The sequence below is a fragment of the Papaver somniferum genome, unplaced genomic scaffold, assembly GCF_003573695.1.
Source record: "Papaver somniferum cultivar HN1 unplaced genomic scaffold, ASM357369v1 unplaced-scaffold_91, whole genome shotgun sequence".
Lineage (NCBI taxonomy): Eukaryota > Viridiplantae > Streptophyta > Magnoliopsida > Ranunculales > Papaveraceae > Papaver > Papaver somniferum.
In genome coordinates this window covers 113,412-185,500 of record NW_020652193.1, presented here as the reverse complement: position 1 = coordinate 185,500, position 72,089 = coordinate 113,412, and the positions used below count along the sequence as shown (strand labels likewise).

Here is a 72,089-nt window from a genome sequence, read left to right as displayed (position 1 = left end):
TTCCCAGCTGAGCCACCAGGTACATGCTGTTGCTGCTGTTGTTTAGCTTGTGAAGTTGTTGCTGTTGTGCCTCAGTTGTTGCTGCTTCTCCTGCTGCTGCTACCTGTGTGCTGCTGCTTCTATTGCCTCTGCTGCTGTTGCTGCTGCTGGGCTGGTAAGGCTTTTGCTGCTGCTGGTTCTGCCTCTGCTTCTGCCAGACCAAGCCTGGTGCTGCTGCTGCTTGCTGCTGAAGGACCTGTTGCTGGGCTGTTACTAAGGCTGCTGTCAAACCAACTGGGCTGCTGAACATGGAAAAGCTAAGGAAGATCCAAGCCCAACTGGGCTAGTGCAACAAAGGGGATAAAAGCCCAACTGGGCTTCCCTCCAAAAATCAAGTAAGCCTAACCCATGAGCTAACCCAAGTGGGCCTCATTAAAATTCATTTGGGCTTGTAATAATTAATTTATTTTTATTTTGGGCTTGTAATAAATTTTTTTATTATTTTTTTCCCTTTTATTTTCTTTTATGGGCTTGTAATAATTTTTTTTTTGTTTTTTTTATTTTCTTTTGTGGGTTGTAATAATTTCTATTGGGTTTCAAATTCGTGAGCCCAAAAACCCAAACTAGGCTTAGTTCAAAAATTCCCGAGCCCAATTTTAACCAAACTTTCAAAATCCCTTGTTACTTTGTTAGTCCAAAACCCAACAAAACCAAATTATGGGCTCTGTTTTCTCCATTATCGGTGGGCTTGTTATTTCATGATTGGGATATGATTGTAACCTTTAGAGACCAATCAAATAGACTAGTTAGAGTCAATTAAATAGACCCAATTGACATACCCACAACTTCTGAGGAAAACACACCAGAACAATCCGAGACAATGGGAGAACCCCGTACCCTCAAGGATTATATGTACCCAACTAGAGCAAGTCAACCCTCTTGTATTGTCCTACCTGAGGCTAATGGCCATTATGAGCTGAAATCGAGCACAATACAAATGCTTCCTGTTTTTAGAGGTGTTGAAAATGAAAACCCTTACCACCACGTGAGAGAATTCGAGGAAATTTGTGGAACTCTGCGTTTTATTCAAATGACCGACGAAACCCTAAAGTTAAGGCTTTTTCCTTTCTCCCTGAAAGATAAGGCAAAGGCCTGGCTGTATGCTTTACAGCCACAATCCATTATGACATGGGATGACCTCATAAAGGAGTTTTTCAAAAAGTTCTTCACAAATCACAAGACCGCGACAATTCGTCAAAGTCTGAATAACTTTGTGCAATTAGAGGGTGAGACCTTAGCTAGATACCTAGAGAGATTCAATGAATTATTGCTCCAATGTCTCCATCATGGTTTTGAAAAATGGAGACTTGTGCAAATTTTGTATGAGGGTCTAGATGTATCCACCCGAACAACGGTTGAGTCAATGGGTAATGGTCTATTCATAGACAAAACTGCTGATGCGTCTTGGGACTTCTTGATTGAAGTAGCTGAAAAGACGCAACAGTGGGAATCCATTCGTGAACCCAGAAAGACAACACATGTAGCTAAGGTTCTTAGGATTGAGTCAGATTTTGAGGGAAATGCAAAGATGGCATCGTTAGTTAGGAGAATAGAAGAGTTAGAACTACATAAAAATACAAAACCTTCCACCACTACTCTCCGAGAACATGTCGAAATGTCTGTATGTGCTGCTTGTCATGATCCCAACCATCAACTATATATCTGCCCAGATTTACTCGCAGTCCAGGAATCTAGGCTTGAACAGGCACATGCCATGTTTCAAAAACAAGGGCATAACCCCTATTCACAGACCTACAATCCAGGATGGAGAAACCACCCAAACTTTTCATGGTCAAAAGGGCATGTTCAAGGAGGACCATCTCAGCCCACCCAAAGTTATCAAAACAATCAAGGTTATCAATACGCTAGGAATCCCCAGCAACAGTCATATCCTCAACACAATACCGACAAGAAATTGTCCAACATTGAGGAGATTGTCCAAACTCTTGTGCAAAATCAAAAACTGTCTGACCAAAAATTTACAAGTCTAGAGTTGAAGATGAGCCAATTGTGTGACATAATGAGTGAGAGAGAAAAGGGTAAACTCCTTAGCCAACCCCAACAAAATCCAAAGAGTGTATTTCAAACAGGCACAACATCCTGCACTGAAACCTCTCCCGATCAAGTCCATGCCATTACCACCCTCCGAAGTGGTAAAACTATCGAGAACAATGTAGGCAAACCTAACGAGTCTGATTCAAATTCCACACTGCCTGCACCACCACAGAAAACCAATGAGTCTAAGCAAGTTGGAAAGTCTGACAATTCTACTGCTGTGAATGTCCCTTTACCAACTCATGCTCCTGTTGCTCCATTTCCTCAGAGGTTAGTTCAGCAAAAGAAAAACACCCCCTACAATGAGATGTTAGAAGTATTCAAGCAAGTCAACATCAACATCCCATTTCTTGAGGAAATTAAGCAAATCCCTGCATATGCTAAATTCCTTAAAGATTTGTGCACTCAAAAGCGCAAGCTTAATGTGCACAAACGTGCTTGCTGACAGGTGAGTTCCATCATCATGAACAAAACTCTTCCCAAGTTTAAGGCTCCAGGTTGTCCAACAATTTCCTGCACCATAGGAAAAAACACGGTCAATAAAGCATTATTAGACCTAGGTGCAAGTGTTAACCTACTGCCATATTCTGTTTATGTGCAATTAGGTCTTGGAGAGTTGAAACCAACACCGGTAACTCTCCAGTTGGCGGACAGATCCGTAAAAATTCCTCGAGGTGTGATTGAGGATGTTTTGATTAAGGTTGATAAGTTCTACTTTCCGGTGGACTTCATTGTCTTAGACACTCAACCTGTACAAAACCCTGACAGCCACATTCCTATCATTTTAGGACGTCCCTTCTTGGCGACGTCCAATGCGATCAATAATTGTCGTAATGGAGTGTTGAAACTATCTTTTGCCAACATGACTGTAGAATTGAATGTGTTCAATGTTAGTCAACAACATGTGGATCTTGATGATGATGATGTGCATGAAGTCAATATGATTGAAGGTTTGATACAAGATTCATTGACTAACATTTTATCCGTCGACCCCTTACAAGCATGTTTGGAGAACTTTAACTTGGAGTTGTATGATGATGAATACTGTAGTGACGTCCTATATCTACTCGAATCCGTACCTCAAATGGATGTCACTAAAAGGCAATATGAAGTGGAACTATCAGCTTAATCCGCGATTTAAATGTCTTGAACAGGTGAGTGGTTAACTCAGTGATTTAGAGGGCTGGAAGGTCTTTTTAACATGACTTTAACTCCTGACATGGAAGATAACTTTTCGTTAGCCGTTTTTTTACATCTGTAAAAGTAAAAAAACGGGGTACATCTGTATTCCACAAAAAAAATAGGGGTACATTCGTATTTCACCCTTCTTAAAATGACATAAGAAAAGTTCGTTACACTAGCATTATTACGAGTCAATCAGTAGGCTCTTCCAAGTGAATAAGAAAATGAGTTGTTGTATGTGATTCTGCTATTCGCTGAACAGTCCTTACATATGCATTATTGACTTCTTTTCAAAATCATTGGAAGCAAGAACAAAGTGGTTTATTTTGATATTGAAAGAAGAACAATCATCTTATAACGAATAATTAGAGAAGAAACAAGTGATGAAATGGATACGCGCAAACGATATAGTTGCACATCATCCTTGCGAATCCCCCATCAGTAGGTCTCCCAATGTAACAGTTTCAAAGGGCTTCCCAAAGAACGGTCTACTCTCAGCTGGTAGTGATAGCCCTGCAGATACTTGTTGCATTGTTGGCCGAGTACGTGGATCACCACGTAAGCATGAGAGACCAACTTTCATGAAGTACATTATCTCTTTCTTCATGACATCCGTTGGTGCTTCAAGGCACTCGTCTAAGATGTCTTTCAGCATTATAATTTTCACCGGAACACTGGAAGTGGAAGTTGAAGATGATGTTGGAAGGAGCTCAGGAGAGAGTAATGTGATAATCTCAGATGGGTGTCTGCCATGTAGTACTTCTAAAATGAGTACTCCGAAACTATAAACATCACATTTCTCGGTTACCTTCATTGTATAGGCAAGTTCTGTAACAACATTATTCATTTGTAACAAAAAAAAAGGATGTTAAATTTAGTAGATAGCAATAAGTATTAAACTTGACATTATAATAAATCGTAGTACCTGGAGCAGCATATCCGTATGTTCCTGCAAGTGATGTCCAGACGAATCCGGCTTCAAAATCCTTGCAGTACAAAATCAGAAACACGAGCTTCATATTCGAAATCCAACAAGACATTGTTGCTAGATCCCTATGAACTATTGCTGGAACGCAATCATGGTGGATGTAAGCAAGTGCATCAGCTGTTCCTTTAATGAATCTTATCCTTTTTATACAATCAAACTCTACTGCTTGTTCCCCATCGCATAAAATCTTTTTCAAACTCCCCCTCTCTACAAACTCATAAACCAAGAATGAGATTTGTCGCTCTACACTGGAGCAGAAACCAAAGAGTTTTACAATGTTCCTATGCCGGATTTCAGTCAATGCATGAACTTCACTTTCGAAAGATTTTAGATCAACTATTTCAGAATCTTCATCGGAGGTGTCCACCGCCGGAAAAAGAGACAGTACCTTTAACCAGAATTCCGCTTGAAAATCTTCAAGACTCTTAAAAGAAGACGGAGAAAAGGATTTCTTGGGAGCCATTGAAAGGAAAAAATGATATGAGATAGGGTTTGGAAAGATAAGAAAAGAGAAATTGAAAAATAAGAACGGAAGAAGTGAAAGAAGAAACAGCAAGGAAGAACACGGTGAAGAATAAAAGAAGGGTGTAGAGAATCACAGTTTTAGCATCGGAATAGTATCACAGTTTTTATTTTGTGATCAGCAGGAAATTTTTTTATTCGGATTATAAACAGATATATGCCTACTTTTCAACCCGAAAGACAATCATAGGTCCGTTTTTTTCAACTTTGCAAATCTAGGTCTCCTTCCATGTTTCCATCAAATCCGTTACTTTTTTCAATTTCTCGTTCAATTCGGTCAATTTCTCCTCAGATGAGATGAGTTAATGATGCACACTTTACCCTTATACATGTGTATGGAAGAGGACGTTTGATCTGAAACTAGTGTAAATATCGGAAATGATCAACGGCTTAGATTAAATGAAATTGAAAGTCTCCACGTGTTGCAAATCATGATGAAGAATAATTAGGGGTTGTTAGGGTTTATGATTGAGGTGATAAAACAGAGAGAAAAGCCGACTTAGAGTTAGGGTTTCAGAGAGTTGATGATGAATTGATCTTAAAACGGATCAACTAAGGATGGGTTTGAAGAGGATGTATTAGACAAGAAGATTATCAATTTAATTCGAGGGTTCGATTATGAAGAAGATCTCAATTTGAGAAATTAGTGAACTAGGGTTTGAGTTTCTGATGTGGGGACATAGAAGAAGATTGGGTTGAGGTTAGATTCAAGTTTGCAGATGTGCTTGAAGGGTTTTGATGGGATTCAGGTAAGGAAGAAGGAATAGAAGATGGCTTTTGCATGGTGTTGGTAATGGCTTTTGCATGGTGTTTGGGGTTGATTTTTATGTCAATTGGTGGCTGGAATTGTCAGCGAGAAGCCATCAGAGAAATGGAGATGGAAACAAGCTTCTAATTGAACTGGTGGTGCTCTGTATGGAGGTTTTGTTTTTATATGTCTGGAATTTCAGAAACTTCAATTGGGCATGAACTATGCAGGTACAGTGCGCTGAGTTGAAATAGATTCAGTTGAACTGAAGCAATAGCAGGTGATGAGTGGTTGGACCTGATGGTAGATGGAGTGTAGCTGCTGCATTTACACTTTGCAGATGGTACTACTATTGTAGGTTGTATTGCAGTGCAGGAGGAAAGATTATGGAGATACATACAATGTGGATTCAGTTTCACATTGCAGTGAATGAAGGTGATGCTAATGGTTTAATGAATAGATGTATGCTTAGGAACTAGACAGTGGTAAGCAATTGCAGGTGCAGTTCAGCTGGTGTTGTTGCAGGAACTAGACAGTGGTAAGCAATTCTTTTGGTGTTTAACAAAAGAATCAAGAAGGAAACGAGCTGTGGTTGTTTGCATATGAGATTGCAGGGGATGACTTAATGCATTTTCTCATCAGAGAATTTCAAAGAAGGCTGCAGTGGTAGTATTGTTGCCGAGTGGTTGAAACAGTGTAGAAGAAGAATCCGAAAAGCTAAGGAATGGTGGATGCTATTAGACGTAATTGAAGGTCAGATGAAGAATCTTGTTGTTTGTGATGGGGGTCACGTAATTATGAAGCGGGATCTGTTTTTCTTGAAGTGAATAAGGGTAATTTGAAGTCTAAATGAATTGCACTTCCCAAATTATAAATTGCTGATAACATAATGTTTCTAGAATATTCATACTTCAAAATTTGGGTTTTGTATTGATTTTTTTGTTGTATTTTCCTTATTCCCACTTGCGGGAGATTGGAAGGTTCAGGACTTAGGGAATGAGCTAAATGTCCACAGCTATGATGAAGTATGGAAGGTTTGTCTTACGAAAATTAGAATTAGAATTCTCACAGACAAAAATAACATACTATTTGTTATGTCAAAAGTCTGTAGTTCGTTGCATACTGTCTCAGTGTGTTTGTGTATTGAGGATTTGGTTTACTCAGACATAGCCGATTTTTTTGTGTTCTTTCTGTATTGCTTTTAACTAAGAAAATGTGGTAATAATGACCCACAAGTGTGCTCTTCTTGCATATGAGTTGAAACAGAACTTCTTTGCGTACAGGATAAACAGTTCATGAATGTGCAATTTTTTGGTGTATCTAGTTCTTTCCTTTAGTTTTGGACTGATCTTTGTCGTTTTGCATGAAGTTAATGGAAAATGGGTTAAATTCATCTTGATTTTCATATGAATGATGTTCTATGAAATTAGTAATCTACTACTGTTGAATTATATAACGGTATTAGAGAGCTTATTGGAGGATCCCAGTAATGATTTGTGAGGAGATTTGATGTTCAAGTGGTTGAACACTAGTCACATCCTGTGCAAATGCTCTAGGCCTATCCAACTCAGCCCAGTCCGCCAAAACATAACTCAGCTTAGTCAGCTAATACAAGTCACAACCCGAGTTAACATGAAACTCGGCCGGTTTGAAGGAATCACCGAGTTACCAATAAAACTCAATGATTTGAGGACTTAAAAGTCTTTTTGCCCTACCCTAACGGTTCCAAAAAGCTGGATAACTGTTGTTAACCGTTTTTTCAATAAACCGTCAAAACCGGCCTAGATTTGTAAGTTTCAAAAAAACGGGCCTATAGTTGTAACCTGAAAAAAACAGGCCTATATCTGTTTTTAACCCTTTTTATTTCTTTTTAAAATTATTCGAAACAAGAACAAAGTACTTCATTTTTATCGAAAGAAAAACAATATTCTTAACTGAACAATTAAAGAAGAAATAAGTGAAGTGAAGATATGCAGACAATTTAGTTGCAGATCGTTCTTATGAGTTCCCCATCAGTAGGTCTGGCAATGTAATAGTTTCAAAGGGCTTTCCAAAAGACGGCCTACTCTGAGCTGATAGCTCCGTCGATACTTGTTGCATTGTTGGACGAGTACGTGGATCACCATGCAAGCATGAGAGACCAACCTTTACTATGTATGTTATCTCATTCTTCACAACATCAGTTGGTGCTCCAACGCAGTGGTCCAATATGTCTACCAATGTTATGTTGTTTTTCCCCAGAACACTATTCGAGGTCGAAGATGATATTGATGACAACGATAGATGAAGCGCAGGAGAGAGTAATGTGATGATCTCAGATGGGTGCCTCCCATGTAGTACTTCTAGCAGGAGTACTCCAAAGCTGTACACATCACATTTCTCGGTCACCTTCGTTGTATAGGCCAGTTCTGTAACAACATTCATTAGTCACAGAAGAAACGAGAAATGGATGTGAAACTTAGTAACTTTGAAAACCTTATTCCATAGCAGTAAGTATTAAAATTAACATTACAAATATACGTACCTGGATCAACGTATCCATACGTTCCTGCAAGTGATGTCCAGTTAGATGAATCTGGCTTCAAAATCCTTGCAGTACCAAAATCAGAAACACGAGCTTCATATTCCAAATCCAACAAGACATTGTTGCTAGATATGTCCCTATGAACTATTGCTGGTACGCATTCGTGGTGCATGTACGCAAGTGCATCAGCTGTTCCCTTGATGAATCCTGTCCTCTTTACCCAATCGAACTCTACCGCTTGTTCCCCATCGCATAAAATCTTTTTCAAACTACCCCTCTCCACAAACTCATAAATCAAGAATGAAATTTGTCGCTCTACACTAGAGCAGAAACCAAAGAGTTTTGCAATGTTTTTATGCCGGATTTCAGTTAATGCTTGAACTTCACTCTCAAATGATTTAAGATCAACTATTTCAGAATCTTCATCTGACGAATGAAGCTTTTTCACTGCAACAACCTAGCCTGTCGACAGCTTTTCTTTGTTGACACTCCCATATCCTCCCACCCCAATGCAATATGTGTTATCAAAATTTTCCGTTACTTCCTTCAAACACAAGTTTCCCGTCATAATCTTATACCGCGAATATGTCTTTTCTAGGGTTTGTAGCCGTGGTTTGATCTGTCTGCGCAAGATTTTTTGCTAGTCTTTTTCGCAGAAAAAAAAGGATAGCAAGAAATGTGAACAGAAGAAACAATGAACCAAACAGAGGAACTAGAATTATCACCAGAAGTCTTGGTTTGGTTTTTTTTTTCTTTCAATCATAACCAAGGAATTACATGGTTTAAAACCCCCGGAGTGATTACCACATAAACCACTATTGTTCTTCAATGCACCAATGGGAGCATCCTTAGAGGCCTTGATGCTTGGAACAAGACCAGTTAATTCATTGTACGAAACATCGAAAGTGGTCAAGCTAAGCATTTCATTAAACGAAGAGGGAATTGAACCGGAAATCTTGTTGTGAGACAGGTTTAAGCTTTCCAGTTTTTTTAGCTCTCCAAATTCTTGCGGTATTTCCCCACTCAACTCATTTTGGCTGAGACCCAACAGGATCTATAATGAAGTCAAGCTTCCAATTGTAAGTGGAATGCTTCCATTCAAACTGTTTCTACTCACATCCAATCGAAGTAAATTTGAACATTCTCCAAGTTTTTTGGGTATCGGTCCGGTAAGCTTATTATTTGAAAGGTCGAGATACAACAAGGCGGGTAACATTCCAACTGACGAATTACATAAATAAGTAAGTACGGAACCTACGAGATTGTTTGCACGCAGATGAAAGTAGGTAAGAGATCTCAGCCTTCCGATATCCCGAGGAATGGTACCAGACAACTGATTTTCAAAGATGTGAAGTTTGATTAGGTTGGTAAGATTGCATAAAGAAGCAGGAATTGGACCAGTGAGATAGTTAGTCGACAATCCAATGTCAGTAACGACACTTAGTTTACCAATGTCATCCGGGATAGTTCCAGAAAGTTGATTTTTGAAACAGTATAACATGTTTAGGTTGGTGATATTACATAAAGAAGCTGGAATAGAACCGGTTAGATTGTTTGAGGACAACATCAAGTTAGTAAGAGACCCAAGCCTTCCAATTTCTTGAGGAATTTGACCAGATAGTAGATTTTGATGAAGCAATAAGATGTCTAAGTTGTTCAAATTACATATAGAAGTAGGGATTGGGCCATTGAGGTTGTTCATGTTTAACTCCAAGTCAACAAGAGACCTTAGGTTCCCAATGTTTTGAGGAATGGTACCAGACAGTTTATTTTGAAATAGGTATAGAGTACTTAGGCTGGTAAGGTTACATATAGAAGTAGGGATCGGACCAGCGAAATTGTTTGTGGACAACTCAAGGTCAGTAAGAGACGTTAGCCTTCCGATATCGTGAGGAATGGTACCAGAAAGTTTGTTTTCATACAAGTATAGAGTGTCTAGATTTCTGAGTTTAGTAATGGAATAAGTGCATGGCCATGAAAATGATTCAAAAATTCTCAATCACTGAATTGTATGGGATTAAATTGAATGAAACTGTTGTACTACTAGTATGTACGTACAAGTCGAAGTTGATTTATTCCTTTTTTTGGATGTTATTATTTGATGGATGATACTTTTGGAAAGGTTTTTTTGATGTTGATGTACTCTTGATAAAAGAAGATTCACAAGTCGAAGTTGATTTGTTGAAAAGAAGTTGTCTGAGGATTATGTATTAAAAGTTTCTCTTTTAACTTCTTCGTTAACATCTTCCTCCTCCTTCTTCTTCTTCTCCTTTTGTATACTTGGAGAATAAGAAGCTTCTGAATTTGTAACGACAGTGGGTGCTCGCTCCTTTCTATGTGCTTTTTCAGTAGAGATTGTGTGTATCAGTGGTTGTGTTTCGGCTTTTTTCGGTGAGTCTTTTAGAGGATTGGTCTATTGGCGCGGTGGATGAGTATCCATTGGTTGGAGTGGGAGGTAGTGAAGTACATGGAGGAATAAACAAAGATTTTCAGAAACTACAACCACCTCGGAGTCCAGGTTGAGCGAAAAAAACACCAATTTGTGTTTCCCAGTTGCAAGTAAATCTTGAATGAATGAAGGAGGAAATCTAAGCTTATTGGATGTTTGATCGTCACGCCAAAGAACTACAGAGGTGCTGATATGCAAAATCTTTTTTGTTCTTCATTCTGTAACTTCTTCTTCTACGTCACCTATCTATCTTACCGGTTTGAAATATTGGTTGAATTCACCTAGGAAAGTTGATATATCTAAAATATTTTAACAGTACCATCTATTAAGTTCCAATTCTTTGTTATTATAACCTCATATGTCATCAAATTAATAAGCTTTTACCTAACATCATCACGAAAATGTGTTATGTAAAACAGAGACCCCGAAAGAGGAATCTTCGAGATCCAACGGCTGAATTCTAAAGTCTGGGGATTTGATGGCTAAATTTCATTTTGTATTTCCAATTGAATAATAGTTTCCATCTAGTGTTGTTCTCATTAAAGGGGGAGATTATTATAAAAATAAATAAACATCAAAAATTGGCTAAAATAAAAACTTTTTTATGAAATATATATGAAATGTGATGTATTGTACTGGGTTGTTGTTGTAGTTTTTCAAAAATGATAAATAGGAATTCGTTGCTCGAAATTGAAAAGATTTATAAATAAAAAAATATATACAAAAGTTTGTCACAGGATCAAGAGTTACTAGGACTTATGATTCCACCATAATCATTCATATTATTAATATATTTATTCCCTAAAACAATTATAGCTCAAATAAAAATATCGACTCTGATTCTTGCCAAGGTAGATTTTTAGAATATTAATTGTAAATCTTAAGCATGGCATATCAAAAGGATTAATCCCAAGCATAAACCATCTAATGAAATGACAATTAATTAAGAAAAATCATAAAACAATTGATAAAAATGCAAGAATTCATAAAAGAATTAAATATAATTTTTATATGCGTGAAATATGGCTTCCTCAATCATCCCAATATTGGGGTTTAGCTACTCATCATGAAAACACACTCAAAAAAAATATAATTATAGCTCAAATGGTGTTTTTTTTTATTGAAGAAAAACTAATAATAATGAATCTGCAACGCTGTATATGCGTTTCAGAAGTTACCGTTACAAGAGACGTTGCAAATTCAAAATAAACGTGCCAAACTGACTGCTGCGAGTACTGTTGAAGAACGACAGTTCTCTGCGACAGTCAGTTCTTCTTCTTCGTCTTCTTCTTCCTCTTCTCTGCAACAGCAGAGAAGTTTCTCTGCAGCTCGGCTTCAAACCTTCCCTCTGTTTATCTCTCGATTGAAAAGTAGTAGATTATAGCCAAATTAAACCCATTCTAACGCTCATAATAAACTTTTTATACTCAATAGATATCACCCAATTAATTACAGCCATTTAATCTCTCCACAAATCCATCGAAAATCCATTTGAAAATCTGCCAGAGAGAGAATTCATTTTCCCGCCAAAACCATTATTTGAATTTTTGAAGAACGGAGTCCCCCTTATCCAGAATTGGGGTGCGAATAGCAGGTGTCCACTGAGGTGCCCCTTAGTAATTAGGTTGCCCCTTAACCAATGATGAGAGTCCGAATAACAAATGTCCTTCAAATGTGCCCCGGGCAACTTTTCGAGCTGATTTTTCCAAAAATGTTTGTTTTCAAGAAATACCTAAAAGCACACAAAACACCATAATAAGGACAAAATCGAGTGCCAACAAAATATAGTATTGAGATCAAATTAGACACAAAAATGTGTCTATCAGTTGTGTAATATTTTACGCATGTTACATATATATATATATATAACGTGATTTCTTCACGTGTCGTGTTGTACTGTGTCGTGTGCTTATCCATGTAGCGTATGGTACAATGTCGATGTGCATATTTATTTGACGCAGCACAACATACTTAGCTAACATATTATGCATGTGCCATGGCAAATCATGTGACATGTTGTGATGTGCATGTTGTGCCGTTATCGTGCTGACACGGCAGATGTTCTACTCCTAACGGTAAAACATGTTCATCGTATCCACCTCAGCAGCGCCATTCACATATCCAAACACAAAAAGTATCGGGAGATGCTACACTAATTCAAAAATTCTCATGATACACACAGCCCTGGGACCACACCAAGAAAATATAGGGGTGGGTTTTGGGTCCCACTAATTTATCTGTAGCCGACTAACCGGAAATTTTGAGAAAAAAAAATTGTCGGGGACATAAATCATTTCCGAAAATTAACTCCACTTTTCTAAATATCCACAAGAACACTTGCACATCTATGGAAGAAAATGCACTTTTTGGATCGGATGTTTTTGTGTCCACTACTTGCATTATTAGGGGGATCAACTGCGTGACACAGCATATAATTATTTAAATATATACCGGGAAAAAGGTCGATCTCAATTTTAAATACAAAAAACTCTTTCTTCGCGTTATATTAGAAGAAAGTATTTGGCATTATTTTGGCACTACTGCTTTCTAATGCAGTTTAATATTCTGACGTCAGTGCGTTTGGCTTCCATTGTTTTTTCTTTTTTTACTGCTGTCTACCATTCTTAGTCGGTCTTTCTTAAAAAACTATCTTCGTATTCTTTTTCAATCGGATCGTGACAACGGTTATACCGGTTTAATTTGTTATGATTATTTGTTTTGGCTAAAAATTTATTTAATTATTTTTGTTAAGAAATTGTTATTTTCATTGATGTTATATATATATACTTAGCCTAGGATGAGATACTTGCAAATCAAGTTAGGTTTTTGTTTTCTTCAAAAACAAGTAAAACTCGGAAAAGGATTTTCCCACAAATAAAGCTTTTAAGAAAATATTTTTGGAATTAATTTCCTAAAAAAAAATTCGCCAAATATAAATACGAGTAGAAGAAGAACTTGGTGCATGGGTCGAAACATGGTATCCATGAGCACGTGGTTATACAATGGAACACCTCTTTAGTTTTCCACAATGTGGAACTAAAGGTTCCATTTCATTCACTAAAAAATGAGGAAATATCCTTAGACAATTAGATCATTAGATCAAACCACACCAAAACCAGAAATCCATTCATTAAATAACTCATTTTCTCCAACATTTATAAGTCTAACCAACCAATTTTCTGCAAAACATCAACATCCTCCTATCCACCACAGCAACATCACATATTCATAAACAAATAAGGAATCTCAAATTTTAAATACAAAAGAACAGTTGCACATCAAAGGGGCAAATTAGAATTTGATTCAATTGGTTATTTGATGTAGCAAGGATTTTGGCATTATTTGCGGAAATTAGAATTAGATCCAAGTATTCTGAGTCTCTGACGTCAATCGAATCTTATATAAATAGCTTAGTAGGATTTTCCTTCAAAAATAAAAAATAGACACGCTTTTCTTAGACTCTATCAAGCTCTAAACACTAACATTTATAGGGTTCTATTCTGCAAATAAGTACAATGCAGATCATGTACCAGAATCGACGACCTCTATCGAGGCGTGGGAGTCGCCAGCACCATCGTCAACTCCGATGCGTGTCGAATCTCCACTTCAAGTGGTGTATGTCTGTGGTGATAAACCTTGTAATGTTGAAGTTCCAAAACAAAACAGTAACCCCATTCGAAACTCATCCCATTTTGATGGTGTTATCCATCTTAGCTCTTCTCACCTCCTTTTTCGTATATTCTGTGTCTCCAAGGAATGTCACAAGCAGGCATATGATGCTGCATATTCTGCTCGGTTGGCTGATTATATCGGTTTTCTTCTCACTTCTTCTTCCCCGGCCGGTGTATTGGTTGGTTTACCCCATTGTATTCATTTATCTTCTACTTTGTCATTTCTATGAACGCGTTGTTGTTATTATTCGATGGATGCAACCCAATTTGCGTTTGATCAAAGAGCGTTTACCCGGCATCATTGGCGGTTTCACCAACCGTGACCATATTATCAACAGCGAGCCACAAGGCCTTCCAGTTTGATTTTCATTTTTCACTCAACTTTAGTCGTAACGCTACATAAAACTGACACTCGGTTTACACTGCTTATGTATTTGTACTGTAAAATCAGATACAGTGGGCACCCCGGGATGTGTTTGGCTCCCATTGTTTTTTTACTTTTTGTCTCCCATTGTTAGTCTCTCTCTCTCTCCGTTAAAATCTGATAATGTATCAATCTTTGTAACACAATATATTTTCATAAATCAAAGAATTGGGATTCTCTGTTTGAAGTACTCCGATTATATACCGATTTTCATTCGGATGTTGTATATCCATATCCTCATCATTATGCGAAGCAATATAAGATAGATCACCTGAAACTCGATTGTAACCTACTTTGGGTATACAACTTTATTCTCCGGATTCAACGGTGGTATTACCTTAAGAGGTATCATTTTTTGTTTATTTTCTATGTTATGTGTTATTTCCTAATCTCTTTTGCGTTTTTTTCATCGAATTCTGGAGTATGGTTGTTGATGGGTTCCTCTTCAATGGAATCAAATCAAGATGACCGGTTACTTTGTAAAAGGGTTTTTTTTGATTGATTTTGCTTCAAATTCCCTAATTTTTACTAATTGAGGTGTGATTGGTTGATGGGTTCTTTACTGTGGAAGCATTACATGGCCAAAACACTATAATCAGGTTACGATTGATTCTATTTTCTTTTTTTTATTGCGGTGTGATTTGTTGATTGATTCCTTTCAGCGAATCAGTTCAAGGAAAGCTTTTCAAAGCCCTAATGGTTAAGCTATTAAACAGTATCAATATAAGTCGTTTTTGGATTTTATGATTTTGGGGGTTTCAATGATTTTGTTGTTTCTTCAATGGGTTCTAGTTCTAACTGATTTGGGTTTCATTTTAGAGGTGGTATAGCTTATTTAAAACACATTGAAGAAGACTAATGGGAACTGAATCGGTTAAGGCAGTTTACAAGACAGAAGAATTGAAAGAAAATGTGCAAAATGGTTAGCAATACCATAACAGGGTTCTTGTTTCTTTCGCTGCTGCTGCTTGTAGCTTCCAGATATGACTGTTGGTGCACAAGCGACCAAATCATTGCTTGGGTTGGGTCCTCAGCCTCTGTGGCTTTCACATCTTTCATGCTCATGATCAGATCAAATCTTCAAAGTTTAAACTAAATTGGAGTTTTATGTTACTGGCAGTTAGTAATTAAACCTCTGCAGATGAAGCTAGTGGTGGTAAAACTCTATACGGTGAAAATCTATTTTGTGCTGTGTTGGTGACTTGGTATGATGTTGATAAGGATTAAGTAGTTTCAGAGAGAGTAAAGTAATTCAGTCGTTTCATCATGCTTTTTGCAAACCATGTTCCGGAAACAGGTTTGTTTTATCTTTTAGTATCCCATTTCCTTATTTGAAAATTTCATTGTTCCTTGCATCGTGTCATTATGTAGAAATCGTTTGTCGAAAACATAGGTGATTAAGTGAAAGCACCATAATAGGTTTTTCGGTGTTTCTATGTTTGAGGCTACATCAGCTCGAGGAAGAAAGCGTAGTACTAGGTTTCATAAGGTTGGAACCTGGAAACTGAAAAGTTGGCTTGGGGCTGTATATTTACACTTTTAGGGTGTAGGCAATAATAATATAGACAGTAATATACGAGATGTCTAAATTCTTAATGGGATGTTGTGATAAGTAGTCACTCCTGTCTCCTGGATTTTGTATGACTCCTGACTTTTTTACTGAATGGGAGCTTTTCATTTCAGTTCTGTCTTTTTCTGTTTTTCGAGTCTATGGTGAGGCTTTTGGTGGTTGCCTGAATTGATATTGTTAACATCTATCCGGTGAAGAATCAAGATTTGGAAAAAAAAAAGTGCTAAATTATTAAGGGAGAGAGGCTAAGTCTTCACAAAGGATGTCGAAATACACGTATGTATGTCTACATTTGACTTTTCCTATGTGGTGCCTGTTTTAAAAAATTTATGCCCGGCCCGAATCTCTCAACTGCCCAGGAACAATGCATCTCCCCATAGTTGCAACAATGACGGAAGTAGAATCACATTCTAGCCAAAACGTGTGAGAGCCACATTAGAAACTTACTTCTAGTGTTCTTATTACGGAGAGGAGCGCGGCTTTGACTGAAATTTGAGTAACAACATAAAATATTTTCTTTTATTTCGTACTTGAAGACATGCAAATTTTATTGAATTTGCAGGGAATGCAAGAGGACTTTGATACATTTGAAGGAGGCCATAAAGATCCTGTTGGTCTTGCTTGCTTTTGGAGGTTGACTCGTGTTTCTTTTAATCTCTTCATGTTCATTTTTTGTTGTTTTTCATATTGTGTTTTGATTAGCACCGCTAGAGCTGGCAAACGGGCGGGCCGGGGCTTGCCCGTTACGGGTTCCACAGGTTCGGGTTAATACGGGTTGAAACCCGCGGGTTGAAATTCTTCACGGGTTGTCATTTCTTCAACCCGTGCCCGTAACGGGTTGAACCCGCGGGTTCACGGGTTAGCCCGCCCGTTTCAGAACTGAAGATAAGGAACTCACATTGTTGCAGGTGAAGAAACAAGAACAAATTTTCTAAAACACTATAAGAATATGGGATTGAATTTCCTGTATCAAATTCACAAAACCCATCTATGCAAGCTTTCTATTCTGTTAAAAAATAATAAAGTTGCAGGATCTGTATTTTTGTGTGTACATTTGTTTTTGTAGGATGTTAATAGGATTTGTTTTTCACAGGCTGACGAAATTTATGGTTGCTTAGAGAGAAATTAGGACATACTGGGAAACTTTTTGTTCGCAGGCAACATCTATCTTGTGTTATTGTAGCTATAGTAACTTCCACCTACCACCATAATATTGTAACTTCTAGAGGTTTTCAGTTTTGAAAAATTTTCTTCATTACTGTTAGATCACATCATGTATCAGTGTTATGTAGGCATATAATTTGACTTCCGCTGCAGGCTAACATAGTAACATGCCTAGGTGTCTGACAAATGGGTACCTTTAAACGATGGTTATCCCAATTAGTCTCAACCATGAAGTTAGAGATCTTATAGTACAAGATGAAAATTGGAAAACTTTTTGCTGAAGACACAATTAGGAGACTAAAATCAATTTATCAATTTAACTAGCCAGGATACAATTAGTTGAACTGACACAAAATTTACAACCATGTCGATCTGCTTATAATTTTGTTTTCAGGGATAAAGATACAACAGATTGTAAAATAAAGGAACAGAGTTTGGAAGAATAATGTAGTCCCGGAGTTAAGTTTGTTTTTATGGAAAATGGTGGTCGATATCCTCCTTTTTAGAGCTAAACCTCATGCTTCTCAGGGCCATATAGATTTAATTGTGGTCTTTAAAATCAACTCTGCCTTGAATCTAGGTTGCATTTATTTGTGAATTGTTATTTTACAAAAGATTTGTAGTCTGCTCTTAATATTCCTTGTCCTAATGTTCGCGATAAATTTTTAAGTTGGGTAGAATCCTGGTTCTGTGACCCCTGGAAAGATTGGATTAAAACTATATTTTTGTATGATCTGAAAATACAAAGAAATTGTTTGCAGGTGGATGCATCTTACATAAGTGAATAAGGTCTTTATGGGTTGGGCTATTGGCATCCTCTTCTCGAGGTTTGTCTTTAACTGATGATGTTAAGATGGGTGCTGGTTTTACCACAGGTCTAAACCCAGCAGAAGCTGTAGGCTTCCAATATGGATTTAAAGAAATTCAGAAAATTGGTGATTGCAATATAGTAGTTCCACAGGTTAAAGGGCAGGTCTTTAGCTGTTCCTGGAGGGAGAGCCGAAGTGATAATGCAAGATGCTAAGATTTCACCCTCTGGGTTCACACTTGTCAATATCTCACACTTGCCATTTTGTCTAGACAGTATATTTATGAAGAAATGTTTTAAGATCTCTATTACTGCTAATAGTTTAGCACATTCTTTGTTGCTACTATGTGGTCCTGAAGCACAAGGGGATTTTAAATTTAACAGGAATTACAATCAACAACAGATATTGAGATCTAATTAACTGTTTGTTTGATTTCATAGTTAGATTGTGAAATTTGTTAAAACAGCGGAGATAGTAAATAGATAGATCTATAAATATGGAATGAGACAGATGTCACATATTGGCATCTGGACGTAGTATATTAAACTAGGCCGACTGTACTCGAACTGGGAGACCGCCTGCCTCGCTGTTGATAATATGGTCACGGCTGGTCAAAAGGCGAACTATGCTAAGAAAGCCCTCCATAATCAGGTTAAGATGGGGTTGAACACGTTGAATGATGCATGATGCCGAGAAAACCCTCCTGAATCCAGTGCAAACTGGGCTGAATCTAAAACAATACAGCCTAGATACTACACGGTATTCATACTAAGTATGTGAATTGTATTGTGATGATTCAAGTACGAAATTCTTGTTTGCGTATTTGGTATGTGGACGGATTTACCTGAGAAGGTATGAAACTCTTGTATGTGTATTTGGTATGTGAATTAAGTTACTTGAGTTGGGTCCGGAACGGTTTTTCACGAACCGGGTTTGTGAACAGCTGGTCAAGGCCAAGATCGGGAATTGTTTTTCACGTATAGAGGTTAAGTTCTAGATTCAGTCACATATGATTTTCATACTCATGAACTAAAACATTTATAACATAAGGAATGCAATCTTTGCAAACGTAGCTTAATGTTCATGAATTGATTCTTGAATAAGTACTTTGTACAATCATGAATCAAGCTGATTTCGATTTAATTGGTTCATATATATTTCTATGAAATGGTGAAAAATTGAACAACTCTATTGAAGTAAAATTAGTTTCATTTGATTATCATTCATTCATGATTGATCTTCATATTTGATCTAGAAGTGTTAGATGAATACTAAGTCAAGAAGTGTTCATGTGGGTAAATACGGTTAACTATTGTTGAGCCAACATGTATACATGTTTGGGTATGTTTCAACCATAACTAAATATAAGTGTATTTCATTTGTGTGTAACAAGCTAAGACCAACTAACGATGGAGATTAATTGCTCTATTTCTAAGCAGACTTAGCTTGAATCTTAAATCTGGAGTTCATCTAACGGTGAATATCAATTGCTTTGTTATTAAGATATCTTAGCTTTGATTGGAAGCAACCCTAATTTGAAAGAATATATAGCACTTGGGAAAAATAATCCCCACACTTCTATGTGTTCCTAGTTGCATACTAGGTTCGATTCTCCTTTAGCCTAGGTTTTTCCAAAACCATTAGGTTAACGACTTAAAGACTTCATTGGGATTCTGAAGTCAGGTCCAACTATTTTTTTTGTAGTTGTGTATTTTGATCTTATTTGTTCTATCATATTGAGTTTTATCTTCTCTAAGATTTACTCGAGTTTATCTCCGATAGGTAAGATATAAAAAGTAAACACAAAGTCCTTTGTCTGTAACTTTGTGATTCCATAATAACTTTTTTTGTTAGTCAGTTGGGTTATTGTGAGGTGACTAATCTTCTAGGCTACACTCGGTGTTGTAAAACTGGATTATTAGTTGGTTCCTGTTCAACTTGATTTATCATAAGACGGAACAAAAACTTCATAGATATATCTGTGGGAGACATATTTTTGTCTATCAGAATAAACTTGTCTGTGGAAGACAGATTTGTTTATAAAGTCATTGACTTTGGGTCGTAGCAACCCTTAGTTGTGGGTGAGATCAGCTAAGAGAATCAAGTACGTTGAATCTAGCGGTGTCCAATAGGCGTAAAGAATGCGAATGTACCTTAATTAGTGTGAGATTGGTTAGGGATCAACTACATTCCGGTTCGAAATTAACTTGTAGAAGGCTAGAGTCTTCTAATCCCCCATACCACCTTAATCTTCCAACACCCATTCTGAATGCAATACCCACTCTCGATTCATCTATCAGTTCAAAACCCTCTTTGATTTCACTTCATTTCAATCTCCATGAATCAGTAGCAGGAAAAGAACTAAGAGAAAAAAAGAATGTACTGGGTAAAACGAAACCTGAATTCTCTCCCTCTCTCGACCTAACCAGGTCTGTATAAACAGGAAGGTTATTGGAAACCCATGTGTTAAGATAAGGGGAACCTCCAGTTTTCTGCATATTTCTTGTACTTTCAGTTCCCTGGAACTGACAAGCTTAATTATTGATTTTGCTCATAACTTTCTCGTTTGATGTCGGAATTAACTTGTTCTTTCGCCGTTGGCTTTGCCTTTTTGTGCTCTTCAACATGATGACAACAATACAGCCTGGGTTTTAACGAGTTTTACTTCGTTTTGCTCCAATGATTCCAAAACACCTATAAAACTCGAAACAAACATAAAATACATAATTTACAAAAAAGCAAAGAAAACATAAACAATAGATAACAAATATGGTATATTTCTACACATATCAGTCATTACCTTCTTTGCATGTTCCACCTATCGAATAGCATTGAAACTAAATGTAAGATCACCATTCGTCCAACAAAGAAAAGTGAAATGGAGAGAATAAAGAAACCACCAGTAGATCAACAAGAAGAAGCCAAAAAAAATTCAAGAAGGATGACAAGTTGGCGGAACTAAGATGGGATAGTTTTCATGAGGATTGGGATGACATGGCACATTCTCTTACCATGGAAGATTATGAAGAACGATCTCGTATGTTATTGGCTAGTTTTAGAAGTTATCCAAGCATGGTGTAATATTTGGTGGACAATTGGTTGGATCCGTACAAAGAGAAGTTCTTAGCGGCATTTACGAACAAATTTAAACACTTCGAAAACCAAGCTACAAGTACGATGGAGTCGTCTGACAACCGGTTGAAGAACAAACTTAATAGTTGTGATGGTAGATTTGTTACGGTATGTCATGCTAGACTCATTCAAATGGAAAAAAAAAAGAGTGAAAATAAATAAATAGAGGAGAGTGAGTAATAATGTAATATCTAAGATCTCTATTAAATTTATCAGGAACAATCAACAACAGATATTGAGATCTAATTAACTTTTTGTTTGATTTCATAGGTATATTGTGAAATTTGTTAAAACAGCGGAGATAGTAAATAGAATAATAGATCTATAAATACGGAATGAGACAGGTGTCACATATTGGCATCTGGACGTATATTAAACTAGACCGACTGTACTCGAACTGGGAGACCGCCTGCCTCGCTGTTGATAATATGGTCACGGCTGGTCAAACGGCGAACGATGCGAAGAAAGCCCTCCGTAATCAAGTTAAGATGGGGTTGAACACGTTCAATGATGCCGAGAAAACCCTCCTGAATCCAGTGCAAATTGGGCTGAATCCATGGGAAGATGCGAAGAAATCCCTCCTTAATCTTTAGCAAAGTGGGTTGAATGGACTCTCGAATGATCATGGTAAAACGTCTGTTGAAATAACAAAGTGGAAAATAAGCCGATACAATTATATAGACTAACCAGTTGAACCCCCGAGGAAGAAGAAGTGACAATAACACAGATAAAACCAGCCAACCCAACGAGATACGAAACATCATTTGCCTGTTTGTGAGAGTTCTTGCAGGTGCAGAATATAAGATAAAGGAGGCAAGAAGAGCAAAGATGGATAACCCCATCAAAATGGGATGAGTAGCGAAAGGGGTTGAGGTTTCGTTCTTGAACTTCAAACTTAGAAGGCTTATTACTGTAGACAAACACCATTCCAAATCAAACTCCGACAGGTATCGAAGTGGACGACGGAGCTGGCGATTCCCACCCCTTATTAGAGTTCTTCTATTGTGATGCCTATGCATTGTGTTTTCCCTTCTGAAAACTAGAGTACTCCTACAATTTCAGTACTCTGAGCTTGATAGAAGAAGGGTTTAAGGGAAGTGTATGTATTCGTATGTCTTTCTGGAGGAACACTTCCCACTGATATATATATACATGCAAAGGCAGCAAGTTCTAGGGTACATTTTCTACCTTTAAGGCAAATAAGCGTGTTTTATGTAGCATTTTTGTGGTAGGAGATGTCCATAACCTCTTCTACCCACATGTGCACGATATTCAATACATTCTTTACCTCGAAAGTTTGTTTGAGTTTATTTTTTTTTGTTGGTTGCTACTATGGTACTAATTTGTTTGGGGTGTGCCCCCATCCATCTTTTAAAAGTGTTTCGTCTTTTATGAATTTTGTTACACTCCCAAACAACCGTGTTCCCCTACTAGCAATGTTGCCTTCTTTATATTTCATATTCCTCGGTTGGTATTTTTCGTCTACTAGTACTTGAAATGTCACTGTCACGTAATGAAGTTGCAAACTCCATTTTGCCTCGAGACAAAACTGTTATTATATTCACCGTATTTTGTTGAATATAAGATTTCCCCTTTTTTTTAATAATTTTGATAAGTCGATTTTACTTACTTACAGAGGAAGTTTAAGTTACAGATGATTCATACAAAGGCAGCAAGTCCTAGGGTACATTTTCTACCTTAAGGCAAATACGCGTGTTTTATGTAGCGTTTTTGTGGTAGGAAATGTCCATAACCTCTTCTACCCCACATGTGCATGGTCTCTTCAAGATATTCATTACATACTTTACCTTGAAAGTTTGAGTTTATATATTTTTTTGGTTGCTAGTAGGGGCACCAATTTGCTAGGGGGTGTGCACCAATCCATCTTTTAGAAGCGTTTCATCTCTTATTGATTTTGTTACATTCCCAAACAACCCTGTACCCCTATTAGCAATGTTGCCTTTTTTATATTTTTATATCATCAGTTGATGCAAATTCAAAGGCTTATCTTCTGGTAGAAAATGTCCATGACCAGTGGTATTTTTCGTCTCAAAAAAGTAGTACTAGTACTCTGAAATGTCACCGTCACATAATGAATTTGCAATCTCCATTTTGTCTCGAGATAAAACTGATTCTTCTTAAATTTCCATTCTTTTTTTCTTTTCTTTTTTGATAAGACCATTTTATTCTACGGTTAACCCTTTCTAGGAGATATAATCTTTTAATATTTGACATATTTTCAGTTGTGAAATGGGAGATTTTTCCAGATCTTATTTCCTTAGCCGATCTATCTTCGAAATTAACATATTTCCTATATCTAAACTTAAAGCAAACCGATTTACAAGAATTAAAATAAAAATTGCATCTGTTCATGCTATTAAGAGCTCTCCAAAGCTGGTCATCAATCCTTAATTCTCCATTCACAAGTTTCACCAGGATCAGGCAGTCATTAATAATGCAACAATTTTTCTTTGTCTCCTCAACACTTGGCATTTGGATACAAATAGAAGTGTCATTTTTAAAGGTCTCGTGAGTACCTAAACGTGCTTCTTCGTCAGGCCCTATGATTTGAGTTGTATCCGAAACAATTTCTCACAAAAAAATATTTAGAGACGAAGGTAGGATTGGTCATTATATTCGTTGCTGACCAAAATTTTTCTTGCCACTACAAAATTTTAATGGCAAAATTTCACTTTTGCTTCGTATTCATTTAAATGACGAATTAATTTTTGTTTGCATAAATATATATAAGGACAAAAGTTATACGTTGTCAGCAATAATTTTTTCAAAGACCAATTTTTTTCCTTCAATAGAAAATGATCCGATTGTGACAACAATTTATTTGAATACAAATAGTTCCAACTGCGAAATCCATATTTGGCAGGCATTCATTCCGTCAACGAACTAATTTTGTCAGTGTAAGATACATTCAGGGACAAAAGTCTTGGATTGTTAGCAATAATATGTTTGGAGACTATAATTTTCCTTTTTTGCTAAAAACCAATTTCGTGAATGAAATAATTCGTCACAAAGAAATATTTAGAGACAGAGACAAGAATGGTCACTATATTTGAGTAAAGAACCTCAAACTCGTCAACGCTATTAGACCAGTCAAATGATGTATTAGTCGATGATAACTCGATTAGTTTAACACGAACGTCAATTAATAAGAAATAATCTACAATGATTTAGATACGAAACTAATACCGTTGGATAGGTATCGAAAAATTATGCGGAATGATCTATTTCAACGTGTCATTCAGATACTGGACGAAGAAGATATCATCTAACTTGTTTATGAAGAGAAAATTTATCATTTCACGGATAAACCGCCTGGCTGCCCTTATCTATTTTTCGGGTGTCTTTATCATTTTTCTTGGTCTTATCTTCACCTCACCGAGAGACGAAAGTGAAGTTTGTTTTGAGGGAAAACAGTACCTAAGTTCTATAGATAAGAAGAGGGTCGTTGTTATGCATATTCTTAAAGAAGAAGAAAATGATTCTGTGAATCAGAGAAGGTTAAGAATTAGGGTTTTCAGAGTTGATATCAGATTGAAATGGAATTGATGAGCATTTCGTGTCTATAATAGATGAAGAATCGGGGGTGTTTAATTAATTAACGTTTTGAAGAGGTTCTGGGGATGAATTGAATTAGGGTTTCTGTAATTGATTTCCGGATTCAATTAAGGGTGAATAAGAAGATATTTAAGGATGGGTTTATGTTAATTGAAGCGTAAAGAAGAATCATTATTCAAATTGCAGTTTTGATTAGGATCTGTTAGAAGTTAGGGTTTTTCTTCTCAAAATAGAAATTGGGGTTTACAAGAAATCAAGACTGAGAAGATGATGATGATGGAAGTAGGAAATGGGTATTTGGGGTTGATTCACAGTCAAATTAGCAGAAAGGAAATTCACAGTTGAAGAAGTGGACTTTGAATTTAATTGCTAGGGTGAGACTATTTTGAGGTAATCGTTCTTCTGAATTAATTTAGTAGGGTTATTTGATTTCAATGTTTGATTATATGAATTCTGTAATGGGATAGTGATTTATGATGGATTTGAACTCAACTGCAGCTAATGAAGTTCATACAGTTATGTGAGTTACTAGTTTGATATTGTAATTGAATAAACAGAGTTGTTTGAAGTTAAAGAATGGGTGGCTGAGGTTCTGGTAGAACAGGAAAAGGATGTAAGTAAGAGGTGATTGAGTGCATTTGAATTATTTTAGAATAATAACTGATGTTCAGTTGAACCTGAGATGGTCATGGTGGTGCAGCTTCAAGGAAACGAAATGGTTTGTTGTTACTGCATTTGACTAAGGTTATGAGAGGAAGCATTTTTTGGGGACATGGTTTTTTTGGGGACCATGGTTCTATTTTAGATATAGACATTTGAAGTAATTCTAGGTCACCCCTTATCTAAATATTTATTTAATACCTAATTTACCCTCCTAATTAATTTAGGTTATGATTAGTAAAATAATTTAGTTAAAAACAATTAATGATATTAAATTAAAAGATGGGTTTATTATTAGTTGACTGAATTTTTATGAGTAGAATTTTTGTGAGATTAGAGTTAGAGAAGATGAAGGAGAAAAACATGGAAAATAAAAAAAAATTCCAATTCACCCCATTTGAGTATTCAAGTGATGAATCTGATTCCTCATCTCCATCCTCTAATACGATATTTGTTAATCTTCTAAATGATCCAGATTTGGCTTATTTCTTAGATGGTGATTGTATTATTCAAGAAGAAACTCAAGATGAAAATGATGGATTATATCAACCACAACCGGAGGATGAGCATTTGGGTAAACATGTATGATGCAAACTTAGATAACGTATGTTTAATTGGTAAAAAATTTCCTAAAAATCATAATTTTCAACTGGATTTGGGACTGTTCGGTTACATTATGTGAAGAACATGTAACCGAACTCCCCTGAAGGTGTAGTTCGGTTTCCTTGTGAGGATGAACAAGTAACCGAACTCATCTGAAGATGTAGTTCGGTTACTTGATCCAAACACGCAGGTTACCGAACTCCATATAAATGGAAGTTCTGGCATTCAGCGTTATGTTCGGTTGGTTCGCAACTAACCGAACTTTACATACAAATTAATTTGATATAAGTGTATAAGGTTCGGTTTGCGATCCAACCGAACTCAAATTAGTCAGTTCGATTGTTTCTTAAACTTGAACTTAGAGCGTAGCCAACCGAACCTAACAAGCCAAATAAATTCTTTCTATGTTTTTAACCCCAAAATTCGGTTACGTGGAGGTTTTAAAATGTTTGCGATCGAACCGAACTCATAGGTCAGAGTTCGATTGGATGACTTATAAAACCAATTGAAATAACAATAAGGTTCGGTTACATAAAAAAATTCTTTTAATGTTTTTAACCCTGGAGTTCGGTTACATGGGAATTTTACATTTTTTTTGCGAAACAAACGAACTCTTTTGCTTTTGTTTGTTCGGTTACTTGCCAAATTACTTAATAAACCGAACATGTAGTTCGGTTTCAACGATAACAATTTTATGTAACCGAACTTATTTTGTGATTTCTTGTAGATAATACCAATGCATGATCAACCTTATCTGATTGGTATATTGTTCGAAGATACATCTCATCACTATGCTATTGAGTTAGAATTTGACTCACCTATTGATGTGAAGAATTGGGCTAGAGAACATGTCAAGAGAGTCAATTGCGTCTTGGTTTGTAATGGGAAAGAAAGCAACACTCGTTTAGAAATGGTTTTTGAGAGAAGTGGAGATCCCGAAGCTAGTCACAAGAGGAAGGGTTATGAGTATAAAGGAAAGACGAAGAGGAAGAACACAACGTGCTCAAAGAAAATCAAATGTCCGTTCAAGCTGGTAGCAAGAGGAAATCAACGAAGAAATGGTTTCTATCTACGGATAAGGTGGTAGGTAGTCATAACCACCCTCGTCCGTATGATCTTGAAGGGCATGCAATGGTCGCAAGGCTCACTCCCCGAGAAATGGAAAAAATAGTCGAGTATAGGAAATTGTTTGTTCCACCTTCCACAATGCTTCGCTTATTAAAGCAAGATAACCCGGGCAACGTATCATCTTTGTCCACCATTTACAATGCAATTGAGACGATTAAAAGGAATGAATGGAACAATAGAAAAGTTATGCAACAATTGTTTTTTTCGGCTCAAGAGAAAGGCTACGCGGTTCAAAAGAAGGTAGGTCCGGAAAAACAAATAACTCTTCTATTCATTTCCCAGCCAAAGAGTGTTCAATTGGCTCAATCCTTCCATGAAGTTCTTATAATGGACTGCACTTACAAGACAAACAAATACGAGATTCCATTGTTGAACATTGTTGGTCGTACGTCGACGAAGTCACCGTTTACCGTTGCTTTTTTTATTCTAAAGGACGAGCAAGAACCAAGTTTCACTTGGGCGTTACAACAAATAAAGGCGATCTACCGAGATGATGAGATCCCCGGGGTTATCGTGACGGAAAATGACGTAGCATTGATGAAAGAAATAGAGAAAGTCTTCCCATTAGCACATAATATGCTTTGTACATTTCATATATGGTGCAATGTGATGAATAGGTGCAAGCCTCAAATTTTTCCACCTAATATGAAAGGATTGGAAGATATTAGTAAGCTACCGGTTGATAAACAAGAGGAAGCAAAAAAGAAATTCGATAAAGAATACACCATAAATCACGCTAAATGGGTTGCCTTCTCCGGGGAATGGGAGGCATTGACTTGGTCTCTCACCGAAGAAGATTATTATCTTAATCTTGCGGAATTTAGACAACATTGGTCTAGCCCCGAATATTCGGAGGATATAATAACGTATGTGGTGCAGCAATGGTTAGAACCGCAGAAAGAGCACTTTGTTTATGCTTTTACCAATACTATAAACATTTTGGGAATCAAGCGACAAGTTTGGTAGAATCTGCTCACCACCGGTTGAAGAAAAATCTTTTGGGTGTGTCGATAATTTTGTGGTTGTGTTCAACGCAATGGAGAGTTACTTTAACCGCGATATTGAGAGAATTAAAGAAAAGTTCCAAAAAAGTCGCATATTTAAGTACAAAAGGATTGTAGACAAGGGTGGTAACATCACGAATATGACGGACCTTCGGTTATTCAAGGGACTCCACTATAATGTTTCACATGCTTGCATCAAGAGGTTAATGATTGAGGTGAATTTGATTGATATATAGGGAGCAAAGCCGGAAGAGGTGTGTGTTTGCAACATGATGAAGTCTATGGGGATCCCTTGTCGCCACATGATAGATAAGTATGAACATGGCATAATCCCTTTATGTGATATTGATCCACATTGGCAACACTTAAGTTTTGTCCCTCCTCCAAAGGGTGGTGTCGGTGAAGAGTTTGGTGACAATGAAATGAGAACAGCGGTTATCGAAAAATACCGAAACATGAACAAACTCGAAAGGAAAATCTTTTGGGATGACATGAGGCCTATCGTTTTCCCCCACACTTCGGATAATGTGCAAGAACCGATTAAAGGCAAGGGAGGAAGAGGTAGGCCAAAAACCAAAGAAACAAAAAAACAAGTTAGAGAATATGCAAAGTTGTTGTCTAAGAAGGCGAGTGAAATGACTCCTTTTACTAGATATCCTTGTGGGAATGAGTATACAGCGGCGAAGTACCAAGAAGATTCGAAGAAAAGGGGAAGGAAAATTATTGAAAAAGGCAAGTCAAGTGAATGAGATATGAAGAAAAAGGGACCGATGTTACGCTCTCAACCTACTCCGTCGGAACCGAGGCAACCAAGTCTTGATGATAAAAGGTACTTGGAAGGTACACCACCTCTTGATGATAAAGGTACTTAGAAGACCTACCTCCGTATATATAGATTACGTAATATCCACCCATGACGTCCCTCCGGATGGTAATTGCGGTTTCCATGTAGTCGTACAAAAAATAGGGCCTTTCACTCAAGGTGCCAAGCTATATAATGATAATCAAATCACTTATGTTCGTCAAAGGTTGATGATGAAACTAAAGGAGAAACCGAAATTTTACAAGACAATGTTGTCCGATGGCGATGGTAGTTTAGGTGTGCAACTTGTTAGATTTCAAATTCGTCTCCACGGGGCCGATCCAATCACAAGGGATCATTGGATGTCAATGCCGATATGTGGGCACTTAATCGCCGAGGCTTTCAATTGTGTAGTGCATTATTTTTCAAAAGGTGGTAGTTTCACATACACTCCCAAAACAACCATATGTGTCGAGAAACTTAGACATAGGAGGGTGGTGATTGCGTTGGTTAACAACAACCATTTTATAGGCCTCCCGTTAAAACACAATTGTCCATTGCCACCGATATGCGGGTGCTCTTATTGGTCGGGATATAACCCCGACACAATGCTGGGTTGGAGCATTATGTATGAAAATAACATGGAGATGTGAAAAGCTTTGGAGGAATCGGAAAAACATACACGGACATGCAGTATCCCTTGGGATGATTAGATTTACCCTTGGCTAAAATATATGTATGATTTTGAATATCATGTGAATGAAACATTGTGTTTCTTGGGATTTGGTCTTATGTTTGCTTTGAACCTCAACATAAGAATGAAACATTGTGTTTTTTGGTATTTGGTCTTAATTTTGTGTTATTTGCTTGAGTTGACATGTTTTCATTTTTGTTCATTTAACTTTAGTTCGGTTTGTTCTATAACTTTCCCAAAAGTTCAATAGTTAACTAAAGTAACAACACCAAAATAACAAACAAAAGTGCAGGAAATTTTCTAATGCTAAAATTACATAACATTTAATATCCGAAACGCGTTATGAAAAATTGCACAAGGATGCGGAAATGGTCTTCATATTTTAAATTCTTTCTCTTCCATCTTCGCCATTCATTTTTTGTTGTTAAAAGAATGTCCTCGTATGTTTCACCTCTAAGTCGATACCGCCTTACAATCCGAAACATAGCCATAAATTCAAAAACTCTCTCTTTAATCTTATCAAATCTCAGTAACAAAGCTATATGATCACGGTTATGAGGGTTTCCTGTGTCGGAGATGAATTGCTCATGAATTTTTCCCCAATAAGTTTGACTCATAATACCATTCATTCTTCGTTCTTCATTCCTCTTTGGATAGTATAATTTGTAGTTTCTACAAAGAGAGAGATATTCATCTAAAGTAAATTTAGCCCTATTATCTGCCATTTTCAGAAGATTTTGAGACAAAATGCTAATTATGAGACACATATTTATACCACTGAGGTGTATAACGGCTATAAAATTAGCCGTTACTTGAAATTTGTGTCATTCAAATTTCAAAATAGAGAGTTCGGTTATATAAGAAATACATCGACAGAACCGAACTACAAAGTTCGGTTACCTGGTATTATTTTGCAGGTAACCGAACAAACAAGAACCACCACTGGTTGTTTAGCTCCACAGTTCGGTTACCTGGTATTATTTCGCAGGTAACCGAACGCTCTTGTTCGGTTATCTGAAAGATAATACCAGGTAACTGAACCTTCTCCTAGATGTTTTGGGTTTTTTTGTGTTGCTGAGTTCGGTTAATTGACCAAATCTGCGAATGAACCGAACCTTTTGATTATCAAGTTCGGTTGTTTACGCAATTTAGTCAAATAACCGAACTTCCTAATAATTTCTTAAAAATTTGCGTTTAACGAAACACATATGAGTCAAATAGCCAAACTAATCCACATCATATCTTATACTAACATATTAGTCGTCCACAATAAGCTTTCTAAACATAAGAAACCAAAGTACTAATTGTTGCAATCACTCATTTATCATCACCTCTTCGTGAAACTTTTCTACTTTGGCGTTTAGGAGCTATAGGTCTTCCTTCATCACTAGGAGTGTCATCTCCACTGCTTTGTTGTTGAACCATCCGACTTGAACCTTCCCATTCTCGGCAACTCCTCTTCGACGTCATGGTCTGGATTGTATCAACCTGGCTTGTATCGACAAGGTTGGGATTAAAAACATTAGTCCATTGGTTGTAGAGGTCTGTTTGTTGTCGAGTGTCCATCGGCTCTCCACTCCAGATTTTTTCCATCATTTTCTTCATAATAACTTAGCACTTGCCTTCACCTTTTCTCATCAAAAACACAAGTAAATATTATTTTTCAATACTTTTTAACATTTTGAAAAACAAAAATAAGAGTAAATATCTTACCGCAAAATTCCACAAGTTCAAGGCCTTATCACCACTCATAGGGGTAGCCTTCATAACCTTCTTAACCACTTTATCCATTGTCGTCACTTTTGCTTTATCAGCACGGGCTTGTTGGACACTGTTTATCACATGAGGATGAGATATATGTTCATACCATTCCATATATCCAGGGTCAGCGTCATTTGGCTCATAGTACAAATCTTCTAACTCTTCGACTGGGACAATATAATCCCCAATGTTATTCCAGTGGTCCACTGATGGAGTAGGATCGTATTTGGGGGGTGAAATTCTTCTCGGTGTTCTTAGTTCCGACCTTCTTCACCTTGAAGTTAAATCTTTCCACTTGTGGGACACTTTGGACACAAGAAAGTTGTCTAAGTACTCTTCGAGGATTATACATCGTACAACCCCCGGGATAAAACAATGGTCCATTATAACCCGCAACAGATGAGAAGTGAATAACATCATCATCATCCACCTCGTCATCTGATGCAAGTCTGTAAGGATGGAAAACCACATCTTCCACTGTTAACTTATCCAATGTCTCCCTCAACTCCAACACCTTTTTTTCCTTTTTATTTTCTTGTGCGTTCAAAAATTCATATTTTCCAGCCGTGGGCTTCCAATAAAGCCAAGGAGAGTGAGCATGAGATAATTGCAGTTTAGGGAAGTGGTCGTACACCCAAACCTATGAGGAGAGGCAACAAATAATACATAGGCAATATGATTAGTAACAATACACATTCATTCACTTATATATTCACACACAAACGATAATTTAACGGGATACCTGAATAAGGTGTATAAGCCTCCAAAATATAGACTCCTAAGCCTCGAAGCTTTTCTGAGTTCAGCTTGAACGAATGAAAGAACTGCAATGCCCCAAGAATAGTTGGTCACCTGATCCAAGGGGTCCAATAGATAGAGGTAATGAGCATTTACCACGTGGCCTGAAGTGTCAGGGAAGAAGATGGTTCCAAGTTGATATAACAAATAAGAAGTCACATGGTGCTTAATCTTCTCCTCTGTCATCACCAACTTTCCGTTAGTACCAAATCTTTCGTCCCTGAAAACTCATCAAACAAGGTTTTGATCTTGATCTTTTTCAACTTCTTCTTGTACGTGCGATCTTCCTCAAACTCATTATACTCATCACCTTCCTTAGGCTTTTTGTTAGCTCGCTTAAACTCACATTGTGCCTTTCTATCGCTCCATCCTAGACACTTTCGACTAATTTTTCAAGAACTTCATAACTCATCGAGGGATTATAGCCATCTCGAACACTTGTTCCTGTAATTGGTAGGGCTGTGATTCTAAAACAATCATCCGGAGTTATTGCCATCTCACCAAGAGGTAGATGAAAGGTATCCGTCTCTGGATAAAACCTCTCAGCAAATGCAGTAACAGTGACAGTATCAAATTTTTGGTGCGCATGTTGTATCCCGTTCCATAGTACACAATCAAATACCGCCAAGCGGACCTCATCACATTCATCTTGTATATTCCAAACCTTGTTCTTCCGACGTTTCAAAACACGAACAACATTTTTATGATCATAATAAAGACATCATCATATCTTATATACTAATATATAGAAAAGAACAATATATGACAAAATATAATAAAGACTGAGAAATCTAAATCTTGATGGTTAAGTTTGAACCATACCTTTGTCGCAAAGATCTTGGAAGCCCATGAGTTTTTGTATCCCATCAATACCTCCCCGCCACTTTTGGAGTACCATAAGTTGGATTGTTTGGCGGAAAACACAAATCTTGCTTAGGAATGTATGAATATCTAGAACAAGGCTTTTTAGGCGTCTTTTTAGGTATCTTTACCACTATTTCTAGTCTACATATAGCTATGTCTCGGACTAGGATAGAATGTGTTTTTAAGTATTAGACTTCACGACGTTCACATTTTGAAGACGAAGATATACTGAAGATCTCAGAGGAACTTCATCAACAAAAGGTATGTGAAGACTAAAACTTATCTATCAGTACTCAGAAGTCTATTCTATTCTATTTTATCTCCTATGAGACTAAGTCGTATAGCTATATAGAGTCTTTCATTATGCATATTTGATATTTCTAGCTGAGTTTATCTTGTTTTTTATTTCTAAAATGTGTTGGAAGCTTTTTTCTTTAGCTAAGTTCATCATATTCTTGACGAGTTTAGTTGGAACCAATTTATTTGTTAGAAAATAAATTTTAAGTCAAAATATGATCATGTGAAAATTACCTTGAACATCTTACATGATTTGTGTGAGACAACCATTAGACGTTAGCTCGCGATATTTCGTAATGATCGTTCGATCACTTGAAAATTACTTGAAAGCGCATAGTAAGTGTGATGTTACTATTGTCATCTTCCAAGGATGTTTCAATTATTTCCCATGTCTGGATACAACATGGTATGCATACTTAGAATGTGAGCTGTATTGTGATGATTCAGGTACGAAACTCTTGTTTGCGTACTTGGTATACGAACGGATTTACTTGAGAAGGTACGAAAATCTTGTATGCATACTTGGTATGCGAACTAAGTTACCTGAGTTGGGTCTGGAACGGTTTTTTTGCGGACGGCTGGTCAAGGTCCGGAATTGTTTTTCACGTACAGTGGTTAAGTTCTAGAATCAATCACATATGATTTTCATACTCATGAACTAAAACATTTATAACATAAGGAATGCAATCTTTGCAAACATAGCTTAATGTTAATGAATTGATTCTTTAATAAGTACTTTGTACAATCATGAATCAAACCGATTTCGATTCAATTGGTTCATATATATCTATGTAATGATGAAAAATTGAACAACTGTATTGAAGTAAAATTAGTATCATTTGATTATCATTCATTCATGATTGATCTTCATATTTGATCTAGAAGTGTTAGATGAATGCTAAGTCAAGAATTGTTACTGTGGGTAAATACGGTTTATTATTATTGAGCCAACAGGTATACATGTTTGGGTATGTTTCATCCATATATAAATATAAGTGTATTTCGTTTGTGTGTAACAAGCTAAGACCATCTAACGGTGGAGATTAATTGCTTTATTTCTAAGCAGACTTAGCGTGAATCTTAAATCTGGAGTTCATCTAACAGTGGATATCAATTGCTTTGTTACTAAGCTATCTTAGCTTTGATTGTAAGCAACCCTAATTTGAAAGAATATATAAGGGAGAACTTTAACACTTGGGAAAAATAATCCCCAGACTTCTATGTGTTCTTAGTTTCAAAATAGATTCGATTCTCCTTTTAGCCTAGATTTTTCCAAAACCATTAGGTTAACGACTTAAAGACTTCATTGGAATTCTGAAGTCAGATCCAACTATTTTCTTTGTAGTTGTGTATTTTGATCTTATTTGTTCTATCATATTGAGTTTTATCTTCTGTAATATTTACTCGAGTTTATCTCTGATAGGTAAAATATAAAAAGTAAACACAAAGTACTTCGTTTCTAACTTTGTGGTTCCATAACAACTTTTTCTGTTAGTCAGTTGGCTTATTGTGAGGTGACTAATATTCTAGGCTGCATTAGGTGTTGTAAAACCGGATTATTAGTTGATTCCTGTTCAACTTAATTTATCATAAGACGGAACAAAAACTTCATAGGTATATCTGTGAGAGACAGATTTGTTTATAAAGTCATCAACATTGGGTCGTAGCAACTCTTAGTTGTGGGTGAGATCAGCTAAGGGAATCAAGTGCGTTGAATCTAGCGTGGTTCAATAGGCGTAAAGAATGTGAATGTACCTTAATTAGTGTGATATTGGTTAGGGATCAACGACATTCCAGTTCGAAGTTAACTTGTAGAAGGCTAGAGTCTTCAGCGGCTCAATACAGTGTGGTGCTTGATATGGACTAAGTCCAAGTGTTTTTCTGCATTTGCGGTTAGCTCGTTAACAAAATTTCTGGTGTCTGTGTTATTTCATTTCTGCATTACATTTCATATAATTGAAATATCACAGGTTGTGCGTAATTCAATCAATTGATAAGTACAACCTTCCTTGTTGGATACAACTTGATTGACACTTGGATATTGGTCTTTGGTACTATCCAAGTTATTCTTTTATTAATCAGTTCATGGATTACTATCCTGTTGATTTGATGATTGATTTGAGAAAGAGATATAACTCCTTGATATCTTTCCTTGATTGAATCTAACTTTCTAGTTGATACTCTTGAATTATATTGGAGCTTAGTTAATACAGATTTCTGAAAAAAATATTGGTTGTGGTTGTTATACCCTGCTTTTTCAGTATCCATTAATGATGAAACCCTATAACTTCACTTTTAATCAATTAGTTTCTTTCGTGTTTAAAAAAAAAATCGGGTTGATTGCATACCTAGAAAATTATATTCTCATAATTTAGATACTAGGTTGTTATGCACTAAGATATCTTAAACCAAGATAATTTGTAGAAAAATCGACAATTTAGTCATCGCAATCACATTTGTGTATATGAACCACATCTTCTAACAAATATTAGACTTGTACCTTTCTAGAATATCAAAACTTCTTCATCTGCATCAACAACCTAAAAACTCAATCCCATATCTCACACAAGAATAAAAGTAGCGCTGGTGGAGTTTACCCTCCATCCTATTGGTTGGTGAGCGTAACCGCGCGCTCCCATTGGTTCGGAGAAAAACCATTCGTATGCGTAGGATGAGATTTCGTTAAATGTGATTCATTGATCTGACAACGTGCGGTGTAGATTGGGTATGTGGTTGGTACACACCCAACGGACGGTCCTCAATATTTTATATGTCTAACCGTTGGATTTCCAAGATCTTTAATAGGACGACCTACAATTGTTTCGTATAATTACACTGGGTTTACATGATTTATTTTTTTTTAAATCACGACCGTCAAAATTTTCTTTGAAAATTACAATATTAATTTCGCATATTTATTATAAAAATACAAAAAAAAATAAAGAAACTGTGATATAAATTGCTGACATTTATTATTGAAATGCTTAATTTGCTTAACTTACATTTATATTAGTCAACGAAATGTTCTAAGAGAAAATAGACGGAGTCCATATTTATATTTTTATCTGCTATATAAGCAACAAAATATTTTTATCTGCTATATAAACTGATAAAAAAATAACATTTATATTTTTGCAGTCTTTTATAAGAAAAAATAAATACTAAAAACAACTTTATATTGATTTCATGCATTTATGATAAAAATCAGGAAAATCAAGATAACATCTAATATTAGGTACGCTTAAGTCCATATTTATATTTTGAAAGTAGTTAATATTTAAGTGCGTTTATAAAAAAAAATGATTACATATGAGTTACTGGTGTTATATTCAACAATTATATCTTTTGGATCTTTTAAAAGGTAAAAAAACTAAAAATTAGCTATATATTGATTTCATGTATTTAGGATAAAAATCAAGAAAATCAAGAAAATATTTAATATTAGATATATATATATTTCCAAAAATGGATTTACGTTGCCATGTAATGAGAATTAATATGGAACGTTCCAACAAAACTATTTTCCTTTGCAAGTTTCATTCTTCGGCTATGGTATTGTTTGGTTTTATTTTTAATATTTGCATTAGTTTTCTTATTAATCTCTTTGATGCTTCTCTTTCTATTTGCAGAAACATCATGTATTGATCATCACCAGTCTATTATTTTCCTTTTAAATAAAAAGTACATGTTGCGCGCAGGACAATCGGGATATCCGAAACGGTTTGAGTTTTGATTTACTTAGTTACTCTTTTGAATTTTCAAATTGTTTTGATTAAGGTTTTTACAATTTATAGTTTTAGTAGTGTATTTATATATTTGTAAACAAGTGAAGAAATTAAAAATCTCAGTCAGATATGAATTTAATTTAATGTCTCTCTAATTCTCTTTGCTTTTGATTTTCTGTTTTTCGTATATCTGATTTCGAGATGACCTTGACGTTGTATAGGTAAAGAAAAAATTAGGATAATGTAACCAAATTGAAAGAACTTGACAAGTATAGACTTAGAGTTATATGAGAAAAAAATTACACAATACTTTTGTGTTTTTTGCTTTTTATCTATTTCACTATATTACTCACGTTAGTGTACAACATCTCTTGAAGCGAGGAAATCAAGAAAGGCCTCACACTGGCATTTTTTTTAAGTGTCCCTAATATCAGATATAAGTAGAATTATATAAGTAAGTGTGATTGTTCATTTAACTACAAGAATTTAGTGCCTAAAAGAGCAGTTTATAGTTGATTGCTTGATTTTTAACGCACCTACAATAGAAACTCTTTAAATTAATACACGTTAAATTAATTATCTCTTTAAAATAATAACATTTGATGATCCCAACTAGGCTTGCACAAGCTAAAATTTAACTCGCTAAATTAATAATCTCTCTAAATTAATAGATTTTCTACTGTATATGATTTCTGAAGAAAGATGTGTCAGTACATTTCCTATACGACATCTTATTTGACGAGAAGCACTCATATGTTTTGCACAATTTAGAGTTGAAATATATTTTATATAATATCGTGTTTTTTTTAAGTGTCTCTAATACAAGATATCAATATAATTATATAACGAGTGTGATCTTTTATTTAACTACAAGAAGTTTGTGCCTGGAAGAGCAGTTAAATTAGTCGCTTGATTCTTAATGCGACTATATGATTTTGAAGAAAAATATATCAGTACATTTCCTATATTAAGTTTTCTTTTACGGGAAGCACTTCATATGTTTTGTACTATTTATAGTTGACAATCTATTTTACATTAATATCGAATTTTTCTAGTGTGTCTATCAGATATCAGTACCTATATGCTTAGTGTAATTTTCATTTAACTACTATAAGTTGAAGACCGGAAGAGATGTTGAGTTGGCGGCTTGATTCTTAATATTGATATATGATTCCCAAAGAAACATATATCAATGCATTTTCTTGATTACATCTTCTTTGAAGTGAAGCACTTCATGTGCTTTGCACTATTTAGAGTTGGCAATCTATCTCATAGTATCGTTTTTTTAGTGTCTCTAATTTCAGATAGCGGGTATGATTTTTCATGTAACTATAATAGTACTGATGTTGGAATTATCATAAACTACTTACCGATTTCAAAGATTAGTACAATCTTTTTAAAGTATTTTCTTTAAGAGGATTTCTTAATCTCCAACATTTTAAACCATAAGTAATTGGTGAATTTGGTTCCAATTATTAATTTATTAAATGTTAATTGGCGTTTTCTTTATACCAGTTGTTAATTGGAACAACTTCTGGGGCGAGTGCAGCCTACAATAAATGGGGATCAATTTCCATCATACCCAGTGCGTAGCACGGGTTAAGTACTAAAAAAATTTAATTATACTTTAGTGTTATAGTTTAAATTATTTTACTTTCGGCATACTTAGATCTATTTATTTGTAGAGTTGATTACTGTTTTATTAGATTGCTTGAAATTAGTTTTCAAAACCATGTGAGATATTTAGATTGTAATTACATGGTTTTAATCGTTAATTGTCAATCTACTGGATATTAATTTCTATAATATCTTATTAAAAATCTTATTAATACGGGTGCGGAGCGAAGCCACGCCTCCGTGGACATGAAACAACCCTGTCAGAATTTCCAGCAGTTCCGGTGCGTAGCAGGGGTTTCAAGCTAGTCAATAATAAAATGCATGGAATGAAAATTTGTGTAGTCCCGACACATATAGGTATTGTGACGCATCCGACATAAATACATTGCATCATTGTATTGCTACTTAAAAAGCTTTTTTCATTGCTTAAAAACAATCTTCCGAAATCAGAAAATGAAAGATTATAGGTGAGCTTCAATAAGCCAGTTTTGTGTTACTTGTTTTAAGGCTTCCTAAATTTCAGTATTACCATGATGGTGGACTATGTATAAAGAATTTAAGATGATCTTCTAAGCGAATAACCATTTTTAGATGTCAACTGTATATAACCATTATATATCTATGCATGAAGAATTTGAGATAATCAAATACTCACTTTGTAAACCATCAAAAGGTTATAAATATAAAGAAATGTAATTTCAAGGTTCATATGATACATAAAGTTAGAAGAATAACATACTCATATAATCAAGAAACTTCAATCCATTTTATACCAACATGTACACGACTCTAATGCAACTAAGAGTATGAACTCTCCCACAACAGTAGAAGTACAGTTACAAAATGCTATTTATCGACCCAAGTTAAGGGCATAACAATGGAACCATCACTTTCTTAGTCATTTATTTTAACTCTATGTAAATCTCTTATTTTATCTTAAAGAAGTCAAACTCTAATTGGACAATTCATTGTCCAGAGAAAAATAAACAATATAATGTAGAAAATAGAAACTAAATGGTATTGTAGTAAAGAGAACCTAACATTAGAATAAAAATGAATAGATGACAATCATATTTGATCAGTTTCTTTTGATAGCAAATGAAAAACCAAAATCTAGATAACAAAATATAATATTAATGAAAAGTAACAAAGAGAAATTAAATTGCATAAATAACACAAAAATTAGGCGCGAAACACCATTAATCATTAATGTTAAACAAAAAAATTAAAAAGAAAAACTAACAAAAATTATCCCAATCAACAAAAAGAAATAATGAAGCATACCTTGAGAATAGAGTTCATGTGCAAAGAATGAATGTCTAGCAAAAACAAAATTTATTATGAAAATGATTAAGTTAAGAGTTAAACTAAAGGGCGTTTGATTTAGAGATTTTGCCTTCAAATACATTTTCTACCATTAGACACACATGTATACAGGATATAGGTCAGACATTTTGTTTGTAGGAAATGTCCGGATCCAATTTGGTATGTACGTTTCCCTGCAAAAAGAAAAAAGAAAAAGTAGGCGAGTAGTCTTTTCTGTGCTTGTGGCTGTGGAGTGCTGAGGTTTCTTGAAAATTTAAAGATAACTCCAAGACAAACACAAGTTACTGCTGCTTCTTGGAAACCCCCTACACTAAGAAGAATCTGGAAGCACATTACCACTTCAAAGGACTTCGTCCACTACTGCTACTGCTGAGTCAATTTTACTTTTATTTCATTAATGGCGTCTACAGTGGGGGAGACTTCCCCTTAACTCTTCGATTTTGTGTAATTTTACTCTTCGATTCAGAAATTTTAGTCTTCGATTCAGAAAATTTCCATCAATTTTGTGCAATTTCATCTTTCAAATTGCATTAGAACTTCAAATTCTTTTGAAATTCTTCTTTACACTCACAGTAATATGATTCGGAATCATCTCATTGGATCCCCAACTGCAAACCACGTAGCCGATTCACTTGATAACTTGAATGAGCTTCCGTGGGATAAACTACTCTCGAGACAACAAGTAGATCATGATAGCCAGAAAGGGAACATGGAAATTGTTCAATTATTACTGGATGCTTCCTCACTCTTAGATCACTATTCCGATATGGAAACACTTTTTCCGATATGGTATAAATCAATTTACTAATGCTTCTTTTTTTTTTTGATCGGGTTGATGCTTCATTTATTAGTTCCTTTATAATAAATTTCAGTTATTAGTTCTTAACATATATCATCATCATATGCTTTATTCGCAGGAGTAACAAAATAGGCGATACCTGTCGATCATCTTCCATAAATGTATATGATGATGCCAAAGAACAGCTTGGTGAAGATACAAAAGCTGGCCATGAAGGTGCAGTATCTGATGGTAATGAGGACTATGAAAATGTGTTGGAACATGTAAAAGCTGATCATGAAAACGACAATGACGTGGAAAATGATATTGAAGAACCACAGGGTCAAGAAGTGACCACAGGTGCCAGTATCCCAGTTAGACCGGATGGTTGTACTATGAGAGATCAAGATAGAATTTTGTTCTCGAAAGACCAGAGCTTTGCATCTCTTGAAGAGTGTCGTAACGCTATAAAGGATGCCGCAATACTAAGTAATACTGAAGTTGAATTTTCCAAATCGACGGGGGAAAGAATTGTTGCTGCATGTTCAGATACATCAGGTTGCTGTAAATGGAAAATACGTGCTAAATCCAATGGTTGCAAGAGAAGTAATTACGTTGTAACCGAAATACAGAACGTGCATACATGCCAACGTTTGAATTTGAAGGTTACTACTAATAAGCTGGCAACCCCTACATGGGTGAGCAGTCATATTATTGATAAAGTAAGGCAAGATAACAATATTACGACACAAGAGATTAAACACATTATGAAGCAGTCTAAGTTCCAAATAGATATTAATTGCAAAACAGCAGAACGAGCAAAGAAAAGGGCTTTGGATACAATACATGAAGTATCTAAGAAGCAGAGACAAAATTCGATTGCTTCGTCATCCGTTTCATTGAATGCACACCACCAAAGCCCTTCCAATTTGAGGTTCTGGGAACAGATTCCTGAACCAATGCAGGAGTATATAAATAACATTGTAGACGTGGAAAAAGATGGACATTGTGGTTATAGAGTTGTTGCAGTGCAAGCAGGTTATGAGGCAAAAGATGGTTGGAAGCAGGTTCGAAGATTGTTGCTGAAGGAGGTCGTTCAGAATGAAGAACTCTACGTGAAACTTATGGACAGCGGTACAGTTGCAAAAATGAGAAAAGCTTTCGAGTACTCTGAAGACCTTGCCGCTGATACCCAATATTGGTTGAGTTTACCTGATGCAGGTTACGTGATTGCTAATGCATTTAAGGCCGTGGTCATATCACTTTCTCTGAAGTCCGGAAATTTAACTTTTCTACCCCTTTTGGAACCTCCACCTGACGGACAACCTCACAATATTATCGCTTTTGGCTTTGTTAATGGAAATCACTTCATCAACTTGGACTTGAAACCTGATGCTCCGATACCTCAAGTTGATCGCCGCTGGGATACTAACGTCTCCAAGGCCGCTGAAGTCTGGAAAACACCTTATCTGAACAGAATTGAAAAGTTTAAGGAGATCATGGGATTCAAGTTGGGTCAAACAGGTAACACTAGCTGTGGTGGTTCCCCTGTAATCCTCCTAACTTTATGAGATGCTTATTATTATTATGTTGATTCCTCTCTTTTTGATTTTTTTTATTAGGATCTAGGGTTCGGCTCCTGCCGTTAGCTTTTGGTAATGTATGTAGTGCTGGTAGTTGCCGTGATGTAGACAGCCTACTCAATTGCCGACAAAGTTAAACTACACATCAGAGAAAATGAGAGAGTAGATACATTTCCTTCAGTAGAGTGGAATGGCTACATCTTTTGCTTCGGCACTTTTTTCTTTAGTTTAGTGTTCTTGAGGCATGAAGATCTTGTAGCATTTGTTGTTTCCGAGTTTTCCTGTTGCTCTTCTTCTTTCTGCTCTATTCTTTCTCCCTTTTTTTGTAGCGCTTTTTGTCGAGAAGTTGTTGATGGAGTGTTTTCTTCGCTGCAGGTGAAGGTAAGAACTTTATAAATCTCGAAGAGAATTTGCAGTCTCCGCCTCGTGGTCCTGCGACTCGCCCCGAGGATACTGCTTCGTCTGCAAAGGTACATACCACTTCACTAGGAGATAAGTTATTTTAAGCGTTGTGCTGAAGGGGTTTTTACATTTGAATTGTTGGGTAAGCGGAATATATCCGTGGCTATAGATACAACCCGGAATATTAACTTGGTCACTTTAGGACAGCTTCATTGAGGCATGCTTTTCTATACCTTTGTATGTTGCAGCGGATCCTTTATCCACTTTCACATTGCATTGCAACGCAAAGGGTCCTGGTTCAATACAATATCAGGTTCTAGCACTTGGTAAGTTTTTGCGTGGAGCAGACAATTGTAGCGATGAGCATTAAGATTCACTTAGTATTAAGCATTTAAACGTTAGGTATAAAGAGTCTGATTTTCGTATTCGACCGTCAAGCCAGAAGTGCACTCTGCGAGAAGGGAGTTTCACTCTTATCTTTGAGTTCAACATGTTAGGCTTTTTTATGGTTTAGCATCAAATCATGTTTAGTTTAATAAAACTGGATTAGCCTAATCTTAATCAAGTGTGTGTTAAGTTTAGATCATGTACTAAAGGCAAAACTTTCTGTTTTGTGGGATGTGTACATAAGACCAAGGTACATCAAGTTAATCCATGAAGTGGACATATTAGTTATAATATTCGGTTAAGGGACACATGCCTAAGTCAGTTGGTGGTGGACTCCTTTCTAACCTTATTTAAAGTTTATTTATGCCATTAGAAAGATAAGGGTGATAGAAGTGGATGAAGAACTTCCAACTAAAAGAACTTAGCTTAGAGTGTTATGTTATAAGTAATTGTCTACAGAAATAATTGTCTAAGATGATCATAACCCAGTCCAAAGTATTATCTTGCTATACTTGTCTGCTGTTGCTAATAAAACTAAAGGTATCTTCTATTAACTACCGTCTAGTCATCAATAAGGTAAAAATCATGTAAATCTTAACTCTCCTATTACTTCTTTACCATGTATTGATTGTGTTACCTGATCTTGCGTAGCAGTATGAATAAGCATGAAAATAGTTGTATTTAAACATGATGAGGTTAAGCATAAAGCATGGTTTCTTCTTATCCATATTCATGTTAATATTTCTAGATGTAGAACATGTAATCCTAGGAATAAAGTAAGTTGTATCTATCAGCCTAAGTTGTGATTTGTAATCCTAATTATGTAAAGCATGTTAAAACTAATAAAGTACATCTTAAGCATGATCGATGGCTGATATGCTAACACAGCGTTCATATGATGTTACTGTAGAACCCAGAAATGGTATAGGGTACAGGCTGCTGCAGTTTCCTGGGCCTAACCCTCTGCCAAACCCTTTATGCAGGAGTGCCGTCCCGAAAATAGCAGCGTCACGGCACATAGTGAATTGCAGCTTTTGAACAGAGGGTCGGGTGTCCTCCAAGGTGTTTCAAATCCTCTAGGTGCATGTGCTCTTGAAGTTGGGTCTCTTATTGGGGGTGGGCTTGATCGTGGTACTGACACCACTTCTCGTGGGGCAAATTTTTATCGTGGTTTTGGTAACAAATCTTTTACTGAACTAACACCACCTGGCACCTGGTCAGTTATTGCGTTTTTCCCTCTTGCCTATATATTTCTGTTCGCTCATCTTCACCCTTTTATTTTCTTGTTCAGTGAACGAGACGTTGTTTGGTAAAGGTCTGCAAGCATCTACAGACACTTCTCAAGCTGTAATTGTCTTGCCACTAGTCCTACTCATTTATATTTTTTATTGAGAATCTGAAATTTTTGGTAGTGTTGTTTCGTTTCTTAGGACACCAACATGGGGAAGAGTGAACGGCATGCAGGGGAGATCCTGAACAGCAGAAAGCGAACTCGGGTCTTGATAGATACTTCGGACGAATTTAATACTAGTCATTTCGAGACTACTCCAGCACAACACCATCCATCTCCTGACAGAGCTATCAGTACCCCAAACTCTTTGAAGGGGAAGGCCACTTGGTTCACCTTCACTGGTTCTGCCGCTGCAGCTACTCTGTATGGTTGTGCAGACTTTGTATCGGTGTATAATTTTCCAGTTTCTCCTGAACAAACGGACTTTTACAAGTGGATTGTCGAGATGCATGGTCATATAGCATCTGTGGAAGTTCTTTCAGAGAGGAACACGCTTATAACGTCTACACGGATGTTAATTGATACCGCGTTAGCAATACAGAAGTTGGGTGAGGCTTGTCCTTCTGAGGAGGATTGGGCTGCTTGGCAGGAGGCAATCAAGCTCCCTCGGATTCTGAAATTTAACATTGCATGGTTGGAGATTCTCCTAGCTGCTATTGAGGAGAGACGTAAATTTCGCCGTCAGCTATTGCATCTTGAGATTGCTCAGTTGGAAGAGGAAGTGGCAGAGAGTAAACGAAAGCTGATAAAGCATCAGGCCACTCAGTTACGCTTAGCCACCGAAGCAGCTGCTGTTGTTTTGGAAATAGAAGCAACTAAGTCCGATATTGACGTTAAGATGCGGTCTCTGTCCAAGAAGAATAATGACCTTGGTGCTCTTCCTTGAGAGAGTGTTTTTTTTTTCCATTGCTCCTACTCTTCTGTTCGTCTTTCCTTCCCCACTGGTTTGGTGGACAAATTTTTTTAATGTTCATATTAATTAATTAAAGAAATCTATTATCGGGGTTTCACATTTAAATAGAAGGGCTTCATCTAACAGGACAAAAACAGGTCACCCATAAATAATTTCAGAAACCCCTTTTTTTAAAATATTTGTATATAGACTAAATAACTCTTATTTAGTTAATATTAATTTTATTTAATTAACTAATGATTAAATTAATAAGCTAATAATTAAATTAATAAATTTTTTATAACCTATATACTTTTTGGATGTAAGTTTTGGTGAGAAGAAAAACTAGAGAGAAGAAAAAAAAGAAAAATTTTGGAGATTTCTCTTCAAAACCTAGATTTTGATTTACTCAACCAAAATGGGGTGACTCCAGTTGCCAATTTCAGGTGGGTGAATCTTTATATGATAGAGAAAACAGGTTTTACATACCTCATGTTGGAGACCAAGAGATGGTTGATTTGTTAGATGGTAGAGAGGGTTTAACACAAAGTGATGATGAATCTCAACCTATTGAAGAAATAAATCGACAAAATGAAGAATCAATGGTTGAAAATCCACAAGTATACCTCTAAACTAGTTCCCATGAGCTCAAATCTTCTCAGAATTAGCTTAAGTACGTAAAAAAAATGGATTTTTGATGCTTGAAAGACATGGTTGCGGTTGGGTTTCAGCTTCATTTCCAACTGTAACCCCCACTTACGGTTTACTTTTAGATAAAATCCAAACCATAACTGGTTTTTGAATATGACAAAACCATTTACGGCTAGGAAACCCAACCCTAAGACGTTATGTGCATGAGTATTTATTACACTATTTACGGTTGGCTTGAGATATATATGCAAACCCTAAGTCATTTTACGGTTTGGATTTTTTTTCCCATTGTCAACCGTAAATTATCCAACCGTAAATTATCCTAAAATCACTAAAGAGCCCTCAAAGAGCTATGAGGAACTCTAAAAAGCTCAGGGAGACTCCATTAAGCTTTTAAAAGCTTAAATGTAATTATACTCTGTAGCACTGAGATCTATAAGCAAGGAGATTCATTAAAGAATGATAATAATAAATCCCTACAATAGTGAAGATCAACTTTGAATGTTCTCTAAAAAGCCTTGAAAACTCTAAAAAAAACCTGAAAACTCTAAAAAACACTAAAATATCTAAAAAGCTCATAAAAATCTAAAGAGCTATGAAAAAGCTTTAAGTTAATTATATTTCGTAGCACTAGTATCTACTAGCCAGGGGATCGTTAAAGCCAACTGAAAGTAAGTTAATTCTTTATAAAGAATGATACTAACAAAATTCCCTACAATAATGAAGATTATCTTTGAATGTTTCCTAGAGACCCTAAAAACACTAAAGATCCCTGAAAGAGCTCTGGGAAACTCTAAAAAGTTCAGGAAGACTCCAAAAAACTTTGAAAAGCTTAAATTTAATTATACTCCGGAGCATTGGGATCTACAAGATAGGAGATTCGTTAAAGAATGATGATAACAAATCCCTAATTTAGTGAAGATCAACTTTGAATATTCTCTAAAAATCCTTGAAATATCCGAAGAGCTCTGAAAAATCTAAAGATCTGAAAAACTCTAAAAAGCTCTGAAAATCCTTTAAGTTAATTATATTTCGTAGCGCTAGTATCTACTAGGGCTATTCACTCATGGTGTCAAGCTATATGATGGGTGTGCAATCACTCATGTAAGGAAAATCTTGTTGAGGAAACTAAAGGAGAATTCGGCCTTTTACAAGACAATGTTGAGCGAAGGGGATGCTAGTTTAAAAGAGCAATTTGTTAGGTATCAACGTCGTCTTCACGGTGGCAAACCGATCACAACGGATTATTGGATGAGCATGTCGATATGTGGACACTTAATCGCCGACGCATTCAATTGTGTGGTTCATTTTTTCTCAAAATATACTAGTTTCACATTCACCCCAAAAACAACCGTTTGTGTCGAGCAACTTAAACGAAAGAGATTGGTGATCGCGTTGATTAACAACAACCACTTTATAGGCCTTCGGTTAAAAACCGATTGTCCATTGCCTCCGATATCTGGAACCTCTTATTGGAATGGATTTAACCCCGACACAATGTTGGGTTGGTGCATTATGTATGAACATAACATGGATATGTGGAATGTTTTGAAGAAGTCGGACGAAATCGTACGAGAAGGTCTTATTGTTATCTAGTAGGATTAAATTAGACATGGATTTAATCATACATTACATTTTTTGAAGTGTTTCATTATTTGTTGAGTTAATTTTGAGATTTTTTTGAGTTCACAGAGATAAGCTCGGTTACATAGTAGAATTACAGAGATCCCCGAATTATACGTCCGGCTACCAGAGAAATTTTACGAGGTTGCCGAACTAAACAAACCTAAACTAAACATATGAGTAATACACACACCACTCTAAATCAAACTTAACAGTGCATTTTTGTTTATTTCTGAATGAAGAGAGTGAGTCTTTCAACTTGTGGACAAAGAAAAATTGAATCCACAGAGAGTATTTCGGCAAGGTCTATATATTTTGCGAGCTAACCGAACTACATGTTCGGTGACTTCCTAAAATTTCCAGGTAACCAAACTAATCTCCTTAACTTGTCATTGTATGTACAAAGAGTAGTTCGGCAACCTGAGATATTTTGAGGTCACCGAATTAATGGTTCGGTGACCTGATCAAATTTCATACGTTGTCGGACTAAGTGTTCGGTTACCTGGTCAAAAGTTTCAGGTCGCCGAACTGAGTTTTGGCTGCATGGCAATCTATTGCAGGTTGTCGAACTATATGTTCGGTTTCTGCTTTGAATTTCTTTCTAGCCGAACTCTACCCTGTAGACTTTTCATTCAAGATAATGTTGCACGCTACTTATGAATCAAATAAAAAATTGAAACACAAACCCAATTTAAACAAATATAAAAGTTTTATACATACCAAACTCCTAACTAATTGTTCAAAACACACAGAATCCATAACTATGATGTTTTTTGAAACTACAACAAAATGAAAATAAAAGAAAAGAAGGGATTCAAACACGACCACTACGACAAAGTCTTTTATATACTTGTTGTCGACCCCTATTCAATTGCTTAAACCGACTCTCCTCCCAGCATTCTTTGGGAACAATTTCTAGCTCTTCATCTTCTTCCTCTTCCTCATCTCCTTCCTCTCCCTCCTCTCCCTTATGTTCATCCCCTTCTTCCTCTTCCTCTTGCCCTTCTTCTTCTTCTAACTGCTCTTCTCTACATCCTCAACTTGTTTTATTTGTTCTTCAACCTCTTCACTTCTAGTGGATTCATTTCCTTGCTCTTCTTCATCATCAAGATGGGGATTAGATCTCTTTCTTTTCTTCCTAATGAATGAAAACCAAAATATTAGCTAAACGTAATATTTTCTTCTCGAATAAATCAATAACATGGGACTAAATCAAAAACAAGCTGTAAACAGATTAAAGTTAGGCAAGCTTACATGAGTTGTGAAATAACCGAACTAAAAGTTCGGTTATCTAGCATGAGTTGTGAAGTAAACGAACTACATATTTGGTGTTAACAGACCAAAGTTCGGTTACCTATATAATTTATCAACTAGACCGAACTCAAATTTCCCATACAAAAGAATAAGTTCGGTTAGGAATATCTAGGGTTTTGTTTTGCGAGCTAACCGAACTACCTAGTTCAGTTGCCTAAGAAATTTCTAATTTGTCGAACTGTTCTTCATATTGAAAGTTAGGTTACGAAAAAATTAGGGTTTTCAAAATTCTCCTAGCCGAAATGTCTACTGTAACTACCATTTTCAATGGGTTTTGATGATTTCTAATCGATTTCTTCGAAAAAAAAAAGGAATTAAAAGGAACGGGTATGAAGGAAATTACCCGTGTATTTGTATATCTCTTGAATCAGACTTTTTGGTTGTTGTTGGATGATTGATTTTGCCTCTCAACTATGTTTCACGTTGTTTATCAATTGTCAATTCTTTTGGGAGATTTGCTATATTTGCGAGTCCCGGACTCGATCCTGGAAGTCTTGGAGTTTGCTTGGTACGCATTGTTTATAAAGATGGATTAATCGACGATGAAAATTTTTCGAATCGACGATTAACGTCGATGTATACGAAGAAGAGGCAAAGAAAAGAAGAAGAATAATAATAATAAGAAGAAATGAATAGGAATGAAACTGATTTTAATTGGTTTTGTTTTTAGGTTTTAATTTAATGGGTTAGATTAATAGGTAGTGGTTAAATTAATGAGTTATTAAGATTAATTATAACCTTAATTAGGATAAGGGCAGATTAGTATTCCCTAACCTTTTAGGACATCCCTTAAGAATTTAGGGTGGACACCGCTATCAAATAGTAGTCCCCCACCAATTTAGAGTAGTCCCAAAAAAATGATTCAAAAGATATTCATAATATGTAATATCGGGCTTGGGAGCTAGCTGGGTTGGGTGTGCAACTGCACATCCATACTTGGCACCCGACCAATTTGACTCATATCACATGTTTTGAAGCCTATTTTGAGGCACACCTAAATTTTTTGAGGTATACCAAATGATTTGTTTAGCTAGGGTGTGTTTATAAGGGGTATTCTAGGATACGTAAATTACTTAGGTACCCTTAATTAATTCATTAATTTACTTATTCATTTAATCAATTAATTATTTTTAAGTTTAACAATTCTTTTAGTTTTAATTTAACTATTCATTTTTTTTATTTAATTTCAATTTTCAATTAAATTTAAATTTTCAAAATTTTAAAAAAAAAAATGTTTAAATTTAATCTCTTTTTTTTTTAACAATAAAATTTAATTTTTCAAAAAAATTAAACAAAAAATATAAAAAAATTATTTTTCAAACAGAAAAATTTAAAACAAATTGAAAAAAAATTATTAAAAAAATTATTAATAATGGCATTTATCATTAAGAAAATATATGAATAAGGGGCATTTAGGATTACTACCCCTGACCATATTTTATCTTTATTTGGTATGCCTCAAAAAATTTCAGTATGCCTCAGAAACAGGTTTCCATGTTTCTCATGCAAATTTTGAAGGCATATTATCTGCATTTTAACCTTAAGAGATGAAGATGTTGGATTCATTTTAACCTGGGTCCGTCCTTGCACTGTGGCCGGCGGTAAAGATTTTACATTTGAATTCTTGGGCTCTTGCCGCTTAAAAGTATATGATTATGGATATAGCTCGGATACTACACTGAGTACAGTGATGAGTTATATCGAATCTGTTGAAGACTTACAGGGAAGATGATGATGAGACTTGTAGGGAAAGATGATGATGATGATTTATACTCCCCCTGTTTCTGGAAAAAACAGTTACTTTGCTTTTCTAATTTGGCCAGGCTAAGATAGTATATCAATATCACTGCAGAAGAAACAAGAAAATACAAAGAGGAAAGAGATAATAAACTTTAGGGTAGTAAGGATATTTATGAAGGCCCATCAAAAGTGAGGGTAATTATTCAATTTACACTATTACCTCCGTTCCTAAATAATAGGCTGGTTTATTAACCAAATCAAGTCTCAGGGCTAATTTGTGTAGCATCTTCAAAGGCAATAGCAAAATCGTCCCAATCAAGTGAAGCTGAAACGCAGGCAGGAATCAGGATCAAACCCGAACGAGATGTTACAAATGTTGTCAAAAGCAACGAAGAATATCTTGAAGATCAAGAACCAAATTTTCCTGTGATGTTTGTCTTGAGAATGGGAACTAATAGACCGGAAAGTTCAATCTTTAACATCTTTAATGAATTTCTGAAGACATCTGGTGTTGAGTTCATGGATTTATATATTTATCTGAAATCTCCAGTTATCCCATCAGTATTGATATGCCGATGCCAAAGAAGTCAGATAGGATGCAGCTCACCTTTTGAAGCAAGTCTCCTAAAATCATTTTTAGAATTTCAAAACTGTGTTAATTCCAAGTGAAGCGACTAGATGCAGGACAGGACAACATCCCAACACTAAAATCGAATGCACATAAACCAAACTGACTGACCATAATCCATTTGCACACAATCTTGCTGCATCTCATCTGTATCAACAATTTATCAAGCAGTATTTACATTCATGAGTGAATTTTACTCGCGAGTCCCTGGACAAGTTCAGACCACATCAACGTTGAATTTAGTCCTGAATAAACAGAAAATTGATTCCATCGAGATAGCTTAACCCTCTGATTATAAACCAAGATAAGAAAGAGCGGAACTGAATCCCTCGTCAACATAAATATTTATCATTCTACAAATTCCTAAGAAGAGACTGTTATTTTGAAGGCAGTTCCAGAGAGGACAAAATTTTGATTGGCGGAACAAGTCATAACAGAAAACACAGAAACCAGTAACAGGTAGTTAATAAGGGAAATCAAGATGAAATACCAATCTCTAAGACATTCTACAAATGGATATCACAATATTTTTTGTAGAATGGTAAATACTATAATTTACAGAGGCACTAGATACATAAAGATCGAAAATTTAACCAATCGAATCTGCAGTGACATTACTAATTAGACTGCACTGTTTGCTGCAAATTAATTTTTAAGTCCGATCTTTGTAGTTATATAAACACGGTCATATAAATTCAAGGACTAACCAATGGAACCATCCTACATACAGCGTGCAGGCCTGACAGTCTCAGAAATTCATTTTCAGGTACCAATTGAAAGATGCAATCCTTAAATGGAGGAATTTCACTAAACAAAGCTTTCTGGTATGCAGCATTTGAATACCATGGAACAGACCTCAAGTTCAACAAGGTATTCAACAAGGGAGAGTCTGATCAAACAACTATCACCATGAACAAAACCCTTGAAACCTACAATGGTTTAGAGAAATCGTAGCTGGAAGTCTAGTTGCAAGCCTTAGTATGATCATCTAAAATACCATACCCCACAGTCAAAGGTTTGTCTGATCATTTATCTTACATTAGGTGATGCAATATAACAACAGAATGAATTCTGTTTTTCTACCTAATTTTGGTTTATGAGCCTAATGGATACATATTATTCAGTAACTGACACACGCATTTCATATGTACGTTTACAGATATTAACTTCAACTTACTACACGTAATCGTAGACGCCCCATCATTCCCAGGTATCAAGCAAATCAGTGGTGACATGTTTGCCAGTGGTCCAAATGCAGAAGCAACTTTCATGAAATGGATTCTTCATGATTGGAGTGACGAACACAGTATTAAAATCTTGAATAATTGTTAAGCTGCATTACCTTAAAGATGGGAAAGTGATTATTGTTGAATTCATTATACCTGAAGTGCCAGACAGTAATATTGCAGGTCGTGGTGTAATCTATTTAGACAACATTATGTTAGCGCAGAACCCTGCTGGTAAAGAAGGCTCACAAAAACAATTGAAAACCGTGCTAAAGATATTGGACTTACTGATTTTCAAATGTGGTCTGTACTGCTTAGGTGTCAGAGTGAGATATCTCAAGATCTATAAGCTTATATTATATTTATTGACTTTATTCTTGTGTATTACGACTATCAACATTAGCCCATCATAATGCAATCAATAAAACTGTATTTGAGTTTCGTGAGATGAGGTGCACTGTTCTAAAACAGCCTTGAGCAGCTCAACATTTCTGAAGAACAAGAATTAACTAGTCATGGTCATCTTTCCGAATTTCTAAGGTTCTTAGAGAATTTAGTTGAAAACATCGGCAAATTGCAATTGAATAAAGCATAAATCAACATTGTAGATTTTGGGAGAAAGAAATCAACATTGTGACAATTTATATTATAATCATTCCGAGCATAAATCAAATACTACGAAAGCAATGAAGAAACATGTGGGCTTTGGTGATCTGATATGCGAAATTTGGGAGAACATGGTTAGCTACTTGCATAATCTCCTTGCTCTTGGGGATTCGGGGCCCTAAATATACTGAACCTACAACAGATATAGAAGATTGTGCACGTGACCTCTTTAATGCGCAAAATTTGAGCTTTACTTCTATAAAATTTGCATTGAATTACAGTAATGATTTTGTAAAAGGAATCGTTTAGTCTTCAAATAGGCTCAGGGTCATGGAATAGGTAATTAACGCACTTGATTTGTTTACCAAAATGAGTTTAAGAAATAGTTAATGACATTATATCCTAACCCCAATTTAAAACTAAACCAGCTATACAGCGACATTTCGTCGAACATCTTAATTGAATATTCAGATTCTTTTTAAATGGACCTAAAGATCATAAAACATCTTAATTGAATTTCTAAATCATATGCCTCATTCAGATTTCACATGTTTGCGAATTTCGTATAACAGCACATCTCATCATATGGAAAATTAAAGAAACATAGACATAGTATACTGGTGGCAGGTTTAGGAGCATTCGGTATGGATCAACCAGGTAATCTTTCCACATGCATTACTAAATTTGGTTTCTTATACTACTAGTTGCAAAGAAAACGGTCTTACCAATATTTCATAACCAGCACAAATTCATCAGTTCTGAACACAACAAACCCAACAAGAGTACCAATACGAGCGGTGCAGAATCATCGGGACCCTGATGTGATGTCATTTCTCTCTCTAAACTGCACCAAAAAATAATAATCCTCTCAATTGCTAACCATTACTCTTCTTTTATATAATACAATACTGAGTTAAATGATATAATGTCAACTGTATCTTGTGCCAATTGAACCAACAAATCCAAAACCAAACCCACTAGAAAAAAGGAAACACTACAAAAGGTATTTAAATGGAGAGATAGAGAAGGGATAATTTACTTGAAGAAGAAGAATTGAGACTTGACAAAAGGCTTTGGTCAAAAGAACTAAAGTATATGTTTAAACTGTAACCCCTAGCTTCTAGAAAATACTCCCGCAATTCAGTTTCTCATTCCACTTTCATCACCAACAGATACAGAAACTGTATGACGTCCTGCATTTTTAACGAAATTTCAGTCTTAGCAAAAACATAGAAAACTGGTGCTGGTATAAATGAACTTTTCTATGAAACAAAGTGTCAAATAGCAACTAGGCTGCTCCTTCTCAGAACCGGTATGTATACGAATGTAGTTCATAACACAATCAATCACTGTATTCTTTCATTCTCCGATGGAAACTTTTAATCAAAATGAATTTCTTACTATTTCAATATTCTATAAACCCAAATACAAACATCAACCTAAAACTAGGTCAAAAAATGACAACCCAGAAGAATTCAAGAATAATGCAACTCACTCAAAAAAAAATGAAATTGATTAGATTACTTTACTTTACCTAGACCTGCCCCACGAAGGTGAAGATTCAGTGGTCGAGACCGCATTGTTATTATCTTTAATACCAGAAGCAATAAAATTTCTGTTGAAGTCCAAAACCCCTGGATTTTGGTAACTCATACTTTCTGAAATCAAGATTTTCTAAAAACCCTTTGTTGGAAATCGAAGATTGCGTGGGTGAGTTGATGTTGCCGCCATTGTTGAGATAAGATTTTTGGGAGAAAAGGGATTTTGGTTTCTAAGTGTGGGTCTGCCAGACAGTTGGAATGGGACTGTGGGAATTAACCTTTCAAATGTGGGTCCTGTGGCACAGTGGATTGGGATTATTACCTCTCCAACTTTAGAGTTAAAACTTCGAGGGAGACGCGACACCTCCCAATTTTTATCCCGCAAAATCGGCAGAGGGACAAATGGATGGTTCCCATTGCGTTTTTAGTATTGAGATTATTAACGGAGTAAAATGGCGCAAAAAAATCCTATTTAAATTTTTAATTTTTAATTTAATCTTTTGATTTATGGGATCTACACATAAAATAAATATAAGATCTCATATCTAAGGGTGTGCAGAAAACCCGAAACCGCAGATTTCACCTGTGACTGTCTATAAAATTGCAGGTGAAAACCAATCTGCAAGAGTTTATGGGACGGACACGATTGAGTTTTCAAATCCGCAAGATTTAGCGATTTGGTTGCGGTTGGTTTTGTAAATTCACGAATTCACCCGCACCATATGATAGTAAGGGACTTTAATATAGCCGTGTCCATAATATTACTAAGGATAATATTGGAAATTTGAGTTTTATATATGAACTTCTTTATCATGAGAGAAACTCAGAAACCTAAATCGATGATTCAAAACCCATATGTCTCTCTTCCCTGATTCCTACTGGATCGGCACCCATTTTGATCTGTAGCACAGGATGTCGTGCTGGTTTATGAGAAGCCAGGGCCAATTCATTTGTAGATCTCTTTGTACCTTAAAAGTCTTTTGCAGAGTTAGTTTATCGGCTAGAGTCCTTGGCAACAGTAGAAAAAGGTCGCAACACTACTAAGCCAAGGTTATTCATTCCGAGCAATTTGATTTTGAAACAAGATAACTCAGCATATCTGATAACGGTTGAGCCGTTCGCGGGAGTTTTAGAGGATTAAATTTCAAACTTGTCCTTGTGCATGACAAGATCAAGCTCAATTGCTAGCTACTAACCATCTCATTCTACCTTCCTTTGTAGCCTGATGTGTCAATGAACTCCAGTCACCAATATCCTACTCTCATTACAATCACCAGGCTATATTAAATTCAAGGTCCAATCTTCTATAAGTCTACCCGTCACATTATCCAGTATCTGCTGGATATCTAAGCATGTTGATCTTGAGGTCAAAATAACCCCATTGCTAGTTTGATAGGACACAGTCTTCATCTATCGAGGCCTTTGAAAACTATAAACAACATGCTTGTGGATTACATGTTTTGTTGACAAAAGAACAATAGCGGTGGGAGCAAAAACAAACCCTTGCTAAGATGGAAAAAAAAATACAACAATATCTTCGTCTGAAAGATTTTGAGTCCTATGGAGTGACATTCCTGTTATCATCGTCTGAGGAGGATTTTAAGGAGGGAGGTCTCCTAATCAGTGTTTACTGTTTCTGAACTTAGTATTTTTATTTATTTTACGTTTTCTTTCCCGACTAAATCCACGGTTAATCCGCATCCGGTGATCCGCGGATGTAAAATTCACGGGTGATCGGGTCGGTCACGGTTGGATTTTCCAAATCCGCAACTTTGACGGATTGGTTGTGGGTGACCCCTAATCTGCAATCCTCCGTCCACTGCACATCCCTACTCATATCTAAAAAACCATCTCCAACGGTAGAGAATTTTCTTTAAAAACTAGTGAAAAATTTGATGTGGAGTTGGAGCCAGAGGTGTAGATAACACTTTCTTGAACACCTTAATATTTAATAATTGGTCCCTCCTAATTTTTAAAACCCGATTATTGGAGATGGATTTCTGTCAAACGGAGTCTAAAATTCTATGTATCACTAAAAAAAGAGATTCAACTTATGTTGGAGATGCTCTTAGAGTCGGGATTTTTGCTCGCGGTAAAAATTCGGTAAGGCTGGCGTTTCCGAAACTTTGAGAAAATATCGGAAGGGTCATACTGTTTTTTCGGTCATTTAAGATCTAGGTGTCTTTCTAGGTTACTATTCTTTTTCCTTTCACCACGGGATTTAACAGATGTGGGGTTTTAAAACCCTGAATGGGACCCAAAACAACAATCAATGGTTAGATGTTGCCGCTCCATCAATTTTGGTCCACCACCCTTAACTTTTCTGCTTCTTTCTGGTTCAAATATTCTTCACAAACATAACTAAAATACAGGACACACAAATTAGAGTCTCGTGTTAGCTTTGTGGGGTAGGGAGCGATGTCCACCTGAACTTTGTTTCACGAATTTGAAATGCCTTTGGCTTTGTTTATTTTAATTTCCATCTCGATTTTTTGTTTTTAGTTTGAAACCTATTATAGGGTTCACTTTACATTCGTTGCGTAAGATCCGGGTCAGCTTTTCAAATCAGGCGACAACTGAGTCAACTCAGTTTTCAAATTTTTCTTTGTTTTTAATTCTTCCTGATTAATGTTTCTGTGATTTTTTTGTTCTATATCATCCCTGTCAGTTCATATACGTACTGGTTAATTTTATAATCACTCATTTTAAATAATTTTTAAAAAAGTTTTTACCAATTCTCAAGTTTTTTATATTCACCTTATGTATAACTAATCACTTAGTTTCCCCTGCTTTGCGTTTGCAGATTGGTTATCTATAACTAATCACCGATTTCTAGTAACAATTCATCCCGCTCTCAAGTTAATTCAAAAAATTTGAATTTCCGAAAATTCAAACCCAAACGATATTTTTGGTACCCGATTGCTATTATTATGGGTTTTTCCATCGGCATTACTTACCATTTCAACAATCATTCCAAAGATATTTGTTTCCATATTAAATACCATACAGTATTTTCGCATTCAACTCCTTCAGCGTCTCTTTACCAATTCCATCCTAAAAACCCTAGTCATCACAATGTGCTAAATTCTGTTTATTCTATCAATTCCTCCCAAAACAATTCTTTTATCCTCGGTTTTGTGAATATGCAATCCACAAAAAATACTATTACGATGGAGGAAGGAAATTCCAGTCAAGTTGGAGATCTGGTTAATAAGTTCAAAGCTACACTGGAACTTGGTGATACTAATGAAGTTGTAGTTGTTCAACAAAGCAATTGAACCAATGAAGAGGAAGATTCGAACTGGGAAGATTGCGTTGTCGGGAAAATCATCATAGAAGAGAGACTGAACTATAATACAATTATGAAATACATTGGATTTACTTGGCCTTTCTTAAAGCCGGAAGACTTAAGAGTAGTTGAGGTGGAACCTAATCTCATGATCTTCAAATTCAGTCAATGGGATTTTTTAAACAAAGTGACTGAAGAAAGGCCTTGGAATATTAACAATTTTCTTTTAGTTGTTCATGATTATATACCTGGTATGATCGACACCGAAAAATATTGGGGCTTTCAACACTTTTGGATTCAACTAAAGTTTCTTCATCTTGAACACATGAATGTCTCATGGGTCACCAAAATTGGAGAAATAATGGGTGAAGTAGTTGCAATTGAACCAAAGGATGCTATACCAGTTGGAAGTGACCTTGCCAAATTATGTGTGAATGTGGATCTTTCTATTCCTATGAGAAGAGGAGTAAAGTGCATTACTAATGCTGGAACAACCAAATGGTATAAATTCTTTTATGAGAGACAACCTAAGAGTATTTGCAAAGAGTGTTACATTGTCAATCAAATGACAGGTGCCTATAAGGATGCAACTATTTTTCTAAAGAAAGCTCATGAAAAACCCTATTTTGTGGGTAAAGTAAGCAATATTCGTAAGAATATTTCAATTATCAAAAGGAATGTTGCTCCTGCTGTTAAGAAGACTCAAAAGAAAGTTTCCAAATCTACTGTTTTTGTTCCACCTAAAGATGGAGAAAAAGTCAACTTGGATTACTTAATCATCAATGAAATCCAAGACACTGAAGAAGATAGTAGACTAGGAAAGAGACACAGGATTGAAAATATCAGTGCTTCTGTTACTGACATAGCTGAGTCCTCATCACTTAATGCCAATTCTGATGCCAACATAACCATCCAGACAACTCACGAGGTCACGATGAAAGATAACCATTCAGCACACACAAAAAAGGAGGATCAGGTATCTCTTAACTTTTCTCACTTTGAACATTTAAATTATCAGTTTCATAATTTTTCTGTTGCATTTATTACGTTTAGGATCTGCTATATCAGTAAATCATTTATTATTGTATGCGATTTTCAGCTAAGGGATATTACCTCTTTTAAAGCTTTGCATGCTAACCACAAGTTTCTAAACCAACTTCCTTGCATTTCACTTGACCATTTTCATGCAAAAAATTTAAGAACTGCAGACTTTTCAAATATTATTTTTAAAAATCTACAACATGGGAATCATTGCCTGGAATGTTCAAGGTTTAAAACCCAGACCACAACAGACCATCTTAGAGACCTTATTAGAACACAAAATCCAGATTTGATATTCCTTTGTGAAACAAAAGTTACTGAAGACAAGATGAAGTCTTTACTAGCACCTCTTAGATATCCCAATGCTAGGTACTTAAAGCCAACTAGTCTTTCTGGTGGCTTAGTACTATTGTGGAAAAATGACTTTATTTGTGACATTGTTAGCTGTGAAAACAATATGATTCATGCAGTTATTTAGAGTGAACCAAGTCAACAAGAATGGTTAGTTTCTTTCATTATGGATACTGTAATTATACTAAAAAGAAAGAACAATGAGAATTCATTAAAGATATTGGGGTTAATATTTCTCAACCTTGGGTCCTTTTGGGTGACTTGAATTTTCATTTGTCAGATAATGGTGCTTCTACTTTTAGTGATGGCTTAATTAATTCTATTATTCAAGAAGTTGGTCTAGAAGACATGGGTTTCATTGGTACAGAACATACTTGGTCAAGTAATAATAGAGGCACAGGTAAAAAGAGATCAAAAATTGGTATGGATTTAGTTAATTCATATTGGAATTCTCAGTTTCAAGATTCTCAATTGCTCCACTTAAGTCAGAATGGAAGTGATCATTGTCCCATCATGCTGGTTACTAATTACTCTCAGCCTAAATTATGGAAGCCTTTCAAATTCTTTTTCACTTGGTTATATGATAGAACTTTTAAGGATGAGATAGCAAAAGCATGGGATAAGACAGTTCAAGGTTCCTGTAGATCCCCAAAGCTAGCAGCTGTCTAAACCGAGAGATTAACTAAATAAAGAGGCGCTAAGGATCTAAAAAAATTTACTTAAACATTCAATTACTAAATTTGCTGCAAAACTTAACCCAAAACTAACCCCTCTCTGAAATATATATACAAGAATGCCTCTCAGATGATACATATTTCATAGTCATCCAATTTACAAAAAAATTATACAACATAATAAACATAGCAGAACTTAATCAACTAACGAACTGAACCCTTGAAGCTTTCGTTGTGCAACTCTGATCTGTCTCTGAAACTGAAAGTGGGAATGATTGAGCACATCGTCCCTAAAAGGGGTGCCCAGTAGAAATAACATTTAACTTTTAAGTAATCACTGGCATGGTTTGGAAAACAATCCATGTTTTCCCAAAACACTAAAACACAAGTTACACAACCAATTTTGTAGAGGTGAAAAATCATGTATACGGAACTAACCCCTTCTTCGAACAATGTATATATTGAGTGTCGACCAATTCCTTCCACACCGTATTAGTTTATATTATTGCCAAATTCCACACATCATAAGCATAAAAGTTGAATTCATGTAGATACAAATGAAGGAGCAATATCCTATATAACATATATGGAAATTCTTATTTCCCAAACAATTCATGAAGACAAAACAAAGCATTACAGGTTCTTTCCAAGCAATGGAAATATTAAAAGAATCAATAGTACTTTCGGAACTCAAAATTAAATAAAACATGGAATACACAATCAGATAATGCATGAACTTGTTAAACATAAACTTTTGTTAAATAAAACAACAATAATCACAAAAGAGTTAAATATAAATTCCCACCTCTTTTGATGACAGGACACGCCTACTTCGAGATCCATGATCCACTGGTTCATCCTTTGAATTGATCGTTGTTAAATAAACTAATTGTTAATCACACAAGAATTCTAAGAATCTAGACAAATGGCTCACACAAGAATCATACAAGTCTATCTAATGGTTCTAATCTAATTTATGTCTTTACACTTTCTCATTCTTTATCTTTAGCATAGCTAAGGTTTACTAATTGAATTATATTGGTTCTATAGTCTATTAGATATGTTTTATGACTATCTATAACTTTGTAGAAGGAAACAAAGGCTAATTCAGAACATAAGTAGTCCAAAACATCATCATATGATAACTAATCCTAAGCCCAAGTCCATTTAACAATCCCATTACACAAGGCCTGGTCCACTAGGGTCAACTAACGGTCTCTAACAGTCAAAAGGGTCATTTAACGGTCAACGCCCAAGATCAGGTCAATAATCAAAGTCAAGTCTAGTCAAACGATCTAACACAGTCCGATTCACTGAGTCACTTCTGGTCAGGTCTGGTTAATGAGTTAACTCAGCCAGACAAACGAGTCATCTAAGGTTAGACCAGTCAGTTATCTGACTGGAATGACTAATATGCCTACTCTCTATTTCATTTTCACTTGAGCTAAAATTCTTACATTCTCAATATACATTTTAACATAAGAACATCAATTCATTCAGCTTTCAGGCAATACCCATTCTACATTCATAGCTTGATGTAATTTTAAAAGTTGTAAGTAGAGTGTCGTTCACTCGGACTTGTGTAGACTCGATTCTAGACTCAAAAATAGAAACAAAGTAAATATTTATACAAGTTTTTCACGATAACGAGAGAACTAGGACTTTGGATTCCACCATTAATCACATTCAATTAGTTCATATAACGACTCATAACTATTCTAGTTCTTTTGTTGACTCTTTTATTTGCCAAAAATAGATTTTGTAAAACATCGATTGTAAATCACAAGCATGGTGCATCAAAAGCTGTTACGTCTAAGCATACACCATCAAACGAAATCACAACTAATTAATAAAAAGCATAAAACGATAAAAACAAGTGCAAAAGTCATAAAAAATCGATTATAGTTACAAAACGTTTGAGAAATAAGGCTTCCTCCGTCATCCAGTGTTGGGGTTTTAGCTCTTGATGGTAAAAACACACACAAAATAATAACCCATGGCTTAATAGGTGTTTTTATTGAAGAAATATGAAACAGCAGTTTGTCACTGTTACAATTCAAGTGCTGCTTATAAACGATATATTGTTTCTGTTGTAGATGAACGACACATGTCTGTTGTAGTTGACCTTGTTGAGGAACGACTGACTTTGGAAGTTTTTTCTTCGTCTTCGTCTTCGTCTTCTTCTTCTTCCTCGTGCAGCAGCAGGAAGATTTCCTGCAACTTCTTGTTCTTCGTCTCTCAGCCTCTGCTCGACCCCAACTCTCTTGATATCCCTTATATGACTCATGTACTCCTTATATATACATCACAGCCTCCATAAATACCGAGAAAATCTTTTCTTTTATTTTTCCGGAAGTCACGGACTTTCCCTGTATTTTTCTCACGTAAACTTATCTTGGAGAATATATTCTTTCCAGGTTTGATGAACCTAACTCTAGATAAATTTATCTTCCTTTTATACTTCACGTAACTGCCAAATATAGCTAAAGACAATCCTGAAACTTCCATCACCTCTGTTTTCTTCAAACTCGTGTGGGTCTCCTCCTTTTTCGATTCAAACTCTATCACCATCCCTGTTATGTAAAAAAAGACTAATACGAATTCTATCCCATGAAAGTCTCCCACATAATCTCACCCAAATCCAATCCAAAAATACGAGAATAAGTTCTCTAGGAATTACTGGTTAATCCTAAACTTGAGTATCCGTTTAATGACTAGTCCACCCATAAAACTGATTTAACCGCTAGTCCAAATTCATGATTTTGGACTAAAAATATTAATCCCTGATACATTACACGTGCGAATAATATAAACCGCATTTTCTAAAAGGCAGAACTACCCCTCCTTGGGATAATAGCAGATCAGATTATGTTTATCGTCTCTCAATATTGAAGAGGATCTCTGGGTATGATATCAGAATAAATTGCCTCAGGAGAAACATGGAAATCTCATAGGCATCACCATCATCATTGAAAAAGCTAATCCTTCCTCTTATCTCTCTAATATTGGTATGAAACATCTAGGTGTATCCTTGTTTCAATGAAAAACAGTTCTGGAAATTTCATTTTAGGGTTTATAATTTTCGACTCATTTATTTTATTCGAAATTAGAGTGGATATTTGTGATCAGTTTAACTTTCTCATCGTTTTAATGTAAAATTTGATCAATATCTGGTGTTCGATTATATTTTATTTTCAGATTTGGGGATTTTTGGGAGGAGGAATTGAATGGGTTAGTGAAAAGATGGAAATCAAATGATTTTTCGTTTTAGCACCGTTTGAATTGGCTGCACGTATGGAGATTTTGGATTCAAGATGCTAAGAATATGATACTTTATTTGCCCGTAAGTAGTTTGATTCCTAATATCTCATCAAACGATGGTTTATACTCAAATTTTGATTTTTCTTAGATGATTTAATTTACACATCAAAGGTTCAAAATGTGAAAATGAAATTAGGCCTTTTTTTTACGTAGGTTTGATATGATGGTATATATTATTCAACAGTATGATGTACTGAAATTAATATGTATGTTCTGCATCTGTAGTGGTTGCCACATATGTGTTTGTTTTTGTGATGAAAAGCAATTATAATTTGGTTCTTTTGTTGTTTTTGCAGGTTGTTCTTTTGTTGTTTTTGAGATATGGTTGTGCCGTTCGTCGGAGAGAAAGTTACATATACACACTCTAGAAAATTGAAAGTGGTTGTTTGTGTCGGTGAAACTATTCAACAACGAGAGGTGGGAATACTACCTGTGACTGTTGTGGCTGAGCAAAAAAAAAAATCCATTGCATGTAATTTCCTACCCCCTAATGCTATCTACTACTTAAATTCCTGAAGTCCAACTCTAAAATGTCTTTGATTTATAGTGTACTTCAATTGTAAAATGTCTTTGATTTATGGAGCACTTCAATTGTATGTAGTTTTCAAATGTGATATCTACAAAGTTTTCACGCGGTACCTATCAATTATATATATAATAGGTTTTCACCCAGTACATATCAGTATGTATTGTGTTTTGACTTTGTACATATCAGTATGTACTGGGTTCTTTATCTTTATATAACAATATGTATTGGGTTCTTACTTTCTACATAACAATATGTACTACTTCAAAGAAACCCGAGGGCCAGCAAGAGGTACAACTTGCGGAAGTTGACATATGATAGGAAGAAGATCTATTTAGTGCCCTCAACTCAGCAGGAAACCAACTTTTGGTATTTCGGGTAATCTTTCAGCAACATTAGTGTGCCCTCAACTTAGTTAATTTGTATGTCCCATAAATATGTAGCGAGTAATATCAACTAGCTTTGCTCAGTATATATCAATATCTACCAGAAATAGTATACTTACTTAATACTATAGCTGCTAATGTTTCATGTTTTTTTTTATATTTTCAGAGATTGGATATGTTTCCGTGATTCTTACTGTAGAGCATTCCTCGCGAAGATTTTCCAGTTCCGTATGGTCTTACTTACTGTCATAGGTTCAATGCCATTGAGTACTTGGGTAACCAAAGAGTATTACAAGTTTGTCGCAAGGGTATTAAGTTACTTGGTCTGACCAGTATCCGGTAAGATAACACTTTAAATTTCCATCCCTCAAAGCTCGGAGGAATAGGGAATGATATTCTTATCATTCTTTGCAGAAACTGTGATTAATTCTACACATGACAATAAAAATATACTAGGTTTCATTGAGTACATATAGACATCTACTAGATTTTCATTCAGTACATATTGATATCTACTAGGTTTTCACTCAGTATATATAGGTATCGACTAGGTTTTCAGTCACTACATATTGATATCTATTACTTCTCCCTCATTACATATTGATATCTACTAAGTTTTATTCAGTACATTACAGTATATTTAGCACATGTGTATACATATTGCGGTTTTCTGTTTTGATTTTAAATTTTTCTGGGGTTTAAATTGATTGCAGACACCATTAACTAATCACCCAATGGAAAGTAACAAATAAGCAGGCAGTATTCTTTAGGTTACCTGGTTAATTTAGTTAGATATTGTTTTGTATCTGCATCTGAATGTTTTGAATATATCCAAGTGGGGGTGGCAAGAATGGTGGTGTTTGTAAGAACAAAGAATTTCGCGACCTGTGGCCATAACATGTGAAATGGTTGTGGAAGCCGTTTCGTCGTCAGATGCCCATGGAACTCCTATTATGTTTCAGAGAAATACACGATCTATTTGTAACAATGGAAGACTCACAGAGTCTATGGCTATAAAGATCAACTACAAAAGTTGGAAAATTTGCAGGCATCAAGCCTGAAAGACGGGAGGATTATCTCATCACACATCAATTTGAAGCGTCTGATACCCAATACATATCGGTATGTACTGGGTTATCACCATCACATATCAATACGTACTAAAGACGGCTAAGTTATATTTTTGGCAGAATTTTCTTTTGCGTGCCAGGCTTTACACTACATGAAGATATGTACTACCAGTAGATAAGGATTTATACTTTTTCATAGTATTTTTATATTAGGTTAATGCATATGATTAGTATGTAGCAGAATTATAAGTACGAGAGAAAATTGGTATTTTTTACATAACCTTTTGTAATAAAAAAGTTCTGAGTAAAAGTTGCAGTTTTTTCGGCATTTTGCGTTGAGAAGAATACGGAAAATAAACCCACAACAACATCCATGAACATCATGTATCCATAGTTTACCTACAACAACATCCACGAACATCATGGCTCCATCTTTGTGCATTAAGTACATGGGCATCTAAGTTAAGAGCCTGAACTTTCCTTTCCAGAAAACAGAGTGCCAAGGAAGTATTGCACCACATTTTGCTGCTAAACAATGGATAAAGCTTTGTCTTACATCCTCGCATAAAGCAACTCATCCCCGTATAGATTAATCCTCCGAACTGCCCTCGAACTTCCTGAAATATCAAAGACAGAAAATGAGGAAGACGGAGAAGAGAACCCATCTTGCACTTCAAAAGAACATAAAGGTATATCAAAAAAATAATAGTTTACTAGAAAATATTGTATCACCCGTGTCAAAAAGCTTATCATAGAAATGTCGCAACATTGTACTTAAGAAAAAAGTTTGTAAATATTAGATTTAATGAATAAGGAGAATTGTAGTTTCCCAAACTTAAAAGCAAGTTACTGTTAGAAGTCTCCATCCCTTGTTTGACTTGTCTTTAAACTCAATTTGATTCGTATGGTAGGATCAATTTGTATACAATACATATTGACATTTACTTCATAACCGTATCACTTTTCCCCTAAACACATACAGAAATATACTGCAGGATCATACCCAAACATAAACTAGGGATTATTCATATGTACATATTCAAGCATAAACTAGGGGTTTATACAGTATATAATGATATGTACTGGATCAACGAATCACCTTTTACCTAAAACACAGCTATAGAATCACATTCAAGTACAAACCAGGGGTTTACATATTGACATGTAGTGCATAACAAACCACTTTTTCCCTACTTACATACGCATATGTACTGCAGGGTCATATTCAAAAAAACTAGGGTTTTATATACAGTATATATTAATTTGTATTGCGTTAGTGAATCACTTTTTTCTTATGTAAATAGCGATAGGTATTGCATGATCTATTCAAGCATAAAGTATGGGTTCGTACAACACGTAATGATATGTACATATGATCATATTCGATCATAAATTAGCGGTTTGTATACAATACATATTGACATGTACTGCTTAACAGATCACTTTTTCCCTACAAGGCAAAATCATAATCAAACATAAATTAGGGATTTGTATGCAGTACATATTGACATGTCCTGAGAACAGAAAAATAGAAATGTAAAATGAATGACTTAAAACTGAAGAATCAAAGAAGGATTTGTTTTGAACAATTTACTTATACTTCTTCCGATAAGAAGCAACTCCCAGTTGAATCTGGTAGAGACTTCAACTGCATCATCAAATAATCTTCATTAACTACAACAAGTATTAAACAGTTATGAGCCAAAACACAATAATCCAGTGGAAGTTTAACTAATTTGAAAAAATTAGTTAAACTGTTGTCGAAACACAATCATGCACCAAGTATTCAAATTTTAACTAAGTTATCAAAAATCCCCAATATTGCATCACTGAAACCCTAGATTTGACAAAAGTTGAAACATAAAAGCATAAAAACAGTGATATCGATCAATCACCTGGAAAACCCTTAAATATTATTGCGTACCTTAATCATATATGAATCGATAGGAAAAATATTAATGGCTTACGACCTATATTTGGAAAACAATGAAATATAAAAGCATAAAAACGGTGAGATCGATCAATCACGTAGGAAACCCTAAAATCTTACTTTGTACCTTAATCAGATATGAATCGATAGGGAAAATATTAATAGCAGATGATGTTTTAGGTTAGAGAGAAAGAAAGTTAAGGGAGAAGAAAAACAATAAGGAGAACTCACAATACAGAGACGAAAAAGATATCGTATTTTTGGTTCACACGTTTTTGGATGAAGGGTATGCTAGTCATTTCCATGTTTTTGGACCAAGGGTTAAAAATATTCTCCCACTGGACTACAGATTAACCCGGATCGGGTTTAGTGGACCAAACAACAAATTTCTCATAAGTTCTTCCCTGTTTTATCGTGAACCCGATGATATGGCCACGTTTCTGCGATTCAATGGATACCTAGTCCAATTTAGTCGAAGTAAAGGCCCATACTTGCCCTGTTTAGCATTAACATGCCTAAAGAAATCAAATCGGTAGTTCAATCTCTCCACAACAGCTTCAAAACTCGAATACAAATCTACTAGTAGCCTGTAATACTTTCCCGCCAAAACTTATGTTTCAAATGTTGAATATGGGTTGCCCCCTAATCCAATTTAGGTGTCCCTTTAGCACATGCCTTGAAATGAGGTGCCCCTTATCCAACTTAGGGGTGACTTTAGCAATTCTTCTAGGATGTTTTCAGCACTTTTTCGGGGTTCTTCCGGGGTATTTCTGGGGTGTCTCCAACATACTTCTGGGGTGATTCTGGTACGTTATCTACGGAGGTTCAAGGCCATATTTTGAGCCAATTTCTCCGCAAAAGCTTATTTCTCCAAAAACACCTACAAATACATAAATAGCCGAATAAGTACAAAATCGAGCACTAACAATATATACAATTGAGATATATTAGAAACATTAATACGCCTATCATATCTTTAAACTTCTTCCATGTCATGTGACTTTGGAGAAACCTAAACATTCATCTAATCTTCAACTCATACATCTCCAACTTCCAATACAAAGAACACTACCATCTCTAATTACAACACCTCCTAAACCACACAACCGGCACCACCAGCTCAGCTGAATCAAAACTATCCCGATCACAGCCTCAAGCCAAGACCACAAACTAACCTTCATCGTCTTATTATCACAAAACCTAAATCTAGATTACCAACAGCTGTTGGAAATGATTTTGGGGTTAAAAGACTAAATGGGTTTAAGAGAGATTGAAAATAAGCTCACGCTCACTCAACTGTGATTTATGAAAAATGAAAACTTTATTACAATCAACAACTTTAGTCGTGCATACCTTACACTTACTCTCACAGTACTTACACCTGCACCTCACTTGGTGATTTCACTCGATTACACCTCAAATGCTACCACACCATCCCCTTTTATAGGGTAGCTTAACCGACCTAGGAAGACTCTAGACACTCCCACACAAATATCTTCAACTACCGACTTTCACTATACTAGAATACTCTAAAGTAGACTTGTACTACTAAGTTCCTAGGCTACTCTAGAATTATCTACATTGTCTACTTTCTTTTCACGGTCAGAACTCTCTAGACATAGTTGTCTATAAAATTCTAGACCACCGACTTGGCTAGCTTAATGCCAAATTTATCTCGACTCTTCTAGGCTAATAAAAAATCAAGTTTACAACTTGTATCCTTTGGATCGAGAGTCATAACCGATAAATATGTACTTGGCACTCCTGTCATCCAGCTTCGTTCTCAGCTGACTCGGCACATGAGCATGTGCGACACTTCCGAATACTCGTAAGTGTGAGACGTCGGGTTTCACTCTGCTCCATGCTTCTAAAGGAGTCATATTCCACACGCTTTTTGTGGGACATCGGTTTATCAGGTAAACCGCACAGTTAAACGCTTCTTCCCAAAACTCCCTAGGCACTCTCTTTGTCTTCAACATACTCCGGGCCATATTGAGAATTGTCCTGTTTCTCCTTTCAGAAACTCCGTTTCGTTGAGGTGTATATGGAACCGTAAGAGGCCGACGGATTCCATTATCTTCACAGTAAGACTCGAACTCCTTCGAGGTAAATTCACCTCCTCTGTCTGATCTCATAGCCACAATTTCAAAACCACTTTCTTTCTCTACAAGGGACTTAAATTTCTTGAAATTGGAGAAAACCTCAGATTTTTGTTTCAAGAAATAAACACATGTTTTTCGACTAAAATCGTCGACAAATATGAGGAAATAGTTATTTCCACCAAACGAGCTTGGTTTTATTGGTCCACAAACATCTGTGCGAATCAACTGCAGCGGTCTTATGGCTCTTGAGAACGTTTCCTTAGGAAAACCTTTTCTGAAATGTTTCCCAAGTAAACATCCTTCACACAACTGATCCGGTGGTCTATTCTTGGCAAACCTCTAACCATCTTTTGTTTGGACAATAACTTTAATCCTCCAAAATTGAGATGTCCATACCTAAGATGCCAGATCCATGAAAAGTATTTCACACAAGCAGTCAGACATCTCACGACGTCATTTTGAATGTTCAGATAGAACATCCTATTTCCCGTCATTGGCACTTTGGCAATTAGTTTTCCTCTCTTATCTCTTATGAAAAGACTAAGGTTTTCCATATTCATCTTATAGCCTTTTTCTAATAGTTGTCCCAAACTTAATATATTCATTTTTACGTCAGGGACATAATAAACATTAGAAATAAATTGATGGGTTCCATTTTTTAATAGAATCAAAAATTTTCCAAGGCCACTCACCGGAGTTTTCGCTCCATTTCCGAACGTCACGTTGCCAGAAACTGATTCATCAAGCTCCACGAATTTTTCCTTCGTGCCGCACATATGGTTGCTTGCTCCCGTATCAAGCACCCATGTACAGTTTTCATCATAGTCACCACCTTTGCATGCCACCAACAAGGTCTGGTCTTCTTGATTTTCTTTACTTGCGTAATTTGCTGTCTCCTCGACATTATTTGAAGAAGATCGACAATCCGAAGCATAATGACCAATCTTATGACAGTTATAGCATTCGACTTGAGATTTGTCATACCTTGGCCTATTATTGTTGCGCCATGAATTATTTCCTCTGCCACGACCTCTTTTGGAGCTCGACCTCTGGCCCCTCTGATCATCGTTATTTTGCTTGCCTCTTCCTCTTCCGCCGTAGTAGCCGCGTCCTCTTCCTCTAGCATTAATACTAGAGCTCTCTCATTTGTCTTTTAAAGTAAGCTTAGCTTGTAGAACTTGTTCTACCGCTCCCTCTTTACTTATCTTTCTCATTCTTTCTTCATGGTCTTGAAGAGATCCCATGAGATCTTCCACGGTCATGGATTCGACGTCTTTCGACTCCTCAATTGCAACGACGATATAATCGAATTTTGGAACAAGTGACCGTAGTATTTTTTCAATCACACGACTATCACCCATGACCTCACCATTTCTTCTTAGTTGATTAACAACAACTAAAACTCTTGAAAAATAATACGATATTAATTCGGACTCTTTCATAGAGAGAGATTCGAACTCACCTCTTAGAGTTTGCAACCGCACCTTCTTTACTTTGTCCACGCCTTTGAATGAATTTTGCAAAATCTCCCACGCTTGCTTTGCATTAGCGGCTCTTGATATCTTCTCGAATGACGACTCATCCATTCCTTGATAGATGAGGTAGAGAGCCTTCTTGTCTCTCTTTCTTGAAATGCGCAGCGCATCTTTTTCATTTTGCGGAAGCGCCGCTTCATCGTCCGGTTCAACATAACCTTTCTCTACAATCTCCCATGCATCTTGCGAGCCTAATAACGACTTCATTTGGATACTCCAATTTTCATAGTTATCTTTGGTGAGTTTACGTACATGAAACGAAAACATTCACTAGTCATTAGAATATTATGGCTCTGATACCACTTTGTTGGAAATGATTTTGGGGTTAAAGGAATAAATGGGTTTAAGAGAGATTGAAAATAAGCTCACACTCACTCAACAGTGATTTATGAAAAATGAAAACTTTATTACAATCAACAACTTTAGTCGTGCAGACCTTACACTTACTCTCATTTACTCTCACAGTACTTACACCTGCACCTCACTTGGTGATTTCACTTGATTACACCTCAAATGCTACCACACCATCCCCTTTTATATGGTAGCTTAACCGACCTAGGAAGACTCTAGACACTCCCACACAAATATCTTCAACTACCTACTTTCACTATACTAGAATACTCTAGAGTAGAATTGTACTACTAAGTTCCTAGGCTACTCTAGAATTATCTACATTGTCTACTTTCTTTTCACGTTCAGAACTCTCTAGACATAGTTGTCTAGAAAATTCTAGACCACCGACTTGGATAGCATAATGCCAGATTTATCTAGACTCTTCTAGGCTAATAAAAAATAAAGTTTACAACTTTTATCCTTTGGATCGAGAGTCATAACCGATAAATATGTACTTGGCACTCCTACATCTACAGCAACACCAACTCATCTCAAACCACCAACACAATCAATAAACTTCAGTTTCATTTTATCACTTGTAATGGTTATAAACAATCCAAAATATCACCAAAATATTTAATTATATTTCCCTGTAATTGAGCTCAATCATCTACGTGTGCACTATAAGACTAATACAACTCAATAATCTTCAGTTCAGCACTATCACCTGCAAAATT

At 35.8% G+C, this 72,089-nt stretch overlaps 4 protein-coding genes and 2 long non-coding RNA genes across 9 annotated transcripts; 2 read left to right on the top strand and 4 right to left on the bottom strand.

Moving 5' to 3' along the window:
- Positions 1-3,694: 3,694 nt before the first annotated feature.
- On the bottom strand, positions 3,695-4,727 carry LOC113346066 (MDIS1-interacting receptor like kinase 2-like). Its single transcript, XM_026589663.1, has 2 exons — positions 4,202-4,727; positions 3,695-4,104 (listed from the first exon to the last, which is right to left on the bottom strand). Exons 1-2 carry the CDS (start codon positions 4,725-4,727, stop codon positions 3,695-3,697), a joined length of 936 nt encoding a protein of 311 aa, XP_026445448.1.
- A 2,805-nt stretch (positions 4,728-7,532) lies between these two features.
- LOC113346065 (MDIS1-interacting receptor like kinase 2-like) lies at positions 7,533-9,760 on the bottom strand. Its single transcript, XM_026589662.1, has 4 exons — positions 9,308-9,760; positions 8,863-9,112; positions 8,059-8,505; positions 7,533-7,942 (listed from the first exon to the last, which is right to left on the bottom strand). The coding sequence occupies exons 1-4, from the start codon at positions 9,758-9,760 to the stop codon at positions 7,533-7,535; spliced, it is 1,560 nt and encodes a 519-aa protein (XP_026445447.1).
- A 5,201-nt stretch (positions 9,761-14,961) lies between these two features.
- LOC113346070 lies at positions 14,962-18,634 on the top strand. Of its 2 annotated transcripts, XR_003358383.1 has the most exons (4): positions 14,962-15,201; positions 15,422-15,899; positions 16,735-16,805; positions 18,098-18,632. It is a non-coding gene; the product is annotated as an uncharacterized LOC113346070 (long non-coding RNA). The 2 variants fall into 2 exon arrangements; XR_003358382.1 differs by having other exon boundaries at positions 14,962-15,899; positions 18,098-18,634.
- A 21,772-nt stretch (positions 18,635-40,406) lies between these two features.
- LOC113346057 lies at positions 40,407-45,645 on the top strand. The gene is made up of 6 exons (XM_026589659.1): positions 40,407-40,921; positions 41,050-42,434; positions 42,869-42,963; positions 44,266-44,458; positions 44,574-44,629; positions 44,713-45,645. Exons 1-6 carry the CDS (start codon positions 40,710-40,712, stop codon positions 45,457-45,459), a joined length of 2,688 nt encoding a protein of 895 aa, XP_026445444.1. The 5' UTR covers positions 40,407-40,709; the 3' UTR covers positions 45,460-45,645.
- A 4,954-nt stretch (positions 45,646-50,599) lies between these two features.
- LOC113346060 lies at positions 50,600-55,057 on the bottom strand. 3 transcript variants are annotated; one of them, XR_003358379.1, is made up of 5 exons: positions 54,788-55,057; positions 54,293-54,446; positions 51,533-54,097; positions 51,014-51,417; positions 50,600-50,899 (listed from the first exon to the last, which is right to left on the bottom strand). It is a non-coding gene; the product is annotated as an uncharacterized LOC113346060 (long non-coding RNA). The 3 variants fall into 3 exon arrangements; XR_003358380.1 differs by lacking the exon at positions 50,600-50,899 and having other exon boundaries at positions 50,945-51,417; positions 51,533-51,628; positions 52,599-54,097; XR_003358378.1 differs by lacking the exon at positions 50,600-50,899 and having other exon boundaries at positions 50,945-51,417.
- A 15,569-nt stretch (positions 55,058-70,626) lies between these two features.
- On the bottom strand, positions 70,627-71,226 carry LOC113346064. Its single transcript, XM_026589661.1, has one exon. It carries the CDS (start codon positions 71,224-71,226, stop codon positions 70,627-70,629), a length of 600 nt encoding a protein of 199 aa, XP_026445446.1.
- Positions 71,227-72,089: the final 863 nt, after the last annotated feature.

What these genes read in the sequence shown, in the direction of transcription:
- LOC113346066 (XM_026589663.1), bottom strand. Translation starts at nt 4,727, where the DNA reads ATGGCTCCCAAGAAATCCTTTTCTCCGTCTTCTTTTAAGAGTCTTGAA. An exon ending in ATACGGATATGCTGCTCCAG is followed by an intron (nt 4,105 to 4,201) that starts GTACTACGATTT and finishes ATGTTGTTACAG; the next exon opens with AACTTGCCTATACAATGAAG.
- LOC113346065 (XM_026589662.1), bottom strand. Translation starts at nt 9,760, where the DNA reads ATGAACAACCTCAATGGCCCAATCCCTACTTCTATATGTAATTTGAAC. An exon ending in CAAACAATCTCGTAGGTTCC is followed by an intron (nt 9,113 to 9,307) that starts GTACTTACTTAT and finishes ACTTCATTATAG; the next exon opens with ATCCTGTTGGGTCTCAGCCA. An exon ending in GAACAATAGTGGTTTATGTG is followed by an intron (nt 8,506 to 8,862) that starts GTAATCACTCCG and finishes AGGTTGTTGCAG; the next exon opens with TGAAAAAGCTTCATTCGTCA.
- LOC113346057 (XM_026589659.1), top strand. Translation starts at nt 40,710, where the DNA reads ATGATTCGGAATCATCTCATTGGATCCCCAACTGCAAACCACGTAGCC. An exon ending in GAAACACTTTTTCCGATATG is followed by an intron (nt 40,922 to 41,049) that starts GTATAAATCAAT and finishes CTTTATTCGCAG; the next exon opens with GAGTAACAAAATAGGCGATA. An exon ending in ATACTGCTTCGTCTGCAAAG is followed by an intron (nt 42,964 to 44,265) that starts GTACATACCACT and finishes CCCTTTATGCAG; the next exon opens with GAGTGCCGTCCCGAAAATAG.
- LOC113346064 (XM_026589661.1), bottom strand. Translation starts at nt 71,226, where the DNA reads ATGAAGTCGTTATTAGGCTCGCAAGATGCATGGGAGATTGTAGAGAAA.